Genomic DNA, 60,948 nt, shown 5'->3' on the forward strand with positions numbered 1-60,948 from the left:
TCTATCTAAATCCTCACAAATCCTATCTCTTAAATACCCACTAATTTAATCATAAAAATGTCTTTACAAGTCATCTCCATCATTCATACATTAAAGTTCGAAGGTCAAAAGGAGTCCTGCATCCAGAAGAGGCAGTCCCAAATATTTTAGGAAACTCACGAAAAAATACTAAAGAAAACAAGAACAAATACCCCAAAATAGGGGAGCACAGCCACACTACGCTATCATCTCAAGATGAATATACTCTTGTAATTCTCTCCAAAGTTGAATCCACTCTAGTAAGGTTCATTGTTGAGAGTTCCTCTCCTGGCAAAAGAATCCGCAATACTATTAGCTTCCCTGAGAATAAAACTCATTTGCACATACTAGGCTTTATACATGAGCTCATGAATTTTTTCAATCAGATCAACATCTTCATTTGCCAATGCGGACAGTTGTTGTATAACAAGAAAAGTATTTTTGGAGTCGGTTTTGTAGAACCCCTTTGCACCACTTTTCCAAGTCAACACTAACCCCCTCCATATAGCCGGTAAAGAACCAGAACAGCCACTAATCCACACCCCCAAGTGAAAATGCTGGCGTCGCATTTCACCTTCGACCAACTCTTTGGTAACGTTTGTTTTGAGGTACTGAGACAGAGACTGAGAAACTGAGACTCAGTATTGTGTTTGTTAGTTCAGAGACTGGTACTAAAATTTCTGTCTCTGTCTCTGAAATTTCAGTATTTCAGTACCTCCAAAAAGTAGGGACACAGGAGACTGAAATTTTTAGATATGGAGACTGGAACTTTAATAACATTTTATACCTAAAATACTTTCATTTCAATTAATTAATTCCAATTTTATCCTTTATACAAATTAAATTAGAGTTTTATTCTTGTTTCAATTCATATCTCCCATTTTGTACCAAACAGAATACTAAGATTTATATAGGGAATGCAAGTGTGATTTTTCAAAATATGAGGATTTTTGGTTAAATTTCGTTATACAAGAGATTATTATGGAAAAAGAGAAATCATGTTGAGCTTTTTGTAATTAAAAAAAAAATTTATGTGTAAAATTTTTATTTTAGTGATTTTTTTAAACAAATCTTGAGTAATAATTTCTATACATATCCATGATAAAATCGTAACTAGCAATTTCTTTTATCTGCAACAATCACCGGCATGAGGCATACGTGCATAATTCACCGTTTTCACCCAATACACCAATCTTTCAGTCATAACAAAAATAATTAGCGACATTATGCACTTTAATAATAATTTGTTTATTTTTCACACTCTTGTCATTTTAAAGAATTAATATAATAATTGTATTCAAAAAATTTAAGAGGTAATATTTAAATTAGTTTCTGAAATTCTGTGTCTTAAATTAATCTTTAAAATTTTAATTTATACAATTTAATCTTAAAATTTGTATCTATAATTTACATTAGTCTCTAAGCCAATTTCTATTAGGCTGACGCTAACTGCACTAAAGGTGGTCATGCTTGATTATAGAAAAATGATGACTTTTTATTTTTAGCGCTAAAATATCCAAAAACAATTCTTTTAAGATCATTCAAGCCATCTTTTGCTTCTAAACATTTTATATGATGTTTTTTTCTTATTTGAGTGTCAAAAACAAAACCCTGTTATTTTTCATAGTTCAACGTGACAGCGTTAGTCCTTTTTACTGCGTCATTAATGTTTTCGTGAGACAGATTAGATTAAAGTGAGTCAACTGAAATTTTATAGACCAATTTCAATCGTGCTTGCAACTTCAGGCGGGGGCAATGTAAGTATTATCTCAAACTTTAATTAAGATAAGACAACGACCTTGCTAAGAATCCACATGACCAAAGAGAATTCAAACGCAAACAAAGTATAAAGCAATCCTCGATCAAGTAGGAACCCAAATACCGTTATCCCTCCATAGTTATGCTGCAAATATGTCACTGCAATTATTATCAATAGAAGAAATTAGATTTCATTTAATCATCAAGAACCAAAAAAATTTCAATGTTTCTAACAAATTTCATCATTTGTATATCATTATTGTAGTTCTTGTACATAAAGTAACTTAGTGACCTTGGGATGTGTTTGTAAATATGGTTTTAACACCTAATCCCTAATATAAAACATCTTACAAACAAAACTATAATAAACACATTTGAATGAAAGGTTTATTAGATTTAAATGTGTTACAACAAAAATTATTATATCTACTATATATAATGAGATATAAAAGAAATTTAGTGTTTTTCTTAAATATCTTTTATTATATATAATCCATAAAAATATATACTTTGCAATATCTAATATTTGAGCTTATAGTCATGAAATATTTATTATCTTAACTAATATTACAATTGTTATTGTTGCAAACATTTAGTAAATAAAAAAAGGTGAATTAATAAAGACGTTAATACCTATTAATACACTAGTATGGATATTTCAGTTACGACATTAATTGAAAATAGTTATAATATAACCAACTAAAAAACAAAAATAATAAACATAAAACTTAAATCTATTCCTAAAACTAAACAAATTGAATGAACTAAATTTAAATAAGATAATCTCAAACTTAAACTTAACATGCTTCTATGCATTAGTCTTGCATATTCAATAGCATGAAAGTGGAGATAATAATAATAACCATACCTAAAGCTTGCCTTGTTTGGAAGGAAGAAGAAGGTCTCTGTTGAGAGGCTACTGATATGTATATGCCCTCAGAATGAGAATCAGAATCAGAATCAGAATCACACTCTGGTGGTATCATTTGAGCTTTAAATTGCTCTGACTCAGCAGAAGCATTAGTCACCAACATGTGCCATTTTGTGGCAATTGAGACTATCCCTTGAGCCCTGTGTGTGATTCTTGCTGCACTTACTAGACAGAGCAAAAATCCACTTAGCTGCACAGCTGAACAAATCTGCATAATAAACACAAACTCAATTGAATCAAGGAGAGACCCTATAAAAATTTATACACAAACTTAGACAAAAAAAATTTAGTAATTTTTTTCATATTCTTGATGTATATTTAATATGTGTTTTAGGAGTAAGTGAGCAACCACTGATAAATTTTGTTCACCGTATATAGTTAAAAATGAGTGGATAAAATTACTTAGTATTATTATTATTATCAAACTTGCGTTAAATAAAATAAAATAATAAAAAAATGCAAGATTTTTTAATTTTTTCTTCTTTATATTTTAGTATTTTTCATTTAATTTTTTTATGCGAAACATACAAAATTTAAAATTTTTTATTATATTTATTATATATGTGTATAAATTTTATTTCTGAAAAAAAAAAGAATGAGTTGTAATTTAAGATTTGAAAACAATAAATTTTATTTTTAACCATTTGAGAGAGGGATGTTAGATTATTTTTTAAGTACAAATTAAAATTCAGTTCTGATGGTATAAGGATTAACCAAACATGTTACGTTTGAAAAACAAAATCAACTATATTAAATCACTTACTTATATAAAATATATTTAAAAATAAATTAAACGATTTATGTATTTATTAACAATAATATTTTTTGGTAAAAGATAGAATTAGGTGGGAAATGAAGAATTTTGTTAAATTTATAAAAAACGTGACATATTTTTTTAGTATTTTTTATTAAAAAAATAATATTTACTCTTCACCAAAATTCTATTTTTTACTATAATATTACTGTACACTAGCAATTTTGAGGACTAATATATTCTTTTTTATTTTGAAAAAATAAAAAAAGAAAAGAACAAATCAATCCCTAATTTTTTTGTTTGCGATGATTTAAGTTTTTGAAAATTTAAAAATATATTTAAGCCTCTGATCTCTTTAAAATTTGGATATATCGATCTATGAGTTTAATTTGTCTAATTTTAAAAACTTTTTCCGTATGCATCTTTATCAACCAAGTCAATACAGACCCAAGTGAACATATGTCGAGGTTTTAAAAATATCAGAAATTTAAATGTATTTTTAAATTATTAAAGATTTAAATGTCCGCTAATCAAAAGGTGAAAGACCTGTTTATCCTTTTCTCAAAAAAGAGTTGATTAAAAAATACTCTGTAAATACTTTATCCAACCATGTTAAAAATGAGACCACTGTATATAGAGAGTGTGAGAGATTTACCACAAGATCACCAGAATTGAAGAAAGTCTTGTGAGATTTGGATTCCAAAACAAGCAACAAAGCAGCCAACTGGCTAACACTGATAGTAACCAAGCAACCAATTATAAAGAACCTATACCTATGACTTGTAACCCATAACTGCCTCCTAATCCTAACATGTTCCCTAAATATCACACTTGCTTCATTATTACAACCATCTCCACAACCTTCAAATAGCTTCTTAAGCCCTTCAAATCTTAGAATCTGAAGCTCACATGTTAGCCTGAATAGCACACACATTAACAAGAACACCCCTGTTCTGTAAACCCATGAAACAAGGACTAGAAGGAAGAGTATTGAATTTAGAGGGAACTGACCACCGTTAGCCGTCGTGAAGAGGAGGATCTTGTGTGCCAGTTGTACAAAGAATGAAGGTAATATTATGAATGATAAGTATTTAAATGCCTTCTCAAGCTCCCGTGTGTAGCCACGTCGAACGTACATTGAGTCATCTTGTAAGATGTCTAAGAATAGAAGTTGCCTAAGGCCATACCTGTTGTAATTTCAATTCTCACTGTGAGTTGTAAGATGTTTCGCATGGCTTACCATTCATATGAGCACGTTTTTATGTAAAATTATCTAACAGTGTTTGTGGTACCTTCGGAAGAAACGGGAGAGAGTGAAGAAGGCGATTAAAGCAAGGGCCGATTCCGGTAACTGAACAAGCTTGTTGAATTTGAAGGGATCATCAATGGAAGCAGAGTGAGATACACCGATAAAGATTGAGATGAGGAGAGGTGCAGCCATTGCGAGGACGACGAACAACGCATAAGAAATTATTCTTCCAAAGCAATAAGAGTGATCAAGAGCACACCACTTAAGAATGATTCGAAGGTTTCGAAGTTCATCCGAGCTTATAGGCTTTGATCTTGCATAACATGGCTGCTGCATGAGCAATGGAACGTTGTGTTGTTGATGATCTTCGTTTTGTGGAGAGAGAGTGGTAATGGAAATGGTGGCGGTGGATTTGGTTGGTTCAGTGGTTGATGATGGCTTCATTTGTTTTCAAACAGAGACAGAGAAAGAGAAAGGGAAAGAAAGTGAATGAATGAATGAATGCATGCTATGTGTTTGTTTTATTGTGTCAGCGATATTATTATATGTTAAAATTTAAACTTAATAAATGTGGGAAAAGAAAAGAGTAAAGAGGGAAGAGAAGAACAGAAAAAGAAGTTAGAATTTAGAAACCTTGCTTTGTCCCGGGAGAGTTCTTATAGGTTTTGGTGAAGCTAAGAATAAAGTGCAAATGATGAGGAGTGAAAGAATGAGTGCCTTTTTTTCTTTTTGGCTGTCAGCAGTGAATTATTCATTCTAAACTTTAAAGAAAGTTTTGAAATAAAAGTATCATAAATTATTATTCATATGGAATGTGTATTGGTGTTTTTGCTCAATATTAGAGAGAGATGTTTTGCTATTTTGTGAATATCAAGTTCAACATACAGAGGGTGTGGTGACAGGATTCGTTGTCAGCGGTGTATCAGTTCTTCAGCAACACGCCGTGAGCATAGTGATGTGTCAGTTCCCCAGCAACACACCGTGAGCGTAGTGATGTGGCGAGCATATAGGCGTGGAAACTCCGTGGCAACACGCAGTGGGCATGTTGCTTGCGAATCAAGTAGGCATTGCAGAGGTTCTGCGCCTTTTCAAAGAGTTGCAACAACACATGATGGGTGTATTGGAGGCTGACTGCATGCATATGCAGGGAATAACTCCTCCACCTCGATAAGCAGCAAATACATTGTTGGGACTCTATAAATTGAGTCCCTCATCCCCCCTCCCCCATTTCATGCATTAGCGAGTTTTTTGTCTATGTTAAAGAGAGAAGAAACGAAGTGAAGAAAGAAGAAGAAAAGAGTTTAATGCTTTAAAAAAAATATAGAATAAAGAAAAATGTTAGTTTGTATTTATTTAAAAAAATAATACATAATTATCCATATCAATTATTTGGATCATTCAAATTATGTAAGTTAATAAATTTTATTTTTTATGTATTTAAATTTTTGTAACTTTTGTTGTTAGTATCATATGATGAAAATATAGTATTGTTATTATTTTTTTGTATTTTATTAATATTTTTAAATATATTTTTTTATTTTTTAATATAATTATATTTTGTTTTATATAAATGTGAATATATAATTTTTTTGAATTTTTTTACTATAATGGAATTATTTTTCTGTACATTTAATAAATAATTTAAATATTAATAAATAAATAAATAATTTTATTTTTTTAAAAAAATATATGAATATTTATTAAATATTTTAATAAATAAATATTATTAAATATAAATATTTATTTTTAAATATAAAAATTATTTATATTTATTATTCTAAAAAATAAATATAAATATTTATTGATAATATTTAAATAAATAAATATTTTTTTATTTATGATTAAAAATAACAATATTTATATTGATGTAAATTAGTTTTATAAATAATTTTTGTGTAATAATTATAATCTATTTAAACTAATAAATATATTTTTGTTGAACCAGTTTAACAGGAATTTAATGGTTCGTAAACTAGATCCGCCGTAGACATAGAATCCAATAGTCGAAAACTACTTACGCTCAATGAGATTCTACCACGTTTTTAGGATTGGAGTGATAAGAGGATTTTACCCCTTATTAGCTACTTTGGTGGAAAGGTGGAGGCCAGAGACTCATACCTTTGTATTGCCAGTGGGTGAGGTTATTGTGACACTGTAAGATATCGCTCATATATTTGGCATACCCATTGATGGAGAGCTTGTGAGCGGCTGGACAGATAGTAGTAGCGACTTCCTACAGAGTCAAAGCATTACGATATTCGGTTGCGAACCAGTTGTCATAGTTCTTCGAAATCTTATATAAAGCTGGGTTGGGTTCGACGTATCAAAGACGCAGAGCCATTGGACACTGAGTAGTCTATTAATAGATACCTGATATGCCAGTTTTCTGTTTGTTGGGTTCGACCCTATTCACGGATAAGTCGACCGCATATGCCCACACGAAATATCTACCGTTGCTTTGCAATTTCGAGCATATCCATACTTATAATTAGGGGTCAGCATGTCTCGCGCATTTTTATAGGGCACTATGCCGTGCATCACGATATGATACTAAGGAGATGGATAGCCCTCTTAATCTGTTGTTTGTTTAGGCATGGGAGCGACTGTTGTGTATTGTGCCGGTACCGAGACAGTCCTTTCCACCGACTGAGATACCACTTGCCATGAGGTCACAGTTCCTATTTTAGTCTGGTATTATATTGAACCAGCATATTTGATTGACGGTAACTATTTTTAATTTTTCAATGAACCATGTTTTAGGTGGAGTCATTCCAAACGGACCACAGCATGGTTATCAAAGATCGCAGCGACTTTATGGTAGGAAATAGACTACATGGACGAGGTAAATATTTAGGGTTCGTGTCATTCCCGTATCCAAATATTAATATTAGGGTTCTAATTTTCTAATAATATGTGGTAGTTTGTGTGGCGGCCGTACGAAGGATTGGTCATACCCGACGAGTTACATGGACACCTTGAGGTGTATGATATTGTTGCTCCATTATTGTCGTTCGAGTGTGTTGAATGGCACCCTACAAACCGAGTGATGCGTCAGTTTGGGTATGCACAACCACTTCAAGTGGTAGCCAGAGACATTCCACTGGTAGAGCATTGCAACACTCTTCGCAGAGTACAATTTCATGACTAGACAGTTTTACATGGAGGATGGATAGAAGAATGGGGCAACTGTCATAACACTTTGTTGCGAAATTTGCACCCCTTTCCGACTTGGGACTTTAGACTGTTGGCAGAGTACCGGGATTGGTACATGGGTTTGTACGGATATCTGTTGAGATTGTCGGAGTACGTTCCTCAACATCCATATCAGCCACCAGCCCCACAGTCACCAGCGCCATAGCCACCAGCACCTCAGAGTCCACCTCAATATGCAGTGGTTCAGTCATTTTCTTATTATGTACCACAGCCACCAGATCACAGTCTTGGTAGCCATCACAGTCACCACAGTCAGTACAGCCACCACGGTCAGTCCAGCAACCACGGCGAGGTCAGTCATCATAGACATTACAGTCAGCACAGTGGGCATAGTCGGCACTCTTAGTATAGCCAGCAGGATCACTCCATCCAGCATAATCAGCCACACATCACATTCCGCCCCGGACAGGAATGGGTTGACTTTCCGTCGATCCCATCGCAGATTCCCGTTGACGGTCATGGAGATGAGCAAATACAGCAATGTGTCAACGCTGGTTTGGGTAGTTGTCCAAATCTTACCGCTATTCCTTCACCGTCAGAGTGGTTGATCCACATCGGGCATCAGTAGATATGGCCTATGGTATGCGGGGTCCTGCTTTCGGGCACACGTCATGGCGGGTGTCGTGTGATAGTGGTTTCATTCAACTGCAGGTGGGATTCAAGATTGTTGACGAGTAAAATCCTGGTGCATTTGCTCTAGCATAAGTAGGCAGGTCGCCCACTCCGGCTGTCACTCAGTTTGGGGTCACCCTTAAGACCTACGAACAAAACGAAATCCACCTGATAGTTTTACTCTGTCGCAGCTCGGTCAGGGGATGATGGGCAAGGGATTGAACTGGATGGTTCAAAAGAAGTGAGCAGGAGTTTGGTATGTTTAGGTTTAATTTTAAGAATTAAGTTAATGTAATTCTTCTTTAATCTTTTGTATGTTTACCTAATCGAATTTTAAATTATAGTTTCAAAATTAAGTGAATGTAAAGGACAATTAATCTTTTGTATGTTTATCAAATCGAATTTAAAATTATGGTTTCAGAATTAAGTGAATATTAATCTTAGTTAATCTTATGTATGTTTAACTCACAAAGGCAGTAAATGATAATATTAACCTAACATTGAAAACATCAATAGACAAACCTAAATTTAAAAATACAAACACGATAAGGATAAGTGCATAATGAGCAATTGGTCTTTCATGTCTTCAAAACTATGCATTTATCAGGCAGAAAGGAGAAGTGCATGCAGACTGAGCTTATTAACCCAAATCTTCAAGAACTCCCTGATAATGCACAACAGGATTTGAGGCTCAAGCATCCTTTGGTAGGAATCAATACAATTCTCCCTGACACCAAACCTAATTTGGTGTTGGGTGTGTGGTGCACGAATCCCTACACTTTCGTACAGCTGTACCAGCAAGTGCACTGGGTCGTCTAAGTAATACCTGAGTGAGTCAGGGTCGATCCCACTAGGATTGTGGTTTGAAGAAAGCTATGGTTATCTTGCAGGTCTTAGTCAAGCAGATCAATATGTTGTTGGATTACGGAGTTTTATTAGAATTATTGGAATGAAATCAGTAAGATAGATATAATTGAGGATTGGAGTTGCTTTGTCTTTCTGAATTAACTCTGGTATCACTGTCTTCTTTGCTTGTGAGTGATTTTTTCAATGGCAGGCTGTATGTGATCAAAGACATTACCCGTGGTCATTGATCTCCTCTGCTCCAGATTAAACACCATTGCCCGTGGTCATCCAATCTGACGAAGGGTGAACCTCTAGCAGTTCATTCTCTTGGAGATCCTACTCAAAACGTCACAGACAAGGTCGAAACTTCTGGATCATAGAATGCTGCTTCTTTGGATTCTAGCCTATACCACGGAGACCTTAATCTCCCCAGAAATCGGCTGAACTAGTGTCTCGAGAAGTCCCCAACGAAGTCATAGATTAGCCGTCTGAGAGATGTATAAACATAGCTGTTGGTTCGTACTTTTCGGCCACGTATTCACACGAAACCAAGTAGACGCGGGTGTTTGTCAGGAACGTTCGTCTTAGTATGATGAATAGAGATAATTGTCACTAATCATCCTATTCACCATGTTGAAGAACGAATATACATCTTAGAAATAAATCAAACACGGATCGAAGAAGAAACAGTAATACTTTTATTAATTCATAGGACTCAGCAGGGCTCCTCCCCTCAACCTAGGAGGTTTAGAAACTCATGATGAAAAGGAATACAATGTAAAGCTCGAAAATAATGTGTATAATGTGCGTCCTTTCTGGGCATTTGGACGCTGGGTCTGCTCCTTGGGCACTGGACACTAGAAGGGGTAGGAAGCTGGCGTTAGATGCCAGTTTGGGACTTCTAATCCGAAAAAAGTATAGAATATTATATATTGCTAGAAAGCTCTAGAAGTCAGCATTCTATAGCCATTAAGAACGGTCCATTTGGACTTCTGTAGCTCCAAAAAAGCTCTTCTGAGTGCAAAAAGGTCAGATCTGGACAGCATCTGCAGTGCTTTCTCTGTCTCGGAATCAGACTTTTACTCCAACTCCTCAATTTCAACCAGAAAATACCTGAAATGGTACAAAAACACACAAACTCAAAGTGAAATCCAAAAATGTGAATTAAACACTAAAATTGTAAAAACTTAATAAAAACTAAACAAAACATATTAAAAACTATATGAAAACTATGCCAAAAAACGTATAAAATATCCGCTCATCAGTGTGCATCATCCACTAAGGAGGAAGTTCCCAAGAAGAAAGCATCCAGGGGATAGAGAAACAAAAAGATCCCCATTGAAGGTTTCTCCCGAAGAATGAGTGTGGTGTTGACTAGTAAACTAGTGTTGACTTATACAGCAAACAGAATCCACTCTTTGGAGCATGTTGAGCTACTTCATGGGCACACGGAGAGAAAATTCACAGTGAGAGGGGAGGAGTTGAAGCACTATAATCAACTACTGCCTTAACAAGAAATCAATCGTCAAGCTAGTGACGTTAAAGAAGCGCTTGTTGGGAGGCAACCCAATAATCCATATCTTTAAATTTTCTATTTATTTTGATTTTATTTAGTTTGTTTTAATTTCTTTTGGTTTTCCTTCTTTTTAGGTATGTTTTGATCATGCAGAGTGTCTAAAACAGGAACAGGTGCAATTAGAAGGGATTTCAGACCACCCTGGAGGGAAATACACTTGGCTAGGGTGGCGCCAAACTTGAGAATCTCAAGTTTGGCACCAGTAACAAGAGTTTCAAGAAAAAAATGCCACTAGAGGGGTGGCGCCAAACTTGCCAATCCAAGTTTGGCGCCAACATGCACACATTCCTTTGAGAACTTTGATGGAAGGGTAGCGCTAAACTTGGAAATCTAGAGTTTGGTGCCACATATGCATCATTGAGAGAATCTCTTGCGACGTGGGTGGCGCCAAACTTGGTGTTCCTCAAGTTTGGCTCCCAAAAAAAAAAACTTTTTAAATTTGAATCTTTCTTCCCTTTTATCATTTCTTGCTTCTTTTGCAATATTTTCATTTTTACTCCTCCATGCGCTTTTTATGTTCCTCCCTGTTTTCAGTTTTTCTTTGTTTGGGGACAAGCAACCTTTTAAGTTTAGTGTTGTAGAGCGCGTTCTTTGTTTATCTAATCATCAATGGCACAAAAGGAAGGTGAATCATCTTGAAAAAGGAGCACAGCCTGAGGAATGAGATGGCCACCAGGATAACTGAGGTGGTTGAGTTCCTTTCATTCTATTTTCCCTTCCGCTCTTATTTCGTTATCTCCTATTTTCTATTGCTTGTCTTTATCTATTGCATGATCTACAGTATTTTCAGTTCTTAGGTTTTAGTTTGATTTAGTTGTCTATTCTTAATTTGAAAGGATGTCTCATGTACTGCATCGCTCACTGAACTTGAATCTAAAAAATGAAAAAGAAAAGAAGTGATGTATTACATGAGAAATTAAGTTTATATTTAAGAGTAATCTTATTTGCTTAGATGTGGTGGTGTTTATCTGTGACTTTGAATGCATGATATGAATAATACATATTTGAATATGGATCAAAGGAATTTAGAGAACTATTATGAATTCTCTACATTAAACAAAAAATTAATCCTTGAAGCAAAAGAAACAGCGAAAAAAGAAAAGAAAATAAAAGGGTAAGGCCCAAAGCTCTAAGCATCGATTGCTAAGAAGGATAATAATGATCAAAAGGTCAAAGAATTGTTTTCCTAGCTATATGCTTGTGGTGTGGTTGTGTCAAGTAATTCTTGAGATAGAACACTTAGAGTCAAAGCCAAGTACAATAAAGAATATACCAAAGGTTTTGAGCACCACTGACTGGAAAAGTTCAATAGAAAATATCCGAACTCAAAGAGTTCCCCAGTTAAGTGCTTGTGGTGTTTCTGTGTCAAGAAAAGCTTGAGACAAAACATTTAGAGTCACGGCTAGACTCAAGGTGCAAAGCACTAAAGAAAAGACAAGAAAATTTTGTGTTCAAGGATTAATCCAAAGCAAAAATCAAGAGAATTTATAATAGTATCCGACTTCTAATTCTAAATAAAATTAACATTCCTAAGCTTTAAAGGATAGTGAGAGGCCAAAACTATTCATGGTCACAGTGTTGTTAACCCCACTCAGAAAATAGATAGAAGCTTAATTGAAAAAACTCAACTCTCATGCAAATTCACAGCTGAGGTTTATATTGTTTTCGGTTGTTTGAGGACAAGCAACAATTTAAGTTTGGTGTTGTGATGCATGAGCATCCTTCTTATCTTTTCTTATTGAATTTGCATGTGAAATTATTGAATTAAATCAAGATTTAAGTGTTTTAAGTTACCATGAATACTACTTTGAGTTGTTTTGCAATTTGATTTATTACAGGTGGCATTCGGGCGAGTTTGACAGAGTTCGTGTAGAAGAAAAGGAAGAAAGTGGATGATACTGTCAACCCTGACTTCCTCGCACTCCAATGAGCATAACTTGAGCTATATAGATTCAATTGACGTGGTTTTAGCGACATTAGAAAGCTAATTTTCAGAGCTTTCCAATAATATATAATAGTATATACTTTTTTTCTGGAATCACGGCGCCAAACGCCACCTAGGGGCGCCAAACTTCATCCAACCCAAGTTTGGCGCCAGGACTCATAATACGCCACATTTGATGTGGCCTTAGTGGCGCCAAACTTGATCCAGCTCAAGTTTGGTGCCAGAAACTCATAAAGCTCTTATTGGATACGGTCATAATGGCGCCAAACTTGGAATTTTCAAGTTTGGCACCAGACTCCTGATAAAGAATAACACTAGCGTGATCTTTATGATTTTGTTTGATTTAATTTGGTTTTAGAATTTATTTTTAAATTAAGAAAAGATATTTTAGGTTTTAGAAAATATATTTTACATTTATTAGGATTAGATATAAAAGGAGAAGATATCTTAGCCTAGACTTCTTCTTCTCTTCTTCCGCACTTTTTTTAAAATTGGACACTTTTTCTCTGCTAGGGTTTATTTTCTCCATGAGCAACTAAACGTCCATTGTTAAGGTTAGGAGCTCTGTTTATTCTATGGATTAATATTATTATCATTATACTTCCAATTAATGTACTGATTTATATTCAAGGATTACTTTCGTTCCTCATCTTATGAATTTGAGTATATTGGAAGATAGCTCTTTTTCTACATGAATTCTTGTTGATTCTTGGAAAAGTTAATTCACTTGAATAACAGCTTGAAAGTAATTCCTCCTAAATCTATAATTACCTGGACTGAACATGATACGTGATATATAATCATCTTATATTTGGGTAATTAGGGTTTATGTGGCTAATAAACTAGAATTTGACCTAAACCTTTAATCTAATTCAGGTGACCAAGAAATTGGCAGTTTATTAGGTTAGAGGAGATTAAATCACTAATGAATTAGGGTTTAATCAATTAAAGTTTTCCATGAATTGAATCTTACATGATTAAATTATTTGGTAAGAACCATTAATTTGGAAAAATAAATATCTCTAAAACTTTAACATTTATCTCATAGTCTCATATATCTTTCATACAAATTTACTATTTGCTTTCTTAATTCTCCTAATTTACTGTTTAATGCAAATTGAACACCAAAACACTCGTTTCTGCTTGTCTGACTAAGTGAATCACTCAACTATTATTGCTTGGTCCATCAATTCTCGTGGGATCGACCCTCACTCCCTTGAGGTATTACTTGGTACGACCCGGTGCAGTTTCTGATTTAGTTGTGGTATTCTATTTTCGCACCAAGATGGCACTGTTTTGGATAATCCTACTCTTTATTGACAGTTAGTTGGAGGTCTCATCTACTTGACTGTCACACGCCCAGACATCGCCTATCCACTTCATGTTCTTAGCTAGTTCTTGTCAGCTCCTTGTTCTACTCACTGTGCGGCCGTTCTTCGCATTTTTTGCTACATCAAAGGCACTCTGTTTCATGGACTTCATTTTTCTGCCCATTTATCTTTATCCCTTCAGGCGTACTCAGATGCTGATTGGGCTGGTGATCCTACTGATCATCGTTCTACTACTGGTTATTGTTTGTTTCTTGGTGATTCTCTTATTTTCTAGCGAGCCAAGAAGCAAATGTTCACTGCTCGCTCAAGAACAGAAGTTGAATACCATGCTCTAGCCGACACTACTGTTAACGTTGTCTCAATTCGTTGACTTCTCGAAGACTTGGGTGCTCCTCAGTCGTCCCCAACTGATTTTTTTGTGACAACCGCAGTGCTATTTAGATTGCCCATAGTGATATTTTTCATGAACGCACCAAACACATTGAGATTGATTGTCACTTTGTTCGGCAACGTCTCCTTATTGATGCTATTCGTCTCCTAACTGTTGGAACTCTGGATCAGACTGCAGATATCTTCACAAAAGCTCATCATCCTACTCGTTTTTGAACTCTGGTATCCAAACTCAAGATGGTATATTTAGCTCCCACTTGAGTTTGCAGAGGATGTTAGAATATATTAGGATCAATTAAAATAAATTATTATTATTTATATTTATATAGTATATCTGTGTATTTATTGTAGGATTTTGTATTTTTATTGCTTTGATTCTTCTAGCACTTATATATATATCCTTGTACATTGTACCTTTGATTCACACTCAATAGTACACTCTTCAAATTACTCTCTTATTTTTAACATCTTATAAGATTTTAAAATTTGTGTATCCATGTCTGTGTTAGTGTCCGTGCATCGTAGAAGATAAGTAAATTTTACGTTTTGGAATTTTTTTTTTTGGTTGACAAGGCTATGGGCTTTGTAAAGTGATTAGTATCCAATTACTCCTTTGGGGTTTTTTTTTTCCATGTTCCATGACGTACAAGACATAAAATTTCAATGACAAAAAAAATATTAGTTTGATTCTAATGAGTTTAAGTTTAACTTTAACTTTAACTTTTATATTAATAATTACATATTATCGCATATACTAGTTTTAGTATATAGTTATCATCGATAATGACCAGAGCACGTCGTTCATCTTAATGTACAAAATTGAACAATAATCCAAACTCTACATACATAATAATACTGCACGTTATATTAATAATGGTAGTTGAGTACATTAATAATTTAATCTCATCAAAGCTACAATAAAGCACAGCTAGCGTTTTGAAAAAAACGTCGTATAGCACGTTCAAGTATTAATTTTACAGCCATCTCCTTTTAATTTAATTTATAAATATTCAAATTCATATCACAACAAAAGCATGCAAAACAAATAAAATTATAGCATAAAACTGATCTTAATTAATTTATTCTTTTTTTTGTCAACACAATTCATTGGTCAGAACCACAGGTCTAATGTGATACATTATACATGTAGAATTAAAGAATGTAAAACTAAATCCAAAGAGTATAGTTGAATTATTCCAATTCCTTGTAAGATAGTGTATGTAAACACTAATAACAATAAAATAAATTAAACTAAAATGTATGAAACCAATGTAAAGAAGCTAATAAGGGACATTCATCCTCACCATTAACAAGGAAAAACAGCTACCAACCAACCATAAGCAAGAAATTATATATATATGAGAAATCTTATATGTATTATCTTTCTTTACGTCTCTCTTCACCTTCTATTATTTTTAGTATATATTTAAAAAAGTAACTAGAAGCAAGAGTTAAAAAAAATTATCTTATATTATAAAATAATATACCAGAGAGATATATAAAAAGAGAAAGCATAAATAAAAAATTAATTTTTAATTAGTTAACATTAATTTATTTTTTTAGAATTTATAATTTAGGATCTAAAATTAAAAATTTATGATTTAAAATTTAAAATAAATAAAATAATTAAAAAATAATTGGTATTATCTGAAAAAAAAGTTAATTTTTTAGTATTATTACTCATAAAAAAGTGGTGCAATTACCATTTCTTATAAAATACAACAATTAAACAAAGGCTATCTCACCTTCGGAAATTGATGAGGTCCAAAAACTTTGGCCGGCATAACCAGCTCATCATTCTTTGTAGAAATGGCATTGCCAATATCACCGTTTAAACACTTAATTAAACCACTCTTAATTAATTTCATGTGCATAATCCTTTTCCTCCTCCCAACATGCGTCCACAATCTAATCTCTATTTCTTATACTACCTAGCTAATCATATCATATGATCAGCCAAAATAATCATGGCACATGAAAGAAAACACTATTGCTTCATCTTCTTCTTCCTCTTCCTTCTCAGTATCGTGTTTGCCCCGCTGTCACGGGCAGACAACGATACTCAAATTCTTTTGCGGTTCAAGAACTCGTTGTCCGATGCCGGCGCCTTACAAAATTGGGACGAGTCAATCAATATTTGCAGCTGGACCGGCTTGTTATGCAAAGATGACAAACTTCATGGACTAAAGCTAGAAAACATGGGATTAAGTGGCACCATTGACATAGACATTCTTTCCGAATTGTCTATTTTGAATAGCTTTAGTGTGATTAACAACAACTTTGAGGGTCCAATGCCGGAGTTCAAGAAGCTTGAGAGGCTAAGGGGATTGTTTCTTTCCAATAACAAATTCTCCGGCCAGATTCACGACGATGCATTCGTCGGCATGAGGAGGCTGAAGAGGGTATTCTTGGCGGAAAACGAGTTCAGCGGCCATATTCCTAGCTCTCTTGCTCAATTGCCAAGGCTTTTGGACGTGGACTTGCATGGAAATAGATTTGATGGTACCATACCTGAATTTGAGAATAGCGATTTTAGGGTTTTTGATTTATCAAACAATCAATTGGAGGGTTCAATTCCAAAAAGCTTGAGCAATGTGGATCCAAGTGCATTTGCTGGTAAGCCAACATTCTTTTTTTATTTGTAATTCTTAATAATTAAACATAAACTCCTAAGACTTTGTTTTTATTGAACAAGTCACCCCATCTATTAGTCTCCTTTAAGAATTAAAAGGTTGGCAATTTTTTTTTTTTTTAAATCAAGCTAGGTTTAGCTTGTTCGAAAGAGATATTTTATTTGACATTTTTTTTTATTTTTTTTGAGTTTATTAAGGCAATTTTTTTGATGGAACAAAATAAATATGATGTTAAAAAAATTTTGTAAAACGAACAAAAATATTATGTTTACATTAAAATTTGTCACTAAAATCAATCATCATATATGTGTATAAATATATGTATGATTTAATTTATTTTTAATATATATTTTATATTTTAATATATATTTTACACTAATAACTAATTTTAGTTGTTGATTTTAATATAAATTTAACATAGTTCAAAACAAATGAATACTTGCAGCTTGTTTTATTTTATAATTTTAGCTAGAATAAGTATAGAAGATTAATTTTTAATTAGTTAATATTAATTTATATTTATTATAAAATTATTTTTTAATTCTCGTTAAAGTTTAAGAGAATTTAAGATTTAAAATTTGAAATAAAGAAATAACTTTTTTTAAAAATTGATTAAGATTAAGTAAAAAAATTGCTCTAGTTAAAACTCTTTTTAACTACATAAAAGAGAAATATTATGAAAAGTATCTAACAAAAAATCTAACCAGCAAACTTGAGACATGTGCAAATATGACATAGAGAGAAATGATTTTATTAAGAATATTTATTTATTTATTTTAATATATAACATATTTTATATTTAGCAATATGAAAACAGATGCATATCCGCAAATTTTGAGAGCTGTTTTTGTTTTAAAAAAATTCTGCCAGTTATAATTTTTAAAGAACTGTATATACTAACGACTATGCTAAATATTATATACTGAAATTACCTATTAAAATTTGTAATTAGAATAAAATACATATTAAAATATAAAATATATATTAAAAATGAATTAAATTATATATATATATTTATATATAAATATATTGTGATTAATTTTGGTAGTTAATTTTTTTTATGATTAATTAATTTTAGTGTGTAAATAATAATTTTGATATATATACTAAATAGTAAATATGAATAATCACACTAGATATCTGCATCAAAATTAGTTCCAACAAAATCAAATTGTCTATAATTAATTTTTTTTTCCTTGTGTATCAGGTAACAAAAGACTATGTGGAAAACCTCTAAGCAACCCTTGCAGCAATAATGAACAACCCACCCCTCAAAATGACAACAAAACTAACAAACATCGCACACTAATAATTATAATTATCATAGTGGTAATTGTGGTTATCTTGGTTCTAATCCTAGCACTCTTCATAATCATAAAGCGCAGAAGAAAAGCCAAAAACCCTAATCAGCTGGTAGAGGCTGCAAATGCATCAAAACCTCAGAGTAGTGTTGCAGTTTCAAGTGATGAGGCCAAGATGGCGACATCCATGGAGGCAAGGGCATCCATTGAGCCAAGTATATCAATAGAAACAAAATCCATAGACGTGGCTGCGACTGAGGCTGAGGCTGCGACAGCCCTGTTATCCATTCAGAGTGTTGAAGATGGTGGCGGCGGCCACGGAGGAGGAGGAGGAGGAGGAGAAGACTTTAACTTTGTGAGGGAAGATAGAGAGGTTTTTGATCTGCAATACCTGCTGAGGGCCTCGGCCGAGGTACTCGGCAGTGGAAGCTTTGGATCAACCTACAAAGCTATGATTCATAGTGGTCAAGTTGTGGTGGTGAAGAGGTTCAAGAACATGAACAAGCTTGGAAAACAAGAATTCTTTGAGCACATGAGAAGGCTTGGGAGGTTGACACACCCTAATGTGCTCCCTCTTGTTGCATTCTACTATGGAAAAGAAGAGAAGCTTCTGGTCTATGACTTTGTTCAAAATGGGAGTTTGGCTAGTCATCTTCATGGTATGGTTATCATTTATTATTGCATTTTAATATTTCTTAATTAATTGTTATATTCTTGAGTCTTGACACACTATTAGCATAGTTAGAGTTAATAGTCAAAATTGTCCTGAAAAATATCTCGATCTCCATTTTGGTTCTCGAATGATAAAATTAATCGAAATCGTCTCTAAAATATACACGACTTGGTCACGTTAGTTCTTCTGTCAATTGGATAATGACGTGTCATGTTAAGTACCATGTGACACATGATGACGTGGTGGGTTGATGCGTGTCACTTGACATGTAAAAAAGTTATTTATAATCAAAATAGTCCTTGAAAGTTCAGACGTAAGTCATTTTTATCCATAAAATTTTAAAAATTAATCAGATTAGTCCGTATTATGATCACATAAAAGAAAAATATATAAAACACATAAAAATTTATTATGATCACATAAATTTTGATTTTGAGCATATAACTTTATTTAGGTTAACAAATACATACATTTTATTTTTGAGTATATGTATATTCCAGCAAAATATGATAATGTAAGAAAAAAGTTTTAGAATAGAAAAGAATAAGAGAGATTTTGAGAAGAATTAAAGGAGAGAGATAATTTTATTAAAAGAATTTTTAAGAAGAAAAGATACAATTACTAATTTTTTGTTTGTTAATTACATTTCTATTAAAATTAGTAGTATTAAAAAATATTTTAAATTTAATATTATCAAAAAAAATATAAAAAAATTATATAAGAACTAATTTGGTTAATTTTTAAAATTTTAGGAATGAAAATGATTTACATCTGAATTTTCAAAGACTATTTTGATTATAAATAACTTTTTTACATGTCAAGTGATACGTGGCGCTGATCTGACACGTCAACCAATCATCTTGTGACACATGACATTAACCCACCACGTCATCATGTGCCACGTAGCACTTAACATAACACGTCATCATCTAACTGACGGAAGGACTAATATGACAAAGTCGTATATCTTTTGGGAACGATTTCGATTAATTTTATCTTTCGATGACTAAAATAAAAATCTGTATATCTTTCTGAAACGATTTTGACTATTAACTCAGCATAGTTATTATCAAATTAAGCATTGTGTTTTTATGTTTACATATATTTCATAAACATGAAAAAAAATGAACAGTAAGAATATGAACTAATTCTCTTCACGTTTTTTTCTTCTTTTAACCAATTCTAGCAAGGAATTAATAAATATAGATGTTTCTAATGAAGTTTTTATATTGTATACAAAATTTCAATCAGGTTTTCATATACTAAATAATAAATTAATTGGTATTGCTTTTTTTCTTGAAAAGCTTTATACAATATTTTTTAACTTTCGAACGTGCAAAGTTTTTGTTAACGCATTATTATTAGTTTGATTTTTATTGTTTCTCTAACAACAAAATAGTTAATAAAAAAACCAGGTCTCCCTTATAATTAATTGGGTTATGCTAGGTAATCAATACTTTTTTTTAACAACATAAACAACCACTAATCAAATTAAAACACACTACACTTTCAAATTATTCATTTAGATATTAATATTAGAATAACCATTCACGTACCTAATGAAATGAACATTCAATATATCCAATGTTCACATTATTTAATATTTTAATTGTCTACCTATACTTTTTCTAATTAATAACGTTATTGTTATTGCTAATGTGCAGGTAAACGAAGTTTAGCGTTAGATTGGCCAACTCGTTTGAAGATCATAAAAGGAGTAGCAAGAGGCTTGGCATACTTATACAAGGAATTTCCAGACCAAAAACTGCCCCATGGACACCTCAAATCCTCAAATGTTTTGTTAGATCATGCATACAAGCCTCTTTTAACAGAATACCAACTCGTGCCAGCAATAAACAAAAGCCACGCCCAGCAATTCATGGCAGCGTTTAAGTCTCCCGAGGCAAGCCAGCACGACAGTCCTGGCGACAAGACTGACGTGTGGTGCCTCGGGATCCTTATACTGGAGTTGCTGACAGGAAGGTTTCCTGCAGATTACGTGAGGCACGGAAAGGGTGCGAGCGAGGAACTAGAGACATGGGTGAAATCTATTGTGAGTGGAGAGGTGATTGATAAGGACATGGTTGGAGGAAGCAATGGTCAAGGGGAGATGTTGAAGATGTTGAGGGTTGGGATGGGGTGTTGTGAGTGGAATGAGGGGAGTAGGTTGGAATGGAAGGAAGCTTTAGCCATGATTGAGGAGGTGAAAGAGAAAGATAACATGGAAGATGAATCTTCTGGTTTTAGTGAGTGGGACTTGTCCTTTTATTCGGAAACTCTTTAGGTTGTATTTGGATGGAGCAGAATTAAATGTGAGAAGTAAAATGAGATTTAATAAGAAAGTGGAATGAAGTTTTAAAAGGTAAAATTATCAAAAAAAATTCTTAGGTACTTTAAAAAAAAAAGCAAAGGAGAGTTTTTTTTATTTCATTCATATTATGACACATTGTAATGTTGAGAAGACATAGGTAATAGGTTTCTTCAAAGAATTCAGGTCTTCTGCATTTTGAAAATTTAATTTTAGCAATAAAAATGTCCCGCATTACTAATGAAATAAAACAAAAACTCTCATTTAACTTTGAAAAACCTAAAAAATTCTCAAATTATCACTCGCTTTATTTTCCAATAAAAAATGATTCTATTTGAAAAAACACAATCCAAAAACTCTCAACTAACAAGGGTTCATTTTATTTCATCTCAAATAATCAATCCCAAAAAACGCTTATGAATTCACTGATATTTAAGATTTTCTAAAAAAAAATTCCAAAGAAATAATGGTTAGTCTTCTAAAAGATATTTTGATCACCTCTAGTTATAAAGAATAGAAAAAATTAGAAAAATACTTACAAGCCATTGTCACAAATTAAAAAAAAAAATTATAAAGATGTCATTGGGAGAGTTTAAAATAAACTCAAAGGATGGAAGAACAAATATTTGTCTCTTGTAGAAATATTAACTTTAGCTCAATCAACTGTTAGTCCAGTTTTTAAACTATCAGATGCAGGATGATAGAATTTCTAAGAGTATTTGTTATGAGGTGGAGAAGCTCCTAAGAGGATTCATTTGGGAGAGATGAAGAAAACCATTGAAAAATGCACCTAATTAGTTGGAGAACTATGTATCTACCTAAGCACGAAGGGAGATTGGATTTCAAAAGACTTTGCTCAATGAATGATGCTTTTCTAGTCAAAATCCTGTAGTAAATGGAAAGGAATCCGAATAATTTGTGGGTTCAAGTGCTTGATCACAAATACTGTAATGAAAATAGGAATTTTGACAACATAATTGCTAAAAAAATGGAACTCACGCTTATGGAAGGAACTGTCAAAATGTGGCCAAATTTTAAAAAAAAAACAAACACTATGAGTTTCATTTGAAATGACCAAAATACTCTTTTTTGGAATGATTTATGGGTGAAGGAAGAAGGACTTTTGAAAGATCGCTCTCTAAACTATATCACAAACAACAATAGCCGAGTGAAAGATTGGATTAAGGACACGGGAGAATGGAATTTTGCTATCCTCAACCACAACCTTCCATCTGTAAAGGTCTAGAGAATCACAACGATGGTTTCCCTTACCAAGAGGGAAGGGAAGATATAAGAGTATGAATACACACTGAAGATGGTAACTTTTTTACTACATCAACATACAAAGTCTTCAATAGTTAGTCAGTGCCTATAAAGACCGTATGGAGCTACATTTGAAATTGGCAAGCACCATAAAGGAAAAAAGTGTTTATGTGGACCTTGATACACAAGAAACTTTTGACAAATCAAAGAACTGCTAATTTTTTTTTAAGGAGTGGTGATGGTAAAGTTTGCTAAGGAATCCAAGAAGATCGCTTACATGTATTGTACTAAAGCTACTATTATTTGGATTAATTTTCTAAAACCCACAAGATGCAGAGCTTCTTTCAACAAAATTGGAATGATTGGATTAAAATTAGTTTAACACACCAATTGAAAAAAACTCAAGGAATAAATTGAAAGGACATATTTATCATAACCTGTTGGTGCTTACGGTGTTGGAGAAATAAAGAAGATCATAATGCAAGCTATACTAGACGTCTAGACCAATTCAGCCATATACAGAGATTATAAAATAAGTGCAAGAGATAAAAGGGACGTTTGAAAGGGCTTACCTGTTCGAGAAACCAAAAGGAAGAAGATAAATCCAAGTTGGGTGGGTGCCTCCTTTGGCTGGTTGGGTGAAATTGAACGTCAATAGAGTAGTGCAAGAAAATTTCAATAACACTGGCTCTATTTAAGAATGAAGGCAACTGGGTTGTGGGATGCAATTATAAGATTAGGTGTTGTTCCGCATTTGTGACGAAACTTTGGGGAATCACCGAAGGGTTGAAACTAGGGTGGATGATGAGAATGAGAAGAGTGACAGTGGAATCTGATGCTAAGAGTGTGGTGAGACTCCTGAATACACAAAAAAGCCTTGAAAAGCAACCCAACACCTTAATTAAAAGGATAAATGATCTGAAAACGAATTATTGCAATTTTTTGTTATAAAGATATTCAAGGAAGGTAATAGATGTACAGATTTACTGGCTAAGAAAAGTTATGCTTCTTGTTCTAGGTTTTAATACAAAGAAAAAAATCCCTAACAGATGACCCTTCTCGCCCATACGACGGAAGGCACCACATGCAAATCCCGACCCCTCCCTTCGCCCAAGATAGACGACCACCTCGACCACTTGCCCCTCCTTTCACCCCTGGCTGCCCGCCCGACACGCCGGATAGATGGACAGCCCACTCGACCCGCCAACCCCGCCCGTCCCCTGTCCCTCCCCTCCCCTCCCCCCCGAACGGACTCCCACCTCGGCCGCCTTCTCACCCTCCCTCCGGACGGACGACCCACCCAGCAGCCCTCCACTCCCCTCCACCCCTTGCCCCAGACGCCTACTCGGCCCCCTACCTTTCCCCTCATAACCAAATAGACTGCCACCTTGGCCGCTCACTCGCACCCTTTCCCACCCCTCACCCCGTACGGGTTGCCCACCGCCTCTCCCCTTTGATCAGCCTGTCCCCACGGTCGCTACCCACCCCACTCTGGACGAATGGCCCACTTAGCAGCATGCCGTTACCCTTCCCCAGACGGACGACCACTTTGTCTGCCTGCGCTCGTCCCCACCCCTCACCTCAGCTGCCCGCCTCTCCATTCCCCCCCAGACGGACATCCCGCCCGCCTCCCATCCCCTCCCCTCCTCCCCAGAACAAACGGCCACCCCGCCCGCCCCTACCTTCCTCCTGGACGCCATCTTAGCCGCCTGCCCACCCCCATCTCCTGGATGGACGGCCACCTCGGCCAGCCGCCTGCGCCCATGCCCCCTTGCCTTGGACGGATGGACCACTCGACCGCCCGCCTCTCCCCTCCCCGTCATACTAACAGACGGTCACCTCGGCCACCCATCCATCCCCTCCCTTCTCCCCCGGACGAATGACCACGACAGTCGTCCGCCCCTTCCCTCCTTCCTGGATAGACGGCCCACTTGGCTCCCCACCTCTCCCTTCCCCAGCTAAATGGACAACTCACTCGCCTTTCCACCCCCTCCTTTTCCCCGGACAGACGATCACCTCTGCGGCCGACCCCTCCCCCTATCCCGAATGGATGACCAGCTTCGCCGCTTGCCCTCCCCCCGAACGGATGGCCACGTCAGTTGACCTCCCGCTCGACCCACCCATTGCTTCCCCTCCCCCCACTATAAGATACATGGGGAATTGCAGTGGCTATTTACCAGCGACTATTTGAACCGCCATGAATTGGCAGAATAATGTTAGTTCTGGTAGTGTAATAAGGTTCCGCTCCAATTGATCGGAGTAGCGACGGTTTTGGATCCTAACCGCGGCAATAACCTTTTGGGGGGTTGTTTTATTAAAATACACAAACAAAAATAACCCGCTCCAAATTGATCAGAGTAGCGACAATTTTGGATCCTAACCACCGCAATAACCTTTGGGGGGGTTGTTTCATTAAAATACACAAACAAAAATAACCCGGCGCCATTATTCTTCACCTTTAGCGCGCAAACTCCACCAGAGCAAAGGCACCAATTACCATCCCTAAGATACCCTACTGTCATGACTCTTCCCTCCGTCAGTTCCAGCCGCCATGTCTGTATCATTGTTTTTCCCGTCACTATTCTCCTCCCTTCGTTGTGTAGCTCCTGCGTGCGAAAGTAAATGGAATGGGTTGTCCAAGTCTTCTCCCTCCATCGTGAACGTCCATGTCGTCATCGGCATCCTCCCCAACCATCCGTCCTGGTGTCGTCGTCGGCAGCCTTCCTCCTTGTCCTGTTGTGCGTTGCTGATCACCCTCTCTCCCCTATCTCTGGTTCATTCTTCTCCCTTGTCCCAATTTAATTTTAGTGGTTGTTGATAAATTAATTTTTCATCAATTTCATCTCTGTGCCTTCTGAATTTTGTTTCTAGCAACTTTGATCGATTAATTTTTTCTAAATTTTTCTTCCCTAATTTAACATTTTGATTTAATTTTTTCAATTTTTGAACCCCTTGAGTCTTGATATTTTAGTATTTATTGCTTGAAGTCATCACTAAATAAAACTAATAAGGAAGAAGACCTCATTCCTGAATCCAAGGGTGGCTTAGAAAATACCAAAGCTTAATGTGTATTTATGAATATCTGAATTATTGTGCAGTGTAGAAAAGGATGAAGGGCAAGTTTGGTAGCTTAATTGATTACTATTTTTCAATTTTATTTGGCTTCTGATTATGCCCAAATGGATGTATTTGTGTTTGTATGTGTGTGTCTAAGAGATTTATGAAATGATTTTTGTGAGACAAACTATTAAGCAGCTGGTTATAGTTATGGGACAAAATCTAAGCAAATTGATACTGTTGTGATCTATCTAATGCTGCTGTTGGTGCATTTTGGACTCATTATATTGTGGTTAGAACTCAACTTTAAAGAGTATTTGTGAAGGATTTCCTATAATTTGTATGTCTTGTTTTGGTGATCAAAAAATGAATGCTAAATATGTAAATGATGTTTGGAAGGTTGGAAAAAAATTGAAAAAAAAGGTTGACAGGGTTGAGATAGAGATAGTTATTAAGAGAATAATGGGTGGGGATGAAGGAAAGGAGATTAGAGAAAATGTCTTGAATTTGAAGGAGAAGGAAAATTTGTGTTTGAAAGGAGGTGGTTCCTCCTATAATTACCTTAATGCCTTGGTTAATGACATGTTGCTTTGATAAATATATGTAATTCTTTGTCTATAGTTATAAAAATTGAAATGTTTGTTATGAATATGTATAACTCATATATTGTTATATATATAGGGCTATTTTGTTATGTAATTATTGAAGACTACTGTATATGGTAGTTTCCTTCTCTACGTATGGCATCTAATCCAATTGCACGTTGAAAAACATGTTCAATGAGAATTTCTTGGACAAGAGAAAATTATGAATTTATTATAGACAATTGATAGTTGAGATAATAATTCATACAAAAAATAGAGTAAGGCAAACTTGGAAGTGAACTCCTAAATTGACATTGATAATAGATTTTTATGATTAATTCCATATCTTAGTTCAATATGATAGTTTCTATATTGATTTGTGGTTTATTAATAAAAATAAAGTTGTTTATTTTCATAATGTAATTGAAATAGTGAAAACTTAAAGATGGTCACATGAAGAGGAGAAAGAAATGTTAAAAAACTGTAATTAATTACATGGGGAGAAATCCTTTAATAATTAATTCATAATAAACTAAAAACATGAAAAAGAATCATTACAGTTTACAGATTTTTACAAAAAAATCTATTTTATTAGTGAAGATTAAAAATACACTTTTGCATGATATAATATAAAAATAATAAAATTAAGAAAACTTGTTATTTGGATAAAATTTTAAAGAACATTGATGATACATTCATTTACCTGTAATAAGCATTTTAAAATGGTCTAAGCAAAATGATTTGTTGAGCGAAAGTTTAAAGGAGCCATTAACTGTAAATAGGAAGGTGTTTATGGTTTGATTAATAAAAAAATTAAACCAATTTTTTTGTTAACAAAAAATATAATTTTGATTAATTAATCGAATTAGTTGTACATGATAAAATCGATTATTAACCGGTTAGTAAAATTTGAAATTGATTTTTAATTGGTTATTAAAATAACCAATTTTAAAAAATAATTGATTTTTATATAGAAAATCGGTTTTTACACTAAAATCGGTTTTTACACAAAAAAATAGTTTTTACACCTAAAAATCGATTTTTATACAAATTAATTTTTTTACATATAAAAATTCAAATTTTTATTTTTTTTAAATTAAATTTTTTAATCTAAAAAATAAATTTTTTTTCTTTCTAAATGATACGAGTAATATTTGTAAATAATAAAATCCCTTCTATTACAAATATTTCTATTTTTCTTCAATATCTTCCCTGTTCAAAGGCATAATCTACTCCATAATGACACGGTCTTTTTGAACTTTTTTTTTAACTTTTTACTTCAGCAAAATAATGAAAAATAAATATAATTTATTATATAGTATGTAATAATTTTTATATGTTAGTTTAATAAATTAAATAAATTAATATTTGAAAAAAATAAAAAAAAGTAGCTGTCACATACGATAATGGCTTAGTTTGTTCATCAAATGAGGGTTACAAACTACGGCACATAACAAACTAACAGAAAGAAGATAATATATTAATAACGGTTTGAATTTGTTTTTTAGTTCTTAATCGTGTTCTTTAAAGTTTTCTACTAGTGTGAACATAAAGTATACCTTACGTGCACTTTTTGCTTTCTTTTCATTAACCTATTTAATAAAATATTTAAATAAATAATTAAGTTCAACGTCAGCCTCATAATATATAGCAATTATTACGAGCGATTAGAAGAATATTTGATATAATTATTAAATGAATAAATATCATTAACAATTTATTTATTTCTTAAAATAAAAAATATTCCTACTTAACAATTAATATTTCTACAACCATAATTTGACATGTATGATACGTGAACACCACTCTTAATTGTATCTTATACCGTATTGATCGTAACGACAAAAAGAAAGAGGATACATAACTGTGTCCTATCCGTACTGTATGCATATGGAAGAATTGTCGTTTTGAAATTAGGTTTTGATTTTAATTTGGTTTTGGTTTTGGTTAATCGGTTGAAAATCGATTTTTTAATTTGATTTTGGTTAACCAATTTTAAAAAATATGAATATGATTTTTAAAATTATTTTATTAAACTGGTTAACCAAAATGTAGTTATAGTTTTTTAACCAGTTAACTACATTTTGGTTTTTTTATGAACACCCCTAGTAAATAAATTGTTCTAATCTTAAATATGTTTAAATTTGAACTTGAATTTGAACAAAACAAAAATATGCGTGAAAAAGTGAGTAGATAGATGAATTGTCTCCTTTTGCATGTGTTACCAAATAGTATAATCAAGATTATCAATAGGTGCATACACAAGGAACCCACTAGATTATGTATAAATGCAAGTTGGGAAAAATCTGTTATGGCTAAAATAAGTGCATTGGTGGTCCTCATTGTCACAAGGCCTTTCAACTTGCTCAGTTGCTACATTTTTTAGTTTATTGTATCGTTGCCTGATAACACTTTAGTGCAATTTTTGGTGAAGATTTTCTGTCCTACGAAAACTACCATGTAATATGTCCATATTTTTTTCGATTTTTTTAGTGATCTTGGCAATTTATTGTGCTAATTCTAACTTTGTGAGTTGCAGGTTTTTTATGCTTTTTCGAGTTGTAGTTCATCTCCTAACGAAAAATTGCAGTTGTCCTATTTTATCTTGATACTCAACTAAGTCTTTGGTTGATTACTCGAGTTATATTGATTACCTAGATTTGCACCTTTCTTAATTTTATTTAATTAAATTAATGGGTGCACAATTTGAATAAGACAATAACTCGTGAAAAGTACACATATAGTTGGTAACAAAACTTATATATATTTAGAAATTTGATGTACATGTTAAAACTAGTTAACTTAATTCCTTTTTCTATTAGCTTCTTTTATTTAACTAACTATAACAATTTTAAAGTCTTTATTTTTTTTAAGAATCGATTGTTTACCTCTTTGATACTTTTGTCTTAAGTATTTTCTTAACTCTAACCACTACCCCTCTTTTCTTTTTTTTTTTTATGAGGAAGGTTTTCTTTTCCATTTCATTTTTTTGGCTTTGGAACCAGTGCTTCTTTCTTCCAATAATTTTTTTAGAAAGTGCAAAATTTTCTATGAGTAAGCAACTTTCTCGAATCATCTTGTGTGCTACGTATTGTCCTGGATGCTAATAACTCTGTTTTCTGTTTTTCATTTTAAGAGTTATTCTCCCAGTTTATTTCAAGCAGTATGACTATTGCATAGTATACATTCCCTTAATTTAGTTAAGATTTATTGTTAACTTTTTTTGGTAGTCTGACTTTATTATTTGAATTTTCGTTGTTCTATTATATCATTAAATTAGATATTAATAAGAGTTGGATTTCAAAGCCACGAGATGGTCCAGAATATAGAGACGGTTTGAACAGATTCTTAGATTTCACATTCGCCAATGTAACATCCGATTTATCCATGTCCGAAGTGCGGATTCCTCCTTTTCCAAAATAGAGAGGTTGCGTACGATCATTTGCTAATAAACCCTTTCCCCTCTAATTATACATTTTGGATACATCACAGTGAGAGACGCGTGGAAGAGACCTCAAGTGACGGACAAGAAGCAGAACCCGATAGAAATTTCAATGCTCCAATGCTTGATATGGTCCACGAGGCATTCAACTTCCCAGGACTTCATGACGATGAAGAAGACTTAGTGAATGAACATGCTGGAGGGGATGCGAAGGAGTTACCGTACCTATACAATGAACCTAGTCGCGAGGCCCGCAATTTTCATGACCTACTCGATGATGGAGAGCAGAAGTTATACCTAAGATGTTTAAAGTTCTCTATGCTTTCTTTCTTGGTGAGGCTGTATCATATAAAATCCATGTGCGGAGTGAGCGACAAGGCCTTCGGAATGATATTGGAGTTGCTGGCAAACGCCTTTGAGCATGACGGATTCTGAGCAATATGCACGATTGCAGCGGTTATACATGTCTAGTAAGACAGCTGTTGATATGTTGTGGTATAAGAGAGGTCGTAACTCTGAAGGTATGTATAAGCATCCAAGGGACGGCAGGCATAGAAAGCATTTGACAAAAGATATTCTGACTTCTCTGGCACTTCGCGCAGTGTTCGCTTAGCCTTAGCTAGTGATGGTTTCAACCCTTTTGGAAACATGAGCCCAAAGTACTCAATTTGGCTCGTGGTTCTTATTCCGTACAACCTACCTCCCTGGATTTGCATGAACCCCGCCTCTTTTATCCTCTCCATAATTATTCCTGGTCCTAAAATGCCTGGACATGATATAAATGTCTACCTACAGTCCTTGATCGATGAGTTGAAGCAGTTGTGGGTTGGTGTTGAAACATACAATGCTAACGAAAAAAACATTCAAGATGTATGCTACGTTGATTTGGATAATCAATGATTTTTCAGGCTTGGACAACTTATCCGGGTAGAATACGTACGGTGGGAGAGCTTGTCTTATGTGCAATTTGAACACTGAGACTAATCGGCTTACACAAAGTCATAAATGGTGTTTCATAGGTCATCAATGCTTTTTGAATCAGGATCACAAATATAAAAAAGACCAGGGTAGATTTGATGGAAAGATAGAGGCTAGAGGTCCACCTGTCAAATTCTCTGGTGTAGACATTATGAGACAATTAGAGGATGTGCATGTCCAACTTGGCAAGGTGTAATCAATTGCTAGGAAAAGGACACATGGACAGCATACTACCGTGCAAGACGAGTCTCCTTGAAAGAAGAGGAGTATATTCTTTGAGCTCCCATATTGTGAGAACAATGAACTGCGTCACAAACTTGATGTGATGCACATAGAGAAGAATGTGTGCGACAATATAGTTTTTACCATACTGAATGAGAAAGGCGATAAACCTAAAGACCACCTCAAAGCTCGAAAAGACCTCTAGTTGATGGGAATCAATCATGAATTATGGCCACACGAAGATGGAAAGTACCCCTCCATCGTCTTTACTATGTCCAATCCAAAGAAGGATGTCTTTCTAAGAACTATCAAGAATGTAGTCTTTCCAGATGGGTACTCCAAGAACATTTCTCGTTGTGTTGACTTACGACAGTGCAAGTTGTCGGGCTTGAAAAGTCACGACTGTCACAGTCTAATGGAACATCTACCGCCAATTGCGTTAAGGAATGCATTGCCTGCCCCAGTGTCTTCTGTCTTGGCAAATTTATCATCTTTTTTAGCAGAATATGCAACAAATCCATAGACCCTCAACAACTTCCTCTTCTTTAGGATCATGTCGTCTATACCATGTACCTCATGGAGATGATTTTCCCCTTCTTTCTTCACAGTCATGATTCACTTGACTATGCATCTGGTTGAGGAGGTGTACCTTGGTGGCCCAGTACATTATTGGTGGATGTACCCAATTGAAAGGTAATTATCAAACAAATTTGTGTTTATCTTTTTTATTCCGGTAACCCACACATACTAAGTCACGTGTTATATTCTCAAAGATACCTATGTCGTCTCAAGCAGTACGTGTGTAATAGATCACAACCAGAGGGCTCAATTACAGAGGGATACTTATCTGAGTAGATTCTCATATTCTGTTCAAGATAACTAGATCATGTCGAGAGTAGGATTAATCGACCAATGCGTGTTGACGATCGACCGCATGAACCAATGCCTAGTAAAAGTGCAAACATGTTCCCATAGGTTGGAAAGGTTGTGGGGGTGCTTCTTTTTACACTCTCACACGAACTGAAAATTTCAAGCTTACCATCACGTATTGGTAAATTTCCGGGCCGTGAAAATTTTTTTAGAGTAAGTGCATTTGAAATTATGGAATACGATAATGATCTACTATAGTTGGAGATTCTGACATGAAATTATTGTGATCTATCCAGTGATTTCAGAGCCATCATGAAAAGAAAGTTGCGAAGTAAAACAATGTCCTAGTCTCATAGACAATGTTGTGCACAAAGAATTTCTCGAGTGGCTCAAATTTGAGGTGAATCCTATTATGATTAATCCATTTACATATTCGATCGTGTCCTGTCATTTGTATCCCAAACTGATGAAACACATAATTGTCCCTTGCCATGTTCCATTGGGAAGCATCAGGCATTCGAATAAATTGCAATGGTTTGCATGTGGACCCAATGTTCAAGTTAGCCTCTTTACATCTTACAACATAAATGGATTTAAGTTTAGAACCGTGTTGAAAGAGGAAGGGTTGAAAACCCAGAATAGCGGGGTTTATGTCACTTCTGACACTAGGAGTTATGCAAGCAAGCGTGACAGTAATATTGCTATTGGTAGCATCTCATATTACAAAAAACCGATGGACATCATTAAGTTGAATTACAATGGTCAATTCACAGTTGTCTTATTTAGATGTATCTGAGAAAACACCACCTTTGGTAGAGGCGTAAAACAAGACTTTTTGGGACACACAGTGGGCTAGTTCTCTCATCCGATTCATACCAGTGATCGAAAAGATGACAAACTGTATATTCTTGCATCCAAAGCTCACTTTGTATACTATGTGGATGATGAAGTTGATAAGAAATGGAGTCTAGTAGTCCATGTGAAGCCAAGAGATTTGTTTCATATGGGTGAAGACAATGAACATTGTCAGGATGAACTTTCTCCTAAATCGAGTTTGACTGGGTTGTTTGAGTGTGATGTCGAAGGTTTGTCGTTGAGAAGGAATGGCGATTTAGAAGAACCCACCACTGATGCCATCGATACATGAGAAGAGGCTGCCAATTTATAGATGTATTTAGTTACAACTAGCAATTAGCATATAATAGAAATTAGAACATAAAAACACTTGAATCATATTACTCATTAGTGACAATTGATCCACTTGGAAAGTGATGTTAATAATATATTTTATCCTGAAGTTATTTAATTTGTCATTTGTTTAACCTACTGTACTTGGAGTTATATATTGATTGACATGATCGAACTTACCGGAGAAATTGGAAGAGAGGGACCTCTTTCTTTGTGGCTCTAGCATCTCATTTTGCAAGACGATGGAACAGGCATTTCCGTTCTCTTTGCTGGAGCATGCAACATCATTCGTAAAAGACTTCTGTTTCAATAAGTTGCTTATTAACTCATGGCTGGATGCATTCTCAGCACACAGGCACATAGGTGATACTATTAGTATAGCGCATGGAGAAATTAGGACAGTACAATCTCATATGTTTGCCAACAAAAGGGTGTTTTTTACTATTTTAAACTGCCATAATCAATGTAGTGGTTTTATTATCTTGTAAACAAAAGACACGACCAAAGGTCTTACATTTTTTTAGACTCTCAACATTGTAGGATTTGATTCAATTTAGAGCAAAATATCACAATAAATTTCGCTTCGAGTTTATAACAAGCACATAGATATTTCTTTCGCACTAAATACTGGAGAAGGTGAAGGTAAAATCTGGATTTAGGAACCAAGTGTATGAATTGTCAATATGAAAGTACGTTGACCCATGCTATTACATGTCCAAATGCATGTTATTATTGTTAGAGGTGGCACTCAAATATGCTGTGTTTTTACATTTATTTAGCCACTTAGCCTCACAGGGCACAGCATGCGCCAAATGGCATATTTTGATGCTGACAAAGTCTTCTATAAATATTTTCCAACTCAAATTTACGAAAACTAAAACAAATATATTTTTAGTGACTGACTTCTTTCTACTAATTCAATTCAGGAACAAAGAGAATCCCCTCACCTCCCGATCTTTTTCTATAGGAGTAAAGTGCTTTAGATCTTTAATAGTTTAGCAAAGTCAAATTATAAAATTTTCTATTAACACATGCCCTTGATTTCATGCTGAAAGTATTGGATCTGTTTCATTTGTATGAATTTTTAGGTCATACTTTTCATTTTTGTAATAGAGAAATCAAGCAAGATAGTACTTGTTTATAACAGTTGCGATTCATAAACTAGTCACCACCCAAGTGGTTATGTTATGTCTCTTTATGATATATATCCTTAAGTAGTAGACAAGACATTGCGATTTATGATAACTCAGGTACTACTACTAATTTAATACTAAGTCTTGAATAAATATATAATATATAAATGAGAAAAGAAAGAAATCATGGTTGTAATTTTGTTAATAGTGAAACATGAAACCTCGTGAGTGGTATATTGCAGTTGCAACCAGTTACAAATACTATCTCCTCATTCATTTTATAATTCATTATAGCTTCTGCCACTTTTTGATGTTGTTTTTGTTTTCTTTGACTTTTTTCCAAGTTCTTGTCCACAATAGAATAATATGGACAATCTGGAGCTTGATTTTGATTTTGATTTTTATTTTGCAATTTATGTTCCTTAACGTGATCAATCATGTATCCCTTAAGCATTAGTAAAATAATGTTCATCTAATTGCAAACTTGAACTTTTTGATAGTCTAGTGATGTTGATTGAGACTGTTTTGTTTAGTGAATGGCATATTTTGAAATCCATAACTCACTATTGTAATTTATTGGTAGTGAATGTATCAGTCCTTGCCTTTGAATCTTTGAACTGTATATCAAACTTTGCTTGCTTTGAACAAAAATTTAGTCCACATCAAATTCTGCTTTTTTTTATCAGTTACTTGCACTTTATTATTTAATTAATTACCTTGGTTTCTAGTTGGCATATTCTTTAGTTGTCCTGAAGCTTGAAATGTTGCCGATGTTGAATGAAAAGTGCCTCTGATTAGTTGTGTTGATGACTTCTAGCTTCCAATTATTGCACTGCTTCAAACTATACTTTTTTATACTGTGCAGGCATGCTATGAATAGTCTGATTGTTGAACTTGAAATTACATCTCAAGAGGAATTCATTTCTATAGAAAGAGGTCTTACATGACTTTAGGAACGTAAGCCAAACAAGACGTTTATAGTGTTAAGTGGTGCACGAAATTGCAATCACCCTTTTTGCAATCCGCACAACTAACCAGCAAGTGCACTGGGTCGTCCAAGTAATACCTTACGTGAGTAAGGGTCGAATCCCACGGAGATTGTTGGATTGAAGCAAGCTATGTTTATTTTATTAATCTTAGTCAGGATACCAATAGGGTTCTTTAGCCTCGTATAAAGTAAAAAGGGCATAAAATAAATGGTTGTTACTTTAATAATGGAGAATATGTTGGAGTTTTGGAGATGCTTTGTCCTCTGAATTTCAACTTTTCCTTGAAATCCTTTTCCCACACGCAAGGATCCTTCCATGGCAAGCTCTATGTAGGGTGTCACCATTGTCAATGGCTACTTCCCATCCTCTCAGTGAAAATGGTCCAAATGCTCTGTCACAGCACGGCTAATCATCTGTCGGTTCTCAATCAGGTTGGAATAGAATCCATTGATTCTTTTGCGTCTGTCACTAACGCCCAGCCTTCAGGAGTTTGAAGCTCGTCACAGTCATTCAATCCCAGAATCCTACTCGGAATACCACAGACAAGGTTTAGACTTTCCGGATTCTCATGAATGCCGCCATCAATCCGGCTTATACCACGAAGATTCTGATTAAGGAACCTAAGAGATACTCATTCAATCTGATGTAGAACGGAGGTGGTTGTCAGGCACACGTTCATGGATTGAGGAAGGTGATGAGTGTCACGGATCATCACCTTCTCCATAATTAAGCGCGAATGAACATCTTAGATAAGAACAAGCGTGTTTGAATGGAAAACAAAAGTAATTGCATTAATTCATCAAGATGCTGCAGAGCTCCTCACCCCCAACAATGGAGTTTAGAGACTCATGCTGCCAAAGAGTGTATAATTCAGATCTGAAAATGTCATGAGGTCCAGAGTTAATCTCTAAAAGTTGTTTAAATAGTAAACTAGTAACCTAGGTTTACAGAATATGAGTAAACTAAGATAATTGGTGCAGAAATCCACTTCTGGGGCCCACTTGATGTGTGCTGGGGCTGAGACTTAAGCTTCTCCGTGCCTGGGGCTGTTTTGGGCGTTCAACGCCAGGTTGTAACCTGTTTCTGGCGTTGAACTCCAGCTTGTAACCTGTTTCTGGCGCTGGACGCCAGACAGCAGCATGATACTGGCGTTGAACGCCAGTTTACGTCATCTATCTTCGCGCAAAGTATGAATTATTATATATTGCTGGAAAGCCCTGGATGTCTACTTTCCAACGCCGTTGAGAGCGCGCCAATTGGACTTTTGTAGCTCCAAAAAAGCCATTTCGAGTGCAGGGAGGTCAGAATCCAGCAGCATCAGCAGTCCTTTTTCAGCCTAACTCAGATTTTTGCTCAGCTCCCTCAATTTCAGCCAGAAAATATCTGAAATCACAGAAAAACACACAAACTCATAGTAAAGTCTAGAAATATGATTTTTGCCTAAAAACTAATAATATTCTACTAAAAACTAATTAAAACATGCTAAAATCTACATGAAATTACCCCCAAAAAGCGTATAAAATATCCGCTCATCACAACACCAAACTTAAACTGTTGCTTGTCCCCAAGCAACTAGATGAACAAAAATAGGATAAAAATAATTTAAGGAGTAATAAAATCTCCGAATTTTAAGTGAAGCTCAGATTCTAATTTAGATGAGCGGGGCTAGTAGCTTTTTATTTCTGAACAGTTTTGGCATCTCCCTTTATCCTTTGGAATTCAGAATGATTGGCATCCATAGGAACTCAGAATTCAGATAGTATTATTGATTCTCCTAGTGTAGTATGTTGATTCTTGAACACAGTTACTTTATGAGTCTTGACCGTGGCCCTAAGCACTTTATTTTCCAGTATTACCACCGGATACATAAATGCCACAGACACATGACTGGGTGAACCTTTTCAGATTGTGACTCAGCTTTGCTAAAGTCCCCAGTTAGAGGTGTCCAAAGCTCTTAAGCACATTCTTTTTGCTTTGGATCACGACTTTAACCACTCAGTCTCAAGCTTTTCACTTGGACCTGCATGCCACAAGCACATGGTTAGGGACAGCTTGATTTAGCCGCTTAGGCCTGGAATTACTTCCTTGGGCTCTCCTATCCACTGATGCTCAAAGCCTTGGATCCTTTTCACCCTTGCCTTTTGGTTTTAAGGGCTATTGGCTTTTTCTTTTTCTTGATCCAATGATTTCTTGTAAAAGTTTTTTTTTTCACTACTTTTTTCTTGCTTCAAGAATCAAATTCATGATTTTTCAGATCATCAATAACATTTCTCTTTTTCATCATTCTTTCAAGAGCCAACAATTTTAACATTCATAAACAACAAGATCAAAAATATGCACTGTTCAAGCATTCATTCAGAAGACAGAAAGTATTGCCACCACATATAAATAATTAGAATTTTTCTTATTAAGAACTCGAAAAAATTATTGCCTCTTTATTCTAAAAATCTACTATTTTATTCATGTTTGATGATGATGAGAAAAATAAATTATAACTTAATTGAAAATAAAATCAAAATAGATATGCTAATTACTACTACTCCTATATAACTTCTAAGATAAAATCCTATAATAATACTATCACAGAGTTAAAGCTAGAATTAGAACTTAACAACCTGTATTTTGGGAAGTGGATGTTCCTCTAGTCTGTGGGATGCTTGGTCCTTCAAGAATTAATTTCTGACGCTTCAGTTCCTTCAGTTCACATCCTTGCTCTTCCTGTTCCCTTAGGTGCCATGATCTTAATGAGTTTTAGCTCAGTGATCATGGCAAATCACACCAAACTTAGAGGTTTGCTTGTCCTCAAGCAAAAGAAAGGATAGGAGAGGAATAGAGGGAGAGGTAATTTCGAAATCCAAAAGATATGATGAGTTGAAAAAGATTTGAAAATGATTTGGATTGGAAAAAGATTTGTGTTTATGAATTAAGATACATTTGATATTTTTGAAAAAGGGATTTTAGAAATTAGGGTTTTTAGAAATTAGGATTAAAATTTTTGGAATTGAAAGATGATATTTTGAAACATGTTTATGCAAGAAATCATGAATTGAAACATAAAAATTAGAAAATTTATGAAGAAAAACAAATTTTACCTCCTCCCCACCATTCTGGCGTTAAACGCCCAAATGCTGCTTGTTTTGGGCGTTTAACGCCCAATTGCTGCTTCTCCTGGGCGTTCAATGCCCAGCTGTTGCTTCTTTCTGGCGTTGAACGCCAGGAAGTCCTTTGTCACTGGGCGTTTTTCTAAACGCCCATAATGCTGTAATTCTGGCGTTAAACGCCCAGAAGGAGCTTCTTTCTGGCGTTTAACGCCCAGAAGATGCTTCTTTCTGGCGTTCAACGCCCAGATGGCTACCCTTACTGGCGTTGAACGCCCAGTGGGTGCTTCTTTTGGGCGTTCAACGCCCAAAATGTTTTTTACTGGCTTTTTCACACCAGTGAGCTTCCAAATTCCCTTGTAACTCTGTGAATCCAATCAATTGCTATTTTACCTTGAAGATACTTTGACATATACCTATAAGAATCAATTAATTAATCAAAATGAATAAAATTAAATTTTGTGATTGGTTGGGTTGCCTCCCAGCAAGCGCTTCTTTAATGTCGTTAGCTGGACTATTACTGAGCTTTAATTAAGTCTCAGTTTTGAGCATTCGTGCTCAAAATTGCTTTCAAGATAATGTTTAACTCTCTGTCCATTAACAATGAACTTTTTGTTAGAGTCATTATCCTGAAGCTCTACGTATCCATATGGTGATACACTTGTAATTACATATGGACCTCTCCACCGGGATTTTAATTTCCCAGAGAATAATTTGAGCCTAGAATTAAATAGCAGAACTTTCTGCCCCGGCTCAAAGACTCTGGATGACAATTTCTTATCATGCCATCTTTTTGCTTTCTCTTTATAAATTTTTGCATTCTCGAAAGCATTGAGTCTAAATTCCTCTAGCTCATTTAACTGAAGCAATCGTTTTTCTCCAGCTAACTTGGCATCAAGGTTCAGGAATCTGATTGCCCAGTAGGTCTTATGTTCCAGTTCCACTGGCAAGTGACATGCATTTCCATACACAAGCTGGTATGGAGAGGTCCCTATAGGGGTCTTGAATGCTGTTATGTATGCCCACAGAGCATCATCTAAGCTTCTTGCCCAATCCCTTCTACGGTTAATTACAGTCCGTTCCAGGATTCTTTTAAGTTCTCTGTTAGAGACTTCAGCTTGCCTATTTGTCTGTGGATGATATGGTGTGGCTACCCTGTGGCTAACTCCATAACGAACCAAAGTAGAGTAAAGCTGTTTATTGCAGAAATGAGTGCCCCCATCACTGATTAATACTCTAGGGGTACCAAATCTGCTGAAGATGTATTTCTAGAGGAATTTTAACACTGTTTTAGTGTCATTATTAGGTGTTGCAATAGCTTTCACCCATTTGGATACATAATCCACTGCCACCAAAATATAAGTGTTTGAGTATAATGGTGGGAAAGGTCCCATGAAGTCAATGCCCCATACATTAAACAACTCAATCTCCAAGATCCCTTGTTGAGGCATGGCATAACTGTGAGGCAGATTGCCAGATCTTTGGCAACTATCACAATTAAGCACAAACGCTCGGGAATCTTTATAGAGAGTAGGCCAATATAAGCCACATTGGAAGACTCTTGTGGCTGTTCGCTCACTTCCAAAATGTCCTCCATACTGTGATCCATGGCAATGCCATAGGATTTTCTGTGCTTCTTCTTTAGGCACACATCTACGGATTACTCCGTCTGCACATCTCATGAAGAGATATGGTTCATCCCAAAGATAATACTTTGCATCTGTGATCAACTTCTTTGATTGCTGCCTACTATACTCTTTGGGTATGAATCTTACTGCCTTGTAGTTTGCAATGTCTGCAAACCATGGCACTTCCTGGATGGCAAAGAGTTGCTCATCCAGAAAGGTCTCAGAGATCTCAGTGAGAGGGAGGGACGCCCCTTCTACTGGTTCTATTCGGGACAGGTGATCTGCTACTTGGTTTTCTGTCCCTTTTCTGTCTCTTATTTCTATATCAAACTCTTGCAGAAGCAACACCCATCTGATGAGTCTGGGTTTTGAATCCTGCTTTGTGAGTAGATATTTAAGAGCAGCATGATCAGTGTACACAATCACTTTTGATCCTACCAAATAGGATCTGAACTTGTCAATGGCGTAAACCACTGCAAGCAGCTCTTTTTTTGTGGTTGTGTAATTCTTCTGTGCGTTATTTAAAACACGACTGGCATAGTAAATGACGTGCAGGTCATGCCTCTGTCCCAATACTGCACCAATGGCATGGTCACTGGCATCACACATCAATTCAAATGGTAATGTCCAGTCTGGTGCAGAGATGACTGGTGCTGTGACCAGCTTAGCTTTCAGGGACTCAAATGCCTGCAGACACTCCTTATCAAAGATAAATGGCGTGTCAGCAGCTAGCAGATTGCTTAGAGGTTTGGCAATTTTTGAGAAGTCCTTTATAAACCTCCTATAGAATCCTGCATGCCCCAGAAAGCTTCTGATTGCCTTAACATTGGCTGGTGGTGGTAATTTTTCAATTACCTCTACCTTAGCTTGATCCACCTCTATTCCTTTGTTCGAGATTTTGTGCCCAAGGACAATTCCTTCAGTCACCATAAAGTGACATTTCTCCCAGTTTAAAACTAGGTTGGTCTCTTGGCATCTCTTTAGAACAAGTGCTAGATGGTCAAGACAGGAGCTGAATGAGTCTCCAAATACTGAAAAGTCATCCATGAAAACTTCCAGAAATTTTTCCACCATATCGGAGAAAATTGAGAGCATGCACCTCTGAAAGGTTGCAGGTGCATTGCACAGGCCAAATGGCATCCTTCTGTATGCAAATACTCCAGATGGACATGTGAATGCCGTTTTCTCCTGATCTTGGGGATCTACTACAATTTGATTATAACCTGAATATCCATCCAGGAAGCAGTAGTATTCATGACCTGCTAGTCTTTCTAGCATCTGGTCTATGAATGGTAAAGGAAAATGATCCTTTCTGGTGGCTGTATTGAGCCTTCTATAATCAATACACATACGCCACCCTGTAACTGTTCTTGTAGGAACCAGTTCATTTTTTTCATTATGAACCACTGTCATGCCTCCCTTCTTAGGAACGACTTGGACAAGGCTCACCCAGGGGCTGTCAGAAATAGGATAAATAATCCCAGCCTCTAGTAATTTAGTGACCTCCTTCTGCACCACTTCCTTCATGGCTGGATTCAGCCACCTTTGTGGTTGAACCACTGGCTTGGCGTCACCCTCCAATAGGATCTTGTGCATGCATCTGGCTGGGCTAATGCCCTTAAGATCACTGATGGACCACCCAAGAGCTGTCTTGTGTGTCCTTAGCACTTGAATTAGTGCTTCCTCTTCCTGTGGCTCTAAGGTAGAGCTTATGATTACAGGAAAGGTATCACCTTCTCCCAAGAATGCATATTTTAGGGATGGTGGTAATGGTTTGAGCTCGGGTTTAGGAGGTTTCTCCTCTTCCTGAGGGATTTTCAGAGGTCCTACTATTCTCTCTGATTCCTCCAGATCAGGCTGAACATCTTTAAAGATGTCCTCTAGCTCTGATTCGAGACTCTCAGCCATATTGACCTCTCTTACCAGAGAGTCAATAATATCAACACTCATGCAGTCATTTGGGGTGTCTGGATGTTGCATAGCTTTGACAACATTCAACTTGAACTCCTCCTCATTGACTCTCAAGGTTACTTCCCCTTTTTGGACATCAATGAGGGTTCGGCCAGTTGCTAGGAAAGGTCTTCCTAGAATGAAAGTTGCACTCTTGTGCTCCTCCATTTCCAGCACCACAAAGTCAGTAGGAAAGGCAAATGGCCCAACCTTGACAATCATGTCTTCAATCACGCCTGATGGGTATTTAATGGAGCCATCAGCAAGTTGAAGACATATCCGGGTTGGTTTGACTTCTTCAGTCAAACCGAGCTTTGTGATAATAGATGCAGGTATTAGGTTGATACTTGCCCCAAGATCACATAGAGCTTGCTTGGTACAATTACCCTTTAATGTGCATGGTATCATAAAGCTCCCGGGGTCTTTAAGCTTCTCAGGTAAGCTTTTCAGAATGACTGCACTGCATTCTTCAGTGAGGTAAACTTTTTCAGTCTCCCTCCAATCCTTCTTATGACTTAAGATCTCTTTCATGAACTTAGCATAAGAGGGTATTTGCTCAAGTGCTTCTGCAAACAGAATCTTTATTTCAAGAGTCCTGAGATAGTCTGCAAAGCGGGCAAATTGCTTATCCTGTTCCGCTTGGCGGAATTTTTGAGGATAAGGCATTTTGGCTTTGTATTCCTCAACCTTAGTTGCTGCAGGTTTATTACCTGTAGAAGTGGGTTGGGAAGCCTTTTTAGAAGGGTTGTTATCAGCACTTGTATGTGACTGATTTCCCACTGGCGTTTGAATGCCAGGGGTGGAAGCTGGAGTGGCGTTAGACGCCAACTCCTTATCTGTTACTGGCGTCTGAACGCCAGAACTATGCTTCCCTTGGGCGTTCAACGCCGGATTCATGCTTGTTTCTGGCGTTGAACGCCAGAAATGAGCATGGTCTGGGTGTTCAGCGCCAGCCTTATTCCTCTTTGGGCTCTGATTGTCCTCAGAGGGATTTTGAGTAGCCATTTGTTCATTTCTTGGCTTCCTGCTGCTTTGAAGTGAGGTATTTAATGTTTTCCCACTTCTTAATTGAACTGCTTGGCATTCTTCTGCTATTTGTTTTGACAGTTGCCTTTCTGTTTGCTTTAACTGTACTTTCATATTCTTGTTAGCCATTCTTGTTTCCTGTAGTATTTCCTTGAATTCGGCTAGCTGCTGGGTTAGAAAGTCTAATTGCTGATTGAATTCATTAGCCTGATCCACAGGACTGAGTTCAGCAATTACTGTTTTAGCTTCTTCTTTCATGGAGGATTCACTGCTTAGGTACATATGCTGATTTCTGGCAACTGTATCAATAAGCTCTTGAGCTTCTTCAATTGTTTTTCTCATATGTATAGATCCACCAGCTGAGTGGTCTAGAGAAATCTGAGCTTTTTCTGTAAGCCCATAGTAGAAGATGTCTAATTGCACCCACTCTGAAAACATTTCAGAGAGGCATTTTCTTAGCATCTCTCTGTATCTCTCCCAGGCATCATAAAGGGATTCATTATCTCCTTGTTTGAAGCCTTGGATGCTTAGCCTTAGCTGTGTCATCCGTTTTGGAGGGAAATAGTGATTCAGGAATTTTTCTTGACAGCTGTTTTCATGTTTTTATGCTGTTCTTCGGTTGGTTATTTAACCACCTCTTAGCTTGATCTTTTCAGCAAATGGAAACAGTAGTAATCTGTAGACATCCTGATCTATTTCCTTATCATGTACTGTGTCAGCAATTTACAAAAATTATGCCAGAAACTCTGTAGGTTCTTCCTGTGGAAGACCGGAATACTAGCAGCTTTGCTGCACCATGATAATGAGCTGAGGATTCAACTCAAAGCTACTAACTCCAATAGAGGGTATACAGATACTACTCCCATATGAAGCAGTAGTGGGGTTAGCATATGACCCCAGAGTCCTCCTGGACTGTTCATATCCACTTAGTTCCATGATGGAATAAAGGAGATGATATGTATGTTGATATTATTTATTTTATAAAAATAAAATAAAAATGGAATAAATAAAAGCGGAATAAAATAAAAAATTGAAAATATTTTGTAAAGATTTTTGAAAAATTTTGAAATTGAAATCTGAAATTTTTATATAAAAATTTCGAAATTATTGTATAAAATTAGTTAGAAAAGATATTTTTTTTGAATTTTGAATTTTATGATGAAAGAGAAAAACACACAAAGGACACCAGACTTAAAATTTTTAGATCTAATGCTCCTTATTTTCGAAAATTTTGGAGGGAAAACACCAAGGAACACCAAACTTAAAAATTTTAAGATCAAAACACAAGAAAGACTCAAGAACACCTTGAAGATTCACAAGAACACCAAGAACAAAAGAAAGAACACCAAACTTAAAATTTTTAGAAAACCAAGACAAATTTTCGAAAATTAAAGAAAAATTAACAAGAAAACACCAAACTTAGAGTTTGGCACAAAATTCAATCAAAGAAAAATTATTTTTGAAAAAGATTTTTAAAAGAAGATGCCCAATTGCCAAGAACATAAGCCAACGCTATAACCAACTGAGCTAAAAATGTAATGTATTTTAAAGATGTATTATTTTTGTGGATAAAAGTATAATTTTTGAAAGTTAATATTTTGAAAAAGCACAAGAAAAACAAGAAAATACACAAAACAAAAAAAACTCAAGATCAAACAAGAAAAATAAACAAGAACAACTTGAAGATCAATGAAGAACAAAGAACACAAGTTTGAAAATTTAAAGAAAAATGTAAAATATGCAATTAACACCAAACTTAGAACAAGACACTAAACTCACAAAAAATTAACAATTAATTAAGAAAAATAATATTTTTGAAAAGAAATTTTTGAAAAGAAACTATCCTATCAGGATTTAGTGACTCTATAACAATAAAAATAAATTATTCCTAATCTAAGAAATAAAATAAACCTTTAGTTGTTCAAACTCGAACAATCCCCGGCAACGGCGCCAAAAACTTGGTGCACGAAATTGCAATCACACTTTTTGCAATCCGCACAACTAACCAGCAAGTGCACTGGGTCGTCCAAGTAATACCTTACGTGAGTAAGGGTCGAATCTCACGGAGATTGTTGGATTGAAGCAAGCTATGTTTATTTTATTAATCTTAGTCAGGATACCAATAGGGTTCTTTAGCCTCGTATAAAGTAAAAAGGGCATAAAATAAATGGTTGTTACTTTAATAATGGAGAATATGTTGGAGTTTTGGAGATGCTTTGTCCTCTGAATTTCAACTTTTCCTTGAAATTCTTTTCCCACACGCAAGGTTCCTTCCATGGCAAGCTCTATGTAGGGTGTCACCGTTGTCAATGGCTACTTCCCATCCTCTCAGTGAAAATGGTCCAAATGCTCTGTCACAGCACGGCTAATCATCTGTCGGTTCTCAATCAGGTTGGAATAGAATCCATTGATTCTTTTGCGTCTGTCACTAACGCCCAGCCTTCAGGAGTTTGAAGCTCGTCACAGTCATTCAATCCCAGAATCCTACTCGGAATACCACAGACAAGGTTTAGACTTTCCGGATTCTCATGAATGCCGCCATCAATCCGGCTTATACCACGAAGATTCTGATTAAGGAACCTAAGAGATACTCATTCAATCTGATGTAGAACGGAGGTGGTTGTCAGGCACACGTTCATGGATTGAGGAAGGTGATGAGTGTCACGGATCATCACCTTCTCCATAATTAAGCGCGAATGAACATCTTAGATAAGAACAAGCGTGTTTGAATGGAAAACAAAAGTAATTGCATTAATTCATCAAGACGCTGCAGAGCTCCTCATCCCCAACAATGGAGTTTAGAGACTCATGCTGCCAAAGAGTGCATAATTCAGATCTGAAAATGTCATGAGGTCCAGAGTTAATCTCTAAAAGTTGTTTAAATAGTAAACTAGTAACCTAGGTTTATAGAATATGAGTAAACTAAGATAATTGGTGCAAAAATCCACTTCTGGGGCCCACTTGGTGTGTGCTGGGGCTGAGACTTAAGCTTCTCACGTGCCTGGGGCTGTTTTGGGCATTCAACGCCAGGTTGTAACCTGTTTCTGGCATTGAACTCCAGCTTGTAACCTGTTTCTGGCGCTGGCGCCAGACAGCAGCATGATACTGGCGTTGAACGCCAGTTTACGTCGTCTATCTTCGCGCAAAGTATGGACTATTATATATTTCTGGAAAGTTCTGAATGTCTACTTTCCAACGCCATTGAGAGCGCGCCAATTGGACTCCTGTAGCTCCAGAAAATTCATTTCGAGTGCAGGGATATCAGAATCCAGCAACATCAGCAGTCATTTTTCAGCCTAACTCAGATTTTTGCTCAGTTCCCTCAATTTCAGCCAGAAAATATCTGAAATCACAGAAAAACACACAAACTCATAGTAAAGTCCAGAAATATAATTTTTGCCTAAAAACTAATAATATTCTACTAAAAACTAATTAAAACATGCTAAAATCTACATGAAATTACCCCCAAAAAGTGTATAAAATATCCGCTCATCATTAAGCTTAACCATATTTTTTTTGTATAATTTGTAATACCTTAGACTTGATTGCTTATGATGTATCTTTCCGGTTTAGCTCGAGATAAGATTCAAGGGACTCTGGAAGAGATAGGAGAGATAGTTCAAAATTCAGTGCAAGAAGAAGACGTTATGCTTGCCGATAGTTTTTATGAGGTTGTTTCTACTGGACACAATGCTTCTATGCTAACTTTTGACCTCAATAAAACACCAAAAGAGAATGAGATCTTTTGACTTATGTTTGTTTGATAGGATAGTTTGACTTAGGTTTTAGATTACAATTGTTTCTTGTTAGATACCTTTGATTTTTAACAGACATTGGTTGGACTTGTTGCCTAAAAATTTGGGATTGAATTGAACTCGACTGGTTATTACCTTGTATTTGGATGTTGAATTTGATAAAGTAGTAATGAATTTGTTGGAGATTGAACTCAAATTGACTTGAGTTACCGCAGTTAGTATTTTGTAACTTGAAATGGTTTGGAGACATGATTCCTTTGAATCCAAGGCTCTTATATTTTTTATTTTCTTCTATATATGTAATTATGGTATAAAGAATATAAATATATATCCTCTAAATGATGAAACTACTTAAAGAATTGTTGCCTATTATCATGACTATTACATCATTGAGATAATATAGATTAATTAAAAGACATGTATAGATTTTGGGTACGATATAGAATACAGATTTATCATTACGCATAGAAACTAAGTTTAATTTAAACTAATGATTTAATTTATTTTGCTCAGAATTATTATAGTCGCATTATTATATTTTTACCATTAATTATGTTACTTGGGATTTTAAAAAATTAATTGTTTAAAATCGGTAATTTTAAGTAACAAAGTTAATGTATTCATATTAATTTAAAATTGGTAATTATTATTATAATTATAACTTAAATTATTGTCATTATTATTAGTATAATTATAATTATTACTAGTATTTTGTTTTAGTGTTTCTTATTATTATTATTATTTGCATTTTCTTATCCTGTTGCAATGATTTATTGTTTTTATTATTATTATTTTTATTATAATAATTTGATGCTACCATTAACACCTAATGAGGACCCTAATATATTACTCCTTGACTTCTCAAATTACGGAACCCACCCCCACTCATATAATCCTTATTATTCTCATTACTACTAAACCCTATATAGTTCAGCCCCTCTATCCGTTGCCGTTGGCCATGGTCTTCTTCTCCACGTCATGCTTGAAGTTGTGGCATTGTCGTACCCGTCCTCATCCCCAAGTTGGTATCCGTTGTCGTCATTGTCGGCCGGAAGAACGTCTCTGTCCCCGCGGCAAGCCCTTGTCCTCGAGCCCCTTTTCTCTCTGTCCGAGGCCCCGTCGTTCCTCTCTCGCTTTCAATACCATTCCTCCCGCTGCCGGTAAGCACCAATTGTTTATTCTGTGTGGTTGCTGATTTGCTTAGAGAAAGTGACGCTATTAATGAGCTTATAGTTGACATGCATGATTCTCTTGATCTTGTTAGCTGAGTTAATTTGTTGAGGGAGTTCTGAGTTGGGTTTATGATATTTTTGAATGAGGTTTTAAGTGAGTTAATGCTGAGTAGGATTTGTTAGATGCGCGTATATGTTGGTGCCATTCATTGTTTTAAAAATTTCTTAATCCTGAATTTTGTTGCTGAATATAGTCGCTTCTTAATGAGACTAATGAGAAAGTTTTACTCAGCAAGTCTAATCTTTTAGCTTTAGCATTCTATTGTTCCCTCCTTCAATTTATTACTCCTTTAATTGTCATTGTTGCATATACACTTTATAGTTGTTGTTGACTGTATATTCTTTATATTGGTGCTGCTAATTTAATTTAATTTGAGTTTGTTATCTAACAGAAGTTATTGCTTTTCATATTGTTAATTGTTATTCTTAAATTATGATTTTGTATGTAAATAATCAAAAATTGAGATTTGTGTAAAGCCAATACAATTTGGGTAGTCACAATATTGTAACTGCAATGTCCCTTTTACTTTTCTTATTGTTACCTAGTTTATTTGTATTCTTTTTTGCCGCTGGTTCTCCTGATTTTCTAACTGCAATTTTAGAAAAGCAACATGTTTAAGGAAAAAATAAGTGTTGAAGAAGAGATTCTCTCATTATTCGTGCTTTATTCCTCTGCCACACACACTCAATTCAAGTGAAAAGATAAAAAATATTATGATATATATTCCTTTTTAAAAAATAATTTGTAGCAAACATTCTTCCTCCCAAAATTTGAGTCATTCATCTTCTTGCCAAACTCTACACTCCATTAGTTGTTAAATATTCGTATGCCTTATGTTCAAAAATTACCATGTTCCTCCTGCACACATTTTTACACTATTTAAATAATTGCAAAGTATATACATAATTATTTTTCTATGTTTATGGCTACATATCCTTTCCTTTATCCACATTTCAAAGAAATCCTTTGTATTATTTGGGTTAGATTGGTTTTCATTTCTACACCTGGATTATTTGAGCTTTGTTTTATAATGAATAAAGAGGTACTCCCTTTAATTCACTTTGCTTATACATGCATAAATTACAGTAAGCATCACTCGCTTGTACAATATTTAGTTTAACCAATGATCTATCTTTTGTATTTAGTGATCTTGCTTAACATAAATTATAGCCCCACACAAGTTATCAAAATTGTTCTTGGATTGTGATTGTTGAGCATTATCTTGGTCACTTTTTGTGTAAAATCAAGTCCATGTCCAATGTAAGACTATTTGTAATGCTAAAATACTCTGTTAGATAAGAATAATCAATTACTAAAATAATCAAATATGTTATATAACCTAATAATTTTTTTTTTGTGTTGAGGTTGAACAAGTCTACTTGCATTATTATGTTGAAGGCTGCTATTATTTTTTGCCTTGAACCTGGTATTGATTCAAAGATTTTATGTTTCTCTATATTTTGGTTTGGATTTGTTGTTTTGCTTATAAATATCAAATTTTGTACATATAGTTTGCACTTATACCATAAATTTTGCTGTTGTGCTGATATTTTTTGGCACTGAAGATTTTCTAGTTTATATATGGATGCATTTCTATATGAGAAAAAAATATTCAAATGCTTGTTTCTATATATTATAATCCAAATGTAGTATATTAAGATGCCCAGGATAGGTCGTTACATGAAGATATCTAAGTTAGACATAGCATGCTAGCGACCTCAAGTAGGATCTGCTGCGGCTTCATACTCCCATCAAGTAGACTGCATGATTCCCCCGTCCAGTGGCGGTGGTTCCCTCGTAGCCTCATCTTTACACCCTTTTCATCTTCCCTGTAGCAAACCACCACCTGCTCCACAAACTTGCACGAATGGTGTTCAAAACTCAGAGTTGAACGATGAAGACTTAAACCCAGAAGCAGATGAGGTAGATTCTTTTGAGCAATACATTGATAACCTGTTTGCTGCATCGGAGGCTCAAAAGCACAAGGGATGCAAGACCACAGAATTTTGGGATGTAAAAACAATTAGTATACAAGAATTTATTTAATAAAATTTTTTATGCTCTATTTTTCTATGATTTCATCGCATCTTGGCCACAATGGTTACTCATACAGACTAATTATGATGTATAGAATCTGATGGTACAATCAAACAAGCTCATTTGAGAGTGAAGGAAGCTATGAAGCCACCTAATGGTAGAAAGATCGTACTCAGGTTCAACGAGAACTTGCAACCAATTGGAGCTTAAGCTGGTATATTGAGCGGCGTTCTCAGATTGCTAGGATCTGACTACACCAAATTCCTAATTTGCGAGAAAGACTGGAGAAAGGTTTGCTCCAAGGACAAGATTTATAATGAATGTGTAAAGGTAAAAACTTATATTTTTGTAGAATTTGAGAATCTTAATTTGACACCTACTAACAATTTAATTTTACTATTACAGAAAATGTTCCATTTTGATGAAGATAATGGGAGGAATTATCAAGCGTACAATTTTAAAAATGTTAGGAAGGGCTTGGAAGGAAACGAGGAATAGGTTGTACCATGAACATGATCATTATGACTCACAACTGACTATTAAACAAAATATTAAAGGCCGCCCACCGTGGATTACTGCGGATCATTGGAGATGGTATCTTGATTATCACAATAGTGAAGACGCAAAGGTAATATAATTTTATTTCATAACAGAACAAGTCTATTTATGTTACATGGAATTAGTAAAAAATGGTGTCTAGTAACCTTTACTTTTGATGGCATGATAGAAGAAGTGTAGGAAAAATGCTGTGAATCAATCAAAACAGCTATATACTCACATTAGCAGATCAAAAATCTTGGCAAGGCTCGGAGAAGAAGAGGTAATTTACATTTGACTCACTTTTTGAACCTTCTCTTCATCTACATATTCACTTTTTAAACTATATTGTTACCGTCGGAACAACAAGGGAGGATAGTTGGTAGAGGAAAGTTATGGACCTTAACGCACAAACAACCTAATAGCTCATATCTTTATGATGCAACTCTGTCTATTGGTATAAGTAATGTGTTAAGAATCGATAAATTGTTTCTCCTAGGTTTTATTTTTTAAAATTGTGTTGAAAGTCTATGCAGTTAGCAGTTAGCTAATAAATGCTTATGTTTGCTTATCTATGTGTGTAGGAAAGAATTGCAGAGATTGAGCAACATGATGAATCCTCTAGACTATTGTCTCAGAATGATTCACTTGCTCAAGCTCTCGGAAAGGAGCACTTGGGTAGAGTGCGTGGCATGGGTACCATACCGACTTCTAGTCAAGTCTTCGTTACAAATTCCCATCAGCCCAGCAATGGAGCTTAAAGAGAGGAAACCCAAAGGGTGTTGCTTGAATTACAAGCAAAGCTAGCGACCGAAAAATTAAAAAGAAAGGCAGTAAAGGATGAAGTAGCATCCGAAAAAATAAAAAGGCAGGCAGTGGAGGATGAAGTAGCAGCCGGGAAGATAAATATGCAGGCGATGGAGAGTGCTCGGAGATGTATAATTCAAGGACAAGATGGGGAGCTGCCATTAGACGTCCCTACATGGATAAATTTGTTGGAGGGACATAGTGGAAAGTAAATCTTAAGATTGAAATTTTTTTTAATATACACTTTTTTATTGTTGACTATGCAACTCTTTTTAAGGAATACACTTTATTGATATTTGGATAAATATATGAATTCGCTTTATAGTTTTGCTAATGTTATTTACTCATCAATTTATTTTTTCAGATACAAAATAATTAAGATTTGTAATATTTAAAAATTCCAAAAATAACAAAAGAAATAAAAAATAATACCAAGTACACTCAAATTAAAAAAAAGCATTGATTGCCAATGCAAAATACAATATTTTTGCGGTCATTGGCGGGAAAATAGTCACGATTACAAAATGGCCGAAAATAAATTAAAAAATACCGAATATTAGATAGCGGGGTTTTTAACCACCACTAAATAAATTTGAAAAACTCAACGGTCCTTAGATAACAGCGGTTCAAAACCGTTAGCAAAGTATCGTCGAATTCAAAGTTAGTCAAATAGCGGTAGTTTAAATCAACCGACACTAATCCATGATTTTCATGATTTTCCTGTAGTGTGCTAGCGGTTCATTAGAACCGCCACAAAATTAAATCTCCTCCCACTAAATCGCAATATTTCTAAAATCTCCAGTATGTCATTTTGCGGCGGTTTAAAACCATCGCAAATTATCGGTTTCCTTGTAATGCCCTTGGACTGACGACCACCTCTTCCCCTCCCCTCCCCCCGACAGACCACCTCAGCCCACCACCCCCCTTCCCCCCATGGACGGCCAACCTCCCCTAGACGGATGGCCACGTCGGTCGACCTCCCCTCTCCCCTTCGCATGTGTCGTCCTTTCGTACACATTATCTGCCAATTATATGAGAATGTGGTTACTTCTTAGAAAATTCCTTATGCCCAAAATACCCGAGGGATCTATTCAAAATATCACACTTAGATAAAATACTACAAAACCTGTCACATATCTTTTCTTTATGGGATCTGTTTAGCTTTGAGCCTTCTTGCTATTGATTTTCTCTATCATAAAAGACAAATGGAAGCTGAGAGCTTTAAAATTGAAATATTACATTAGCAAAGAACAAAAAAAGCAAAATAATACAAAGAAAAAATAGTACCTTGCTTGTGCCGTCAAACTAAAAACAAATTGTATACTGAAGTGAAATAGCTAAGTACCTCTGAGTGCCATAATTATCTGATGGTTCTAGCACTAAAGTTGAGTCCCAAAATTTTTACATAATTGAGTTTGCCACATCATTAACAGTTCCAGAGCTACTTTCAACCTACAAACTACATATATATAGCTTAGTAACAAGACAATACAATCTGTACGATAATACCAAATTTAGATATAAAGATGTATGTATATAAACTTAATATATAATATTCACTGTCTGTCAGGTAAGTGGAAACCCAACATGTTTAAAAATGGATTATCAAGAAAAAGTGCAAAAAGAGTAAATAAAAGTAGGAGGCTTACAAGACTACACAAGACACAATATTATGATAATTCGAGGAGAGTAATAGCTAACTTGCAGCAATAGTCCAAATATAGCTGGAAACAATCAATATACCTAAATATCATTGCATCTAGAAGGCACAAATACTTTACCAATACAAATTCAATGATTAAGAAACACAGTTGGATAATAGATGTGGACAACCTTTATCATTTTCTTATGAACACAAAAAATTTCATAATTTGTTATGAAACTCCAGCTGAAAGATAACTAAAATTTATGCTTAATAACGATATAGTCCACTACTCAACATTTCACGAGTATTTAAAACATAACATTTACCAAAGAAATTGCAGCATTTGTTATCTGTAGAACATCTAAACAAGTAGCAATGTTTGCCGAATGCAAAACAAATAATACTCAATGCCAAAAAGTAATAATGCTTTTCCCTGGATTGGAATCATCACATCCTTCAAAGTAATGACCTTCAAAGAAATAATAATGCTTTTTCTTTGTCTTAATTTTGTGAGGAGGCTCAACTAAAGTTTCTATCTTTTCTAGCAAATTAGCAGCAACAAAATGAATACACACAAATAAGAGACTCCTATTGAAATCACAACAGCAAACTTATCGTTATAATTAAGCATAAGAATGGGAGAAGTGCATTACTATACTATAACTAAGGGAAGCAAACAAGAATCTGTTATATAACCAGTTTGAATGAATACGAGGATTAGAAAGGTTCATATATGTTCACTTTTTCATAAATTACAAGCAAAGAGATGGCAGTGTTGCAGGACATAGAATACTTTGTATGTTATGTAAGAGATGGTTAGAATCAACCTTTGCTTGTAATTTTCACATTTGGATTTCTGATAAATATATTTTTAAAGATGATTTCATTCTTAAAACTTAAAAGATTACCCCACAGAAAAAAATCATTGTTACTTTTGATTTTCCTCTAATATCATGCTTCAACCCCAACCCCAACCCGCAAAAGAAATAAAGTGAAGCAATTCAAGAAAACAAACAAAAAAAAAAAAGAAGAAAAAGGCGTTCATACCACAAAATTCAGCCTTCATTCAACTTTTTCCCTTGTCCTTTTTTGCTCAAGAGCCCTTGCCTTCAAGAAAACGTTCTGCAATACCACATCCAATATTGGAAAAAGTTGAATCAAGAAAGAGCCAAATTGGTTAAGTCATTTCACACATTTAATTGAAAAATAAAAATCTTAACATGTCAAAATTAAGATGTTAAAGCATAGAGAACATAAAGAAAGAAAAAGTTCTTATACACCCTAATAAAAAAGAAAGAATCATAATAAACGACATTGATAGCAAAAGTGAGAATTGGTAGAGCCATTAAGAATGCCAACATTGATAACAAAAGAGAAGAGGAAAGTAAAGAGAAGAGAAGAGCAGAACCTAACCCACACGCCATGGTGCTTGGTGTTGGTGACTGCTTTGCTTTACCCGCAAGAGAGTGATTAGATTGAGAGAGTAAATCCTCATAACAATATCTGAGATTCACATAATTACCTAATTTAGTTCTCGAGGTTCCAAGTCATCATAGTAGTCCCTCATATTGAGCTTCGGGCACCATAATGGTCCCTTGGCATCTTTTCGGTACTGACTTAGCTGTTGGAGTGCTAATATGGTCATCCTTTACCATGCAGGAGTGTCTAATAGCAAGTTAACATGGAAAGATTGCAATTGGATCCAATTTAGTCAATCCTCCATTATAAAATCCTAGTTCATCCCAAGTTTCAAATTGGATTCCCTTTCTTATTGCTTTTCTTTTTCTTCTTCTTAATCAAAGCCTTCAAAGTATCTGCAGTTACTGAAATTTACTCAACATTGATATGAGACAACATTCTATCAGACATTAGAAATGTATAGGCCTTGTTCCCTCAATAAGAAATAACATAGTAAACAATTAAATATAAATAAGAGCTAGAAATCGAATATCAAGTATTTAGAACTTAGATGCTTCACTGCACTTGCCAAAACTAATGACCACACTGTCCACCATAAAATACGCCAAAAAACATCTGTTTTCAAATGAGAAAAAAAGGACTAATGCATCAAAATACCTTGCCAAATCCTAGCAACAAAACAAATAAAAAGATGGAATCATCTCTTTTTTTATTTAGAACAACGCTCATATTCCAGCATCATTCTTGGAAAAAGATGTTGACACACCAAACCAATACCTTGTCCTCAGGGTGTCTCGATGAATGATGGTTCTCAGAAACAGCATGCCATTCCTTACGTTATGGAGGTGGCAGCAACTGGAGAGAGCTACCGCGAGCAACAGCAATAGGTTAGCGGTAGTGGCAACGGTGGTTGTGGCCTCCACTGAAGAAGAAATCGCGAGGGTTCCCTCACGTCTGCACCATGTGGATAACTCTTATAGTCGAAAATAATTGAAGAAAAAGGAGAAACTCCTAACCTTAGAATTTGAGAAATCCAAAAGAGAACGAAAAAAAAGAGAAGGAATAATGAATAAGGTAATTGAGAGAGAAGAAAGGGGATTGAGAGGGTTTTGGCGGGACGAAGATGATTAAAGTGCATTGTGCTAAACAACAGTGAAAGTGTTTTGTGTGATTAAAGTGACAAGATTATTTGGTTGTGATGAATTTTTATTAAAGTGGATGGGAGGAAGTAGGAGGAAGAAGCAAGCACCAGAAGTTAACGAGTTAAATCTCAATTTGGCCCCTAAAATTTGGCCTGATACTCAGAATGATCCCGTTGGCCCTAATTAGAACCCCCAAATTTGTAATCGGAGCTCTGGCTTGCCCCTGTGATCATCTCCGTCACCGGAATGCTGATCTGGCGTAATTACATTACACGGTGGATACTACTTAAACGATGGTGTATTGGTTTCGCACCCAAATTCTTTAGAAACTACATCGTTTCAGTTTTTTATGGGTTGAAACTCTCTTTCTTCCTCGTTTTCCCTGATGTGTTGCTGTGAAATCCAAATGAGCTCCTTCTAGCCATTCTGAAAATCTATGCGAACCTGGGATTTTGGCAAGAGTGAAGAAACCACAAGCACAAACTATATTATTCATACAGTGGTTAGTTACGAAACCATATTGCTACCAATGTGCTATCTTCTACTTCTTTAATTTTGGTTACTGATTTTTCCTATATTTTGTGTTCCATTGTGTTAATAAACTATTATGGTTAATGTACACATGCAATGTAGGATTTAGGGTTTGATGCTGTTTTTTTTTAGTTTGCTACAAAGTTAGTTTTGTTGATGAGTGAGATATTGGTTGGTTTTAGGTCTACGATTAATGTTGTAATAGAAATATTTGACAACGGTGCTTTTGGGATGGTTTCTTATAAATGCCGTATGTATAAAAATTAGTCTGAATTAGTTTGAAATTTCTTTACAGATGGATGACCATATAACTATAGTATTTCACCATGGAGGTAGGTTTGTTACCAAGGAGGATGGTAATGTAGTATATGTTAGAGGCAACACTAATGAGTTGGTTGGGTTAGATGAAGACACAATGGATGTGGTTTCAATTAGGGACTACTAGAAAGTGTTAGGGTATGATAACATTGTGGAAATGTTGGCGGTTGGCTCCTAGAACACCCCTAAAGACTGGGTTAAGATCTCATTCACATGATTCTGAATTGTTAGAGATGTGTTTTCATGCGAAGAATAACCAAGAAATTGTACATGTTTACTTTGAACATGGAGTGTCCCAACCTAAATTTGATGATGAGAAGGAGTGTCCAGACTTCTATGAGATTTTCCCAAACCCCATTTCCATTTCCACCCCAAACCCAAATACAAGCATCCCTTACACCACCACCAAACAATCCACTATTAATTTAATAGGAACAAAATCAAATGTTAAGACTACTTCAATTACTGAACCCTTACCCAATACATCAGCTAATGCCCCAACAAAGTCAACAATCACCAATGAAGCCAAACTAACTACATCGAAGCCTAAGTCATCAATGCTCACCACTGCTAAGCCCACTACATTCAAGCCTATTCCATCTAATCACACCACTGCTAATCCCACTACATCCAAGCCTAACCAATCTAAGTCCACTATCTCTAAACCCACTTATGCCAACCCACCACTGTGAAGCAAATTCAACAAAAGTCCTAGTCATCTAAGCCCACAACTAAAAAAGTCACACCAAATTCTAACAAACCAAAAGCTGCCAAAGTAACCACTGTCAAATTTACTCCCCCTATGACCAGGTCAGCTAGTAGATCAACACCTAAAATTCAACAAAATAAGCATAGTAATGAGGATGATAGTAGCAGTAGTAATGATTCATATGAAAGTGTTGAAGACTCTCTTTATAAGGCAGGGAATATTGAGAGCTCAAGTGAAACTAAGACTAACAATGGAGGAATTGAAGTGACGAAGAAGAATCATTAGTTAAAACATGAACTTGGGTCTGCTTGGAGCAAGGGAAAACAAAAAATGGTATTGGAAAAAGATATGCTAGTGGTGAACTCTGATGAAGAGGTTAACTTGGTAGAAGTGTTAGGCAATAAAATTGTTACCGAAGGTGGAGAATATGATGCCTATAATCCATATTTTGCTGATTCGGACGGAAATAACTCCTGGCACTCTGAAGAGATAAAAACTCCCCCAAACAACAAAGATGAGGACACATCAGATGATAGTGATGATGTGTTCCCATAATTTAATGAGGGAGCTAGATTCAGAGAGTGCAACCTTCAAGTGGGAATGAAGTTCAACATTAAACAAGACTTCATTGAAGCGGTTAGAAAATTCACTATACAAGAGGGGATGCAGATCAAATGGAGAACAAATGAGAGATATAGGGCAAGAACAATCTGTAAGTGGAAAAAACAAGGATGTAAGTGGGTGGCTTATGCAAGCAAAGATCGTGAGGAGACATGTTGGCAAATGAAGACATTTTATAATGATCATATATGTCCCAAAAAGACAAAAACAGAGCTGCAAATAGAAAGTGGCTTGCAGGGAAATTAATCAAGATGCTTAGGAAGTATCTAAACCTAAAACATGGAGAGATAGCAACATATTTCAAGAGAAGATGTGACTTGAATTTGAACAAATCATCATTGACTAGAGCCTTTATAGATGCACAAAATGTGGTTTATGGTGATGCAGTTGCACAGTATTTAAGGTTGAGGGACTATGCAGAGACTCTTCTTAAGAGTAATTCTGGATCCACCATTAAGATTGGTGTTAGTCTCCAACTCGATTCAGATCCCATTTTTGAAAAAATATATGTTTACTTTGATAAATGCAAGAAGGGATTCAAGGCTGGGTGTCAACCACTAATCAACCTAGATGGAGCATTCTTGAAGACACAATTTGAAGGACAAATCCTCTCTATAGTTGGCCAGGATGCCAACAACCATGTCTACATCATTGCTTGGGCCATAGTGAAGATAGAGAAGAGAGAGAACTGGAGGTGGTTTTTAGAGCTACTGGTTGATGATGTTGGTGAACCAAATCATAGGTAGTGCATAATGTCAAACATGCAGAAGGTCAAAAAATTCTTTCATTTATTTAATTTTCCGAACTTGCTGAAGGTTTTAATTGAGTTCATCAAAATATTTGAGGGGTCTTATTGAGTACATTAATATATTTTAAGGGGTCTATTTGAGGCATAATATTAAATAAATTGAATGATGCAGGGACTTATACCAGCAGTACGGGAGGTAATGCCGACAACCCACCACATGTTCTATGTCTAGCACTTGTGGAGGAACTTTAATAAGAAATAGAAGGAGTTAGAACTTAGGGGTCTTTTATTGGAGTGTGCTAGAAAAACTACAAGGCATGAATTTCAGCAGAAAATAGACAGAATTCGAAATCAAAGTGAAGAAGCATGGGCTTACTAGGACAAATGGCCTAAGAAATCGTGGACCAAGGCATTCTTTAGGCATGCCTAAAAATTGATAACATCACAAATAATGCATGTGAGGTTTTTAACTCTAGGATCAAGGAGTACCGGACAAAGCAAATTATAACATTTTTTGTAGAGGTTAGGATGTTTGCAATGAGGTCAATTGCAAGGAAAAAATTAGCCAATCACATAGGCAAGTTACCCCTGTTTAGCAAAGCAGACTACAAAAGATAACTGTAAAATGACTTTCTGTTTGGAGTGGAGATAAACACTATGAAAGATTTGAAATTCATGGGTGGCTAACCAACATGGCAGTTGATTTCGGAAAGAGCATATGTGCCTATAGATTTTGGCAAATAATAGGTCCATCTTTCATTAATACATGTACTTTAAAAATTTCATTACTATATATATTTGTTTATGTTTTTCAGCCGACTTTAACTACTTTGGAAAATTTAATTAATATATGTATTTGTTTATGTTGTTGAGCCTACTATATAAATTTGATTAATATATATAGATTTGTTTATGTTGTTGAGCTTACTGTTACCTAGATAATTTTTTTATCAGTTTAATATTGATGGTAATTAATTATAGTAGGAGTACACAAGGAGCACATAAGGTTAGCCATAAAATATTTTTTTCACATGAGATTTTCTTCACTGACTTTAAATACTTCAAAAACTTCATCAATATATGAGTTTGTTAATGTTGTTGAGCTTACTGTGTAAATTTCATTAACGAGTCACATAAATTGTATGTATGCCATGTGTTCATGTATGTGCTGCACTGTCAGGGTAAACAAAGATCCTGAGGACTTTTGTCATAAATGGCTGATTATGAATTCTTATAGGACTACATACTTGCACTCATTGAATCCAATTCTAGGAGAAGCACTATGGAAAAAATCTCAATACCTTAATTCTCTAGCTCCTAAAGCAAAGAGAAAGCCATAAACTTTGAAAAAGATGAGTAGAAAAGATGCTAATGAAGAACCTTTAGGCAGTAAAAAGCAAAAAAGTGCAACTAAGTTGAACAAAAAGTACAAGCAATTTACTTGTACCTATTGTGGGACAAAAGGCCAAACTAAAAGGAGCTACAATTATAGAAAGGCAGACGATGAAGCCATTGCTGAAGTTATTGCTGTTGCTAAAGCTGCTGCTGTTGTAAATACTGGTGATGCTGTCAATGTTGGTGCTGATGGACATAATGGGGATACTTCTAGCAATAATGGACATCATGTTACTAATGATATTGGATATGATGATGGTAACAATGCTGAAAATGATACTGCAACTTTAGAGATTGAAATCATACAACCTAGTTATTCACAACGAATGGGTATGACTTTCCAACTCACTCCAAAGCAATAAACAATAATTTTTGCTTACACATTTCTGCAGCAGAACTAACTCACTATTTTACAAGTTTCTCTACGGTTCTAATTCAACTTACAAGGCCAAAGAAGTTGCCCCCAAAGAGAAGACCAACTCAACCGTCACCTGCTACAAATATGGACCCAATGCAGGGAGCAAGTTCTGAGATAGCAGCAGGATTAGCAGGGGTCATGAAGTTTGTCCCTACGCCAGGCTTCATACCTCCAAGGAAGAAGTGATGATATGTCTTTCTATTTTGTAGTTTTCAATTATTTTAAACTGGGGTTCATCTTGATGATTGTATTTTAAGATTTGTCTATGTACCAGTCAGAAACAGTAAACTGATATAGAGTATTTAAGTTTGGATTTAAATAGATGGTTCTATTTTGAATGATTTTAGTATTTTGTATAATGATGATACTAGATAGACATCAATGTTGGTGAATGTCATAACTATCAGTGCTAGTATCACCTTATTATCAATTTGGAAATGAAACTTGCCTATTAGTTACTATAATTGTTTATCTTCAATTAGGTGTTGTTTTTAACTACAACTTGATACGTGTACATTGTAAAATGTGATAATATTCAAAACCACCATGTTAGCCAAGTTGAAAATGAAACTTACATATTAGTTATTATAATAATTTATGTTTAATTAGGTGCTATTTTTTACTGCAACTTCATACTACTACATTGCAAAAATTGATAATATTCAAC

At 35.2% G+C, this 60,948-nt stretch overlaps 3 protein-coding genes and 2 long non-coding RNA genes across 18 annotated transcripts; 3 read left to right on the forward strand and 2 right to left on the reverse strand.

The window, feature by feature from the left end:
* Nucleotides 1-1,705: 1,705 nt before the first annotated feature.
* LOC112716199 (uncharacterized) lies at nucleotides 1,706-5,343 on the reverse strand. Its single transcript, XM_025768062.3, has 4 exons — nucleotides 4,754-5,343; nucleotides 4,117-4,648; nucleotides 2,645-2,915; nucleotides 1,706-1,935 (listed from the first exon to the last, which is right to left on the reverse strand). Exons 1-4 carry the CDS (start codon nucleotides 5,152-5,154, stop codon nucleotides 1,799-1,801), a joined length of 1,341 nt encoding a protein of 446 aa, XP_025623847.1. The 5' UTR covers nucleotides 5,155-5,343; the 3' UTR covers nucleotides 1,706-1,798.
* An 11,143-nt stretch (nucleotides 5,344-16,486) lies between these two features.
* LOC112718333 (pollen receptor-like kinase 4) lies at nucleotides 16,487-21,694 on the forward strand. The gene is made up of 3 exons (XM_029289416.2): nucleotides 16,487-17,239; nucleotides 18,464-19,216; nucleotides 20,895-21,694. Exons 1-3 carry the CDS (start codon nucleotides 16,591-16,593, stop codon nucleotides 21,512-21,514), a joined length of 2,022 nt encoding a protein of 673 aa, XP_029145249.1. The 5' UTR covers nucleotides 16,487-16,590; the 3' UTR covers nucleotides 21,515-21,694.
* A 25,858-nt stretch (nucleotides 21,695-47,552) lies between these two features.
* On the forward strand, nucleotides 47,553-51,669 carry LOC112716200 (uncharacterized). Of its 8 annotated transcripts, none has more exons than XR_003160207.2 (6): nucleotides 47,553-47,881; nucleotides 49,790-49,967; nucleotides 50,086-50,321; nucleotides 50,397-50,619; nucleotides 50,719-50,811; nucleotides 51,113-51,669. It is a non-coding gene; the product is annotated as an uncharacterized lncRNA (long non-coding RNA). The 8 variants fall into 8 exon arrangements; XR_011866840.1 differs by having other exon boundaries at nucleotides 47,588-47,881; nucleotides 49,605-49,967; XR_011866841.1 differs by having other exon boundaries at nucleotides 47,588-47,881; nucleotides 49,614-49,967.
* A 123-nt stretch (nucleotides 51,670-51,792) lies between these two features.
* Nucleotides 51,793-55,676, reverse strand: LOC112716202 (uncharacterized). Of its 7 annotated transcripts, XR_011866847.1 has the most exons (6): nucleotides 55,177-55,674; nucleotides 54,389-54,803; nucleotides 54,028-54,102; nucleotides 52,681-52,794; nucleotides 52,462-52,524; nucleotides 51,793-52,356 (listed from the first exon to the last, which is right to left on the reverse strand). It is a non-coding gene; the product is annotated as an uncharacterized lncRNA (long non-coding RNA). The 7 variants fall into 7 exon arrangements; XR_011866846.1 differs by having other exon boundaries at nucleotides 51,793-52,524; nucleotides 55,177-55,671; XR_003160214.3 differs by having other exon boundaries at nucleotides 51,793-52,554; nucleotides 54,389-55,676.
* Nucleotides 55,677-57,699: 2,023 nt separating this feature from the next.
* LOC112717855 (uncharacterized) lies at nucleotides 57,700-58,466 on the forward strand. The gene is made up of 2 exons (XM_025769784.1): nucleotides 57,700-57,811; nucleotides 57,922-58,466. Exons 1-2 carry the CDS (start codon nucleotides 57,700-57,702, stop codon nucleotides 58,464-58,466), a joined length of 657 nt encoding a protein of 218 aa, XP_025625569.1.
* Nucleotides 58,467-60,948: the final 2,482 nt, after the last annotated feature.

Source organism: Arachis hypogaea, chromosome 10, assembly GCF_003086295.3.
Source record: "Arachis hypogaea cultivar Tifrunner chromosome 10, arahy.Tifrunner.gnm2.J5K5, whole genome shotgun sequence".
In the NCBI taxonomy this organism is placed as follows: Eukaryota; Viridiplantae; Streptophyta; class Magnoliopsida; order Fabales; family Fabaceae; genus Arachis; species Arachis hypogaea.

What these genes read in the sequence shown, in the direction of transcription:
- LOC112716199 (XM_025768062.3), bottom strand. Translation starts at nt 5,154, where the DNA reads ATGAAGCCATCATCAACCACTGAACCAACCAAATCCACCGCCACCATT. An exon ending in TCAATTCTGGTGATCTTGTG is followed by an intron (nt 2,916 to 4,116) that starts GTAAATCTCTCA and finishes TTTATTATGCAG; the next exon opens with ATTTGTTCAGCTGTGCAGCT. An exon ending in CCAAACAAGGCAAGCTTTAG is followed by an intron (nt 1,936 to 2,644) that starts GTATGGTTATTA and finishes TAATAATTGCAG; the next exon opens with TGACATATTTGCAGCATAAC.
- LOC112718333 (XM_029289416.2), top strand. Translation starts at nt 16,591, where the DNA reads ATGGCACATGAAAGAAAACACTATTGCTTCATCTTCTTCTTCCTCTTC. An exon ending in GGATCCAAGTGCATTTGCTG is followed by an intron (nt 17,240 to 18,463) that starts GTAAGCCAACAT and finishes CTTGTGTATCAG; the next exon opens with GTAACAAAAGACTATGTGGA. An exon ending in TTTGGCTAGTCATCTTCATG is followed by an intron (nt 19,217 to 20,894) that starts GTATGGTTATCA and finishes GCTAATGTGCAG; the next exon opens with GTAAACGAAGTTTAGCGTTA.
- LOC112717855 (XM_025769784.1), top strand. Translation starts at nt 57,700, where the DNA reads ATGAAGTTCAACATTAAACAAGACTTCATTGAAGCGGTTAGAAAATTC. An exon ending in ATATAGGGCAAGAACAATCT is followed by an intron (nt 57,812 to 57,921) that starts GTAAGTGGAAAA and finishes TGTCCCAAAAAG; the next exon opens with ACAAAAACAGAGCTGCAAAT.